Source organism: Sorex araneus, chromosome 2, assembly GCF_027595985.1.
Source record: "Sorex araneus isolate mSorAra2 chromosome 2, mSorAra2.pri, whole genome shotgun sequence".
In the NCBI taxonomy this organism is placed as follows: domain Eukaryota; kingdom Metazoa; phylum Chordata; class Mammalia; order Eulipotyphla; family Soricidae; genus Sorex; species Sorex araneus.
Genome location: NC_073303.1, coordinates 32,657,111 through 32,727,156, shown reverse-complemented (window position 1 = coordinate 32,727,156; position 70,046 = coordinate 32,657,111). Strand labels below are relative to the sequence as shown.

The window sequence follows — 70,046 nt, the reverse complement described above, 5'->3', positions numbered from 1 at the left end:
TAGTCGGCGCCGTCGTAGGAGTATTGACTGTACCCGCGCAGGAGGCGCCCGTCGGACCCCACGTCGCAGCCGAACATTAGCTGGAAGGTGTGAGAGTCTGACAGGCCCCGCGAAGATTAATTAAGAGCCGAAAACGAAACCGGGCCCGGTCCCTGAACCTCGGGGACGCTCCGACCCGCCTCGGGGCTACCCGTCCCGTCCCCGTGTTGGCTCGTCCCTGCCCGGCCGCGCTCACCCGCCTCGTTCTGGTTGTAGTAGCCGCGCAGGTTGTTCAGGTTCATTCGGAAAGTCTGTGCGTGGCGCTTGGCGATCCGCGTCTGCTGCTCCCAGTACTCGGGTCCCTCCTGCTCTGCCCACGGCGCCCGCGGCTCGTTCCTCGGACTCGCCGAGTCGCTGTCGAAGCGATCTAAGTGCGTGTCGTCCACGTAGCCGACGGCGATGAAGCGGGGCTCCCCGCCGGGCCGGGACATGACGGTGTAGAAATACCACAGGGAGTGGGGGCCTGGGGCGGGCGGGGGGAAGGGTGAGATCCCGCCTGACCCGTCGCCCCGCGCGCCCCGGATCCAGAGGTGATTGGGGGGCAGTGGGGTCGGGAGATGGGAAAGGGGGGAGGGACCGAAAAGGGCGAGACTTAGGGGAGCGGGAGGAGTGAAGGTTGGGGAGACGGAGGAACATTGGGGGGGGCATCCGGGCAGGGAACTGGAGAAACTCTTTCTCGGGGGCCCTGCACATCAGTGCCTGGCAGTTTCCACCCGTCCCCCCGCAATGAACCCGACCCCGCACTCACCCGCCCGGGTCTGGGTCAGGGCCAGAGCCCCCGAGAGCAGCAGCAGGAGGGGTAGCGGCTCCCACATAGGGAAGCAAACAGGCGGAGTCCTCCCGACTCGCTCACGATTGCCGTGTTTGTCACCCGAGAGTAGCGGACGCTGATTGGCTGATGTAGACAGCGATGTCCAATGGGAGTAAGGATTGGGGACGCGAAGGCGCTGACACAGACCTGAAAAGTGAAACTGGGGACACCAGGAAACCCCAGGCTTGATCTCCAGTCCCAACACCACTCTGTCTCTACACTGGGGGCCACGCCTGGGACCTGGTACTTCACCCTCTCACCAGCTCCCTTACCTGGTCTTTGTCACACTGTCTCCCCAGGGCTGAGACTGATTCAGCGATTTTCCACGGTTTTCATTTCAGTATCTTACTACAATCTTACAAGTTCGTGAGGACCCCAGAGATGCTTTGGTGCATGTGGGTTATGCCTATCAGTGTTTGCCGTGCGAGGAATCAGAGGTAAAGACCCTTTATTTGTTGGTGGTGATAATTTTGTTTTGTTTTTGGCCACACCAGGCAGTGCTCAGGAGTAACTCCTGGCTCTGTGCTCAGAGATCATTCCTGGAAGGTTCATGGGTCCATATGTGATGCCGGGATCAAACCCGGGTTGGCCACATGCAAGGCAAGCGCCTTACCTTTTGTACTATCTCTCCTGCAGAGTTAAAGCCTGAAAATGACTTCAACTGGAATAATATCAACAACAGATTAATGCTAACAGGAAGTCTTTGGCGGGGGGAGGGGGGGCGGACAAGGGGTCATACCCAGTGATGCTCACTGTACTCAGGAATTACTCCTGGCAGTGATTAGGGAAATATATAGAATGCAAGCAATAGAACCTGTTTCTGGCACGTGCAAGGCAAGTACCCTACCTGCTACACTATTCACCAGCCCCTAGAAAGTCTTTATTTTTTGGGGGGGGGTGTCACACCCGGCGGTGCACAGAGGTTACTCCTGGCTCATGCACTCAGGAATTAGTCCTGGCGGTGCTCGGGGGACCATATGGGATGCTGGGAATTGAACCCGGGTCGGTCGCTTGTAAGGCAAGGCAAATACCCTACCCGCTATACTATCGATCCAGTCCCTTAGAAAGTCATTTATTTTATTTTTGCTGTTTGGGTCACACCCGGCAGTGCACAGGGGTCACTCCTGGCTCTGCACTCAGGAATTAACCCAGGCGGTGCTCAGGGGACTATATGGGATGCTGGGAATCCAACTTGGGTCGGCCGTGTGCAAGGCAAATGCTCTACCTGCTGTGCTATTGCTCCAGCCCCATAGAAAGTCTTTTGAAGAAAAACTATATTAGCTTTATGCCAGGGACCAGACCTAGCTAAGCAGGCCTGAACCAGGGATGCCATGGAGACTAAGAAGGAGGCAGAAGTATGCATGGAACGCATGCGGTGAGTGGCTCACAGCCATGGAATGAGCCCTGACTGTTCTCCATGAATCACTTTGATTACTTAGAATCCATAATCATCAGAACAATATTCTTTGGCCAAATACTTAGGTACATTATCCAAGGACTTTTACACATCCAAGGGCCTTTGTTCATGGGGAAAAACATCTTTGTAATGGGCTTTCTCAAGGGGAGTTCTTTCTGGAGAGGAAGCAGAGATAGAGCAGATATAGGACACCCCCCAAGACCTCCTCCCCTCTGGGGCGTTATTCCACCTCTAGTGCCAGCAGTCTGGTTGTAAGATCCCATAAAGGAGCTATCTTGTCCATCTCCTTTATTTTTCTAGTTTCCCAACAGTTTTTTTTTCTCTCTCAGCATACAAATGGCCCAGTTCTTTGAGAAATCTTGTAAAGAATACCAAGCTGCTAAATCCTCTATGCAGACCAGTCAGGGTTGAGAGCTCTGGGCCCTCCTCAGATTGGGGTTGAGCAGATTCCCCAAACACCCCAGTGATCCTCCCCTGCCCAGGGCCAACAGCTCCCACCCACACCCAAAGTTTCAGGCATAGAAATGGCCCAGCTCCACACCTGAACCTCATCAAGCTGCCAAGCCACCAAATGGTTCCAACTTCTGGAGTAGTAGTTTGAGCCACCTGACCCCAGCCCAGTAGGAAAACAGCAGATTTGACAAAATGTTGTGTAGAATATTGTAAACCACAATGCCTGAGACAGAAAGAGAGGAGGGGGGTGGAGAGAGAGAGAGAGAGAGAGAGAGAGAGAGAGAGAGAGAGAGAGAGAGAGAGAGAGAGAGAGAGAGAGAGAGAGAGAGAGAGAGAGAGAGAGAGAGAGAGAGAGAGAGAAGTACCTGTCACAGAAGAAGGCTGGGGGTGGGTTGGGAGGTGATGGTGGGAGGGAACCTGGGGATACTGGTTCTGGGAAATATACACTGGTGGAGGACTGGGTGTTGGAATACTGTATGACTGAAATCCAATCATGAACAGCTTTATAATGGTCTATCACACAGTGATTCAATAAAAACATTTAAAAAAAGTGTTATGTTGAAGAGCCCACGGAGTGATAGATAGCACAGAGGGTAGGGTGTTTGCCTTGCACACAGCTGACCCAGGTTTGATTCCTTCGTCCCTCTTGGAGAGCCCGGCAAGCTACCAAGAGTATCTTGCCCGCACGGCAGGCCTGGCAAGCTACCCGTGGCATATTTGATATGCCGAAAACAGTAGCAACAAGTCTCACAATGGAGACGTTACTAGTGCCCACTCGAGCAAATCGATGAGCAATGAGATGACAGTAAAAGTGATACAGTTGTGTAGAAGCCCACCAAGATCAGTGAGTAAAAATATTAACACAGAAGGCTCAGTAGTACAAAACATCCAGTAAACACTCAGCCCATGGCTTTAGTAACACCACTGTGAGATAGAACAATGATCACAGATTGACTTCTATTGAACTATTTCCCAATACTTTGCTGTTGTAACAAGCAATATAGAGTATATTATTTTGTGCCCACTAGGGGGTTGACTTGTGGGTGGGGAGGAAATGCCAGTGAGTGCAACCAAAATAATGAGCAGTGCAGCCAAGTGTGCTGACACCACAGCTGACATGTGCAACCTCGGAGCCAGAGCATGTGTGCGACCTCAGAGAGTCTGTCCACCTGTGCGACCTCATGGAGACAGTCCACCTGTGTGACCTCAGAGAGCCAGTCCACCTGTGCGACCTCATGGAGACAGTCCACCTGTGTGACCTCAGAGAGCTAGAGCGCATGTGCCACCTAATTCATCCCAGCAAGAACTGACACTACAAAGGGAATTAATTAATGCAGGAATGATTTTATCTTTTAGCATGTGTTGTAACAAGCAATATGAACTAAATTCCTTTGTGCCTGCTAATGGAGCAGGCTGAGGGGTGGGCGGGAAACTGGGGACTTTGGTGAAGGGAAGGTCACACTGGTGGTGGAATTGGCATTGGAACATGGACTTCCTGAAATAACTGTATAACAAACAACTCTGTAAATCATAGTGCTTACATAAAGTCTACCCCCCAAAAAAAGTGCTTCAGGGGTTAAGAGATACATGCAACCGGGTTCTGTGTGACACACCCATGCCACAGAACACAAGTGTGGTGCTGGACACCCTCGAGCTCACTCAGAGATCTCCTGAGCTCTTTTCGGGAGTCCCCACCTTGAAATAAGAAGGAAAAGGACAAGAGTAATTCAGAACATAAATGGTGTTGTGGACAAGTGCATCCTTTATATTGTATGTATTTGAAGTGTCTTCTCTGTCTCATCAGAAGCTAGCTGGATTTTCATAATTTCTCCTGCCTTTAATCTATTGTTTTATGTGATACATCTGGAAATAGTAAGCTTTATACAAATACATAGGGCTGATACTTTTTTTTTTTTCTTTTTGGGTCACACCTGGTGATGCACAGGGGTTACTCCTGGATCTGCACTCAGGAATTACTCCTGGCGGTGCTCAGGGGACCATATGGGAGGCTGGGAATCAAACCTGGGTCGGCCACATGCAAGGCAAATGTCCTACCCGCTATGCTATTGTTCTAGCCCCCTGGGCTGATACTTTTAACAATTGTTCGAGATAGCCATGAGCAGTGAACTTGGAGACCAATGAGAGAGTTACCTCGAGGGCAAAACTGGTTGTCTCAGGAAATGGGGATATATGAATATTGGGGAGCTAAAGCCTTATAGATGTATTAGGCTTCTGAAATCACATGTTTAATAATCATTTGGTTAAAAATAAAATATCAATTTGGTAGGTGAGATATGGACTCACATCTGGTTGTGTTAATGAGGATAACAGGTGGATGAGGTCAGCGGGGATCCAGGCTCCCATGGGTGAGCCCTAGGCTCTGTCTGGGCACCCAGTGTGGGAGACATGAGACAGCAGGTGGGAGAGGACATGAGGCTGACAGTGGGATAACTTGGAAGCTTTTGTTTCGATTTATTTAGTATCCTTTCCAGGCCCCAATCCTGTCCCAAGCTGAGTGGGCCTTAGACAGGGCAGGACCATTGCTGTCCTGACCCCCACACACCTAGGGGGAAAAGAGCATCAGGTCCTGCTGAGAAAGTGGGGAGATGATTCAGACTCTGTTTACATGGGATAAAAGTGATATAGGGACCAGACAGATCGAAAGTAAATAAGGTGATTGCTTTGTTCATCATTGACCACGGTTCTATCCCTGACAGCCCATATAGTCACCTGAACCTCATCAGGAGTGATCCCTGAGTACAGCACAGAGCCAGGAGAAATCCCTGAGTACAGCCAAGTGTGACCAAAAAACCAAAACAGTGAATAGAATATCAGATAAACTCATCATCTGAGCATGCCGATGGGAGGGACCTGACTGGTGGCAGAGGGAGGAGGAAGTGGGGCAGTGCTCAGAGGTGAGAGAGTGACTGACTGGGAAATGGCCTGTGGGGGAGCAGGGCTGGACTCTGCTGGGCTCAGAGACCCACATGGGGCATCAGGAAAGGACATGGAACAGACTAGAGGAAAAGTGCAACAAAGTAGCCATAGACGTGAGGCTACAGTTACTGTCACTAAGGACACACAGACCTTCCCCCTGTCTCAGGAGCTGTTATCTGGAGCTCCTGCAGGGTCTCTCCCTTCCTTGGTATCTGCTCATTTGGGGCAGGGTGGGGAAACTATACCCTGCTGTGCTCAGGGTTACCCCAGGCTTGGGGGATGCTCCCAGGGGTGCTCAGGAGAACTCACAGTGTGGGTGAGCCTGGCCTTGCTGCGCACACAGCCTGCGCCCCGGCCCTTTGAGCTAAGGCATCTCACTGGCCCCTGGGCATGGTTCACTGTCTTGTAAGGTCTGATGTTTATAAGAAGGTGGTTTAAAAGATTCTATTTTTTTTTTTTTTTTGCTTTTTGGGTCACACTCGGCGATGCACAGGGGTTACTCCTGGCTCTGCGCTCAGGAATTACTCCTGGCGGTGCTCAGGGGACCATATGGGACACTGGGAATCGAACCTGGGTCGGCTGCGTGCAAGGCAAACGCCCTACTCCCTGTGCTATCGCTCCAGCCCCTAAAAGATTCTTTTATTGCTGATTTATTTCTGTCCCTTCACTTCCCCTGGTGGTCACTGCTGTTGGTGCCTTCACTGGTGCTCACACAGTTGGTTGTGGTGCTTGCTGGGGTCACACACTTGGTCACAGTGCTCATACACTGTTCAGCTGTAACATAATTTAGGTAAATTCATTTAGTTGTGGCGCTCCTGCACCTTTGGCTGTGGTGAAAGACAGAACTATTTTTTGTCGTGGGGCTGGGGATCATGCAAGACAGCATCACCAGGATCACCTGAGGCATGTGGGATGGTGCCAGGGGTCAAACTCATGCTCTCATATCTGCAGGGCAGACAGTCTACACTGAGCAATATTTCAGACTTTCAATCTAGCCTTCTCTTCTAGTCGGGAAAGCTAAGCTAGTTCAGTGAGGTCAGGGATAAGCCTCAGCGGTAGGACACAGGTGTTCCACATACGGAGGCAGGGGTCCATCCTGGCTGTGTAGAAACAAATAATGTTTTAGTTCAGTAGAAAATATTGGTCATAGATTAGAATGGTATTTTCTATTTTGAGTATTATCTGACAAGTATTTTATAAGTGTCTAAAATCTAAAGTATTTAAAGTAATGTTTAAAAACTAGTTACATCCAAAGAATTAAAAATATTCTTGAGGACAAGGTCAGAGCACAGCAGGTAGGGTGTTTATCTGGTATGCAGCTGACTCAAATTCAATCCCCAGCACCACATGTGGTCTCCTGGTCCCCCTAGGAATAACCCCTGAGCACTGCCAGGTGTGACCCAAAAATAAACAAACAAAATTGAATGTTTCATACAACTTGAAGAACAGTTCTTAGTGTGAGTGTTACAGAGGAATTGTTCTAAAGAAACAGTGTGGGAAAGAGAACAAGGAATATATGTATTCTTTGGGAGTGGATTAGGTGAAGGAAAAGAATTAATGTAAATAACATAAACAAGTTGTTATTAAGTCTCACAATGGAGATGTTACTGGTGCCCCCTCTAGCAAATTGATGAACAACTAACAACGGGATGAAAGTGCTACAGACAGTGCAACATGAGTAACAAAAAGGACATGGTATATGGTATTTGGCACTTTGGTGGTGGTAAGATGCAGAAACTGCATTAACACTGAACATGTTACCTTAATTACAATAGATATGTTTGTATGTATAAAATAAAACACATGTCTTCAAAGAGAGAAACTGAAGAACAGGTGTCATCAAGGGGTGAGGGTGACCATTATCAGTGATGACCAAGTGCTCCTTCACTCTATGAGGTGCTGTTGAGTATGACACTGTGTGTCTGTGGGTTCCCCACACCCCTTGATTTGACCACCACACCCAAACTGAGGGGCTTTCTCCCATTTATAGCAGAGCAGCCTCCTTACAATACCGCACATCCAAGACAAGGAGAGTCTGAGAGCTGACTCAGCTGGATGAAGAGAAATGAGTGAATGAGACCTGACTGGGACCTCACTCAGGGCGTGTGGTCCTGAAATAAGATCCTAGGAGAGAAAAGGAAACAGTAACACTAAATATACTGTGGGGAGATTGGTGATACTGTTCTGGCATGGACTTATGAGCTGTAGAAACGTCGTAGTGATAAAAGATGAAGAAGGTTCCTAAGAAAAGGAACAGGGAGTGGAAGGAAAGTTCCCTTGTAGTTTCTAGGTTTGGCATCACGGAATGGAGAAAGAGGTTCTGGGGACATGACGGAACCTCAGACACACCACAAGGCCCCATAAGTTTCCCTTCCACAACTCTCCCAGCTCCCAATCCTGACCCCAGGACTGCTCTGAAGGCATCTTCATCCCATGGATGTCCTCCTCCAGGTCAGCATCTCAGCCTGAGTCAGACCACAGCCCCGCCCCTGCAAAATAGGAGAGAGCAGTGCAGCGGCGCCCCCGTGTGGCCACAGCTCTGAAAGACACTCAATTCGAATTGTACTTCCTAGCAAGGGAGCTCTCCAGGGCTCCCAGCAACAGGACAGTCTGTGCACACTAGGTGGCGCCCTATCCCGTGCCAGGTGCTGTGTCTGAATAGTTTCCCTAAACCATGCTAATATAGAGACTTCTTATTCATAACAGTGAGCACTGGCTCCCAGTATGATTAAACAACAGGTGCATGAGAAATCAATGGTAATAATATTGTAAACTAAAAAGAATTAATCAAAAGCATTATTTATTTTTTTATTTTTATTTTTTAATTAGTGAGTCACAGTGAGGGTACAGTTAGATTCACACATTTCGTGCTTGTTTTTCCCTCATGCAGTGTTTGGGAGCCTATCCCTCCACCAGTGTCCATTCTCCACCACCAATGAACTCAGTATCCCTCCCACCCCCCAATCCTACACCCCCCACTCCACCCCGCCTCTGTGGGAGAGCATTCCAATTTGTTCTCTCTCTCTCTCTCTCTCTCTCTCTCTCTCCTTTTGGGTGTTGTGGTCTGCAGTAGGGGTATTGAGTGGCCATCATGTTCGGTCACTAGTCCACTTTCAGCATGCATTTCCCTTACCATGCGGGATCTCCAATCACTTTTTACTTGGTGTTCCCTTCTCCATTTGGTATGACTTTCCTCCAGCGTGTGAGGCCAACTTCCAAGCTATGGAGTCAACCTCCGGGTATTTTTTTAAATTTTTTTTATTCTTTTATAGAATCACCATGTGGAATGTTACAACCTCCGGGTATTATATACTACTATTCTTTGGGTATTAGTCTCCTACTCTGTTATTTTATATTCCACAGATGAGTGCAATCTTTCTATGTCTGTCCCTCTCCCTCTGGCTCATTTCACTTAGCATCATACTTTCCATGTTGATCCACTTATATGCAAAGTCCATGACTTCATCTTTTCTAACAGCTGCATAGTATTCCATTGTATAGATGTGCCAAAGTTTCTTTAACCAGTCATCTGTTTTCGGGCACTCGGATTTTTTCCAGGTTCTGGCTATTGTAAACAGTGCTGCGATGAACATATAAGTGCAGATGTCATTTCGACTATACTTTTTTGTTTCTCCAGGGTATATTCCCAGAAGTGGTATTGCTGGATCAAATGGAAGCTCAATTTCTAATTTTTTGAGAAGCGTCCGTATTGTTTTCCAAAGGGGCTGGACCAGTCGGCATTCCCACCAGCAGTGTAGGAGGGTCCCTTTCTCCCCACATCCTCTCCAATAGCGGTTTCTTTTGTTCTTTTGGATGTGTGCCATTCTCTGTGGTGTGAGGTGGTATCTCATAGTTGTTTTGATCTGATGATTAGTGATGCAGAGCATTTTTTCATGTACCTTTTAGCCATTCGTATCTCTTCCTTGGAAAAGTTTCTGTTCATTTCTTCGGCTCATTTTCTGATGGGGTTGGATGTTTTCTTCTTGTAGAGTTCAACCAGTGCTTTATATCCCCTTGATATCAACCCTATATCAAATGGGTATTGGGTGAATATCCTTTCCCATTCTGTAGATTACCTTTGTATTCTGGTCACTGTGTCTTTTGCGGTGCAGAAGCTTCTTAGTTTAATATAGTCCCATTTGTTTATCTCTGTTTCTACTTGATTGCTTAGTTCCATGTCATCTTTGAAGATACCTTTAGCTTCAATATCGTGAAGGGTTTTGCTGACCTTGTCTTCGATGTACCTTATGGATTGTGGTCTAATGTTGAGGTCTTCAATCCATTTTGATCTGATTTTTGTGCATAGTGTCAGGTCGAGTTCTAAGCTCATTCTTTTGCATGTGGTTGTCCAATTATGCCAGCACCATTTGTTGAAGAGGCTTTCCTTGTGCCACTTCACATTTCTTGCCCCCTTATCAAATATTAAGTGATCATACATATATTTGGGGTTGTGTGTAGGGATATTCCACTCTGTTCCATTGGTCTGTGGCTCTGCCTTTGTTCCAGTACCATGCTGTTTTTTTTTTTGTTCGTTTGTTTGTTTGCTTTTTGGGTCACACCTGGTGATGCACAGAGGTTACTCCTGGCTCTGCACTCAGGAATTACTCCTGGCGGTGCTCAGGGGACCATATGGGATGCTGGGGATCGAACCCGGGTCGGCCGCGTGCAAGGCAAACGCCCTACCCGCTGTGCTATTGTTCAAGCCCCATACCATGCTGTTTTAATTGTTACCGTCAAAAGCATTTTTTTAATAAAAATAAGTATGAATTACTCAGGCCATAACTGCTGCTACCCAGAGCCATAGTGAGCCCGACAGCATACCTTTTCCTCACTGTGCTGAGATGAGATATTGCTTCCCAGGCCTCAGTCACTGTCACCTGGTGCTGCTGATTCCATCAGAATCAACTCTAAAGTTTCCATCCCTAGAATGAGCTGCAGGAAGAAGGAGGGGAAAAGCCCCCATGCCCTGGACCAGGAATATGCCAGGGCAGGGGGGATGTCTCATGTACAGGTGAGATTGGGAAGTAATAGGGACTTTAGGAAATAGCAGCCAAATAGTGTGGAGAGGGCAGAAGCAGAGAAAAGGGGCAGGGAAGGGTCCACTAGTGGGCACCGTGGGGGAGGGATGGGTTCTCTGTGGATGAGGCAGGAAGCGTGGGTGATAGAGTGTGTTTGTTACCTGGAACATATTAGAGCAGGTGTTGGCTCTATAAGTGACTCCTAAACTACAGTTAACTTTCAGGCAATTCCCCATACTTTGAAGTATGACATAACGCTAACACTCAGGGAAGAGTAGAGAATAGGGGATGGGAAATGGAAGGGAAGGGAAGACAAGGGAAGGAAAAAGAAGGGTAGGGAAGGGAAGAGAAGACAAGAGAAAGGATGGGAAGGGAAGTGATAGAAGTGAAGGAAAGAGAAGGGAATGGAAGAAAAGGAAGAAAAGGGAATGGGAGGGAAGGAAAGAGGAAGAAAGATATTAAGGATTTTTCCATCTAGAATAAGACCCCTTAATGCTGATGGTAGAATGAAAGGTTCAGACATGGGTAGCAAGGCCCGTGCAGCCTGGAGGCATTGGCCCTGGGCACTGGTTCTTGAGTTTCCAGGTTTCCACAGCATGTGAGAGCGACAGCTGTAGGCCATGGCACTGCTACTGGGAAACTTTCTCTGGAGAGGGGAATTTAATAAAATCTAGCGTAAGAAAGGTGGCAATGCATTGTTTATGAAACCCTATAAGCAACAGCACTGTAAATAACAGTATAAAACTTAAAAAAAAAGTTAGGACTGGAGTATTAGTACAGCAGGTAGGACTTTTCCCTTGCTTGCGTCTGATCAGACTTTGATCCCAGATAGCACGTGTGATTCTCTGAGCACTTCCATGAGTAATTCCAGAGTGCAAAGTCCTCAGTGCCTGTGACCAAAAATCAAAACAAAACAAGAACTCCTGACAAACCTCCCCAAACCCTTATCCTCATAGAGACAGACTGGTGGGTGGGAGGCAAGTTGTCTGCAGGGCAGGGGCTGTTGGTAGAGATGCAGGGATCCGTGTTGGAACACTGTATGACTGAAACCAAATCATAAGTAACTTTGTAATTTCACTGTGACTGAATAAAAATAAAAACAACAATAATCCTGCATAGATGAACAATCTCTGAGTGTAATGGACCGATTTAACAGTTGATTTTTAAATATTTGTCTGTCCATGACCAAAAATCCTCTTGCTGAAGCTACGTCTACACATTTTGTGTAGGGAGAGAGTGCAGTAGAATGTCTTAAAATTGATGCATTAAAAAAGGGACATATTACTGGAGAGGTAGTACTTGTCATGCATGCAGCCAGACCCTACCCCTAGTTTGACCATCCCCCCCGGTTCCTAGCAAGCAAATCTGCCTGTTGGTGATACTGAGAGATCCAGGTGAAGAAACTCTTGGCCATGGGGCTGTGTGACTTGGAGGAATATGGAATTCCTACTCAAGGGAGAAGCCTCAGAATCAAACAGGCTGCTGATGTCTGTGGCAGCAGATGCACAGGACAGGGAGGAGGTGATGCTGGTTTCTTGGAGAATGTGGAGCAGTAGCTGCACTCTCTGTTTCCCTCTCAGGGATCCCCCTAGAACAGTTCTCCTGGGCTCCTGCTGCAGAGCTGTGGGGTGGCTCATGGTACTTGATACTGGTTTTGATGAGTAACATCAGAGTTTTGGGGGGAGTCATAGGGGCCAGAGAGATAGTGGGAGAGTGGACAGGGCTCTTGCTTGCACACAGATGACCTAGATTTGATCACCAACATCCCATATGATGGGTAGAACTGAACCATTAGTTAGTTAGAACTGAACCATTTGAGCTATTATGATTCTTTATAAGCGTCAGAGGTACCATCTAAAACTTTTGAGAAGTCCATGATGAATTTGCCATCTTAGATTGATGTTGAGAAGGAACTGCTAGCAGATGCCCAGAGAGATCTGAAGCGTGCTAAGGCTCATGCCCAGGTCATGAAGGATGCAAAGACCAAGAAGGTGGTAGAGTCAGAGAAGAAGGCCGTGCAGAGACTGGAGGAACAATTAATGAAGGCTGAAGTTCAGGCCACAGACCAAGAAGACAATGAACAACTTGCCTTGGGGACCTCCAAACTCAATGATCTGGACTCCAGGATCTCAGTGGCTTGGTAGAAAAGGCAGGTTTGACTGAGAACATTTACAACAAAACCCAGTGGGGCAAGTTTGCCTGAGCTGTGAGGACTCTGAGTTCTAGCCAGGTCTGAGCGGCAGGGTTCTGAGGGAAGAACAGTGTGGTTGGAATACGACGTCCACTAGCTAAGTGGTTTGAGGAATATGAATAAACCATGAACCTCGCTTGCCCTCAGTCCTGAGGGAGAGAGGCAGCAAGTCTTAACAAACCATCTTTGTGAAAAAAAGAGACCTGAAGATACTAGAAGGGAGATGTGAGCCAGCTGCCCTATGGGAAACTTCTTTTAAAATATTTCTATAAATATCAAAATTCTAGCTGAATGATTTCTTTTCAATTTTGTTTTTATTTTCAGGAGTGCATGGGAATTTATTACATGTTCTGCCAGGCTAATTCACTTTTTCACTGAAGCATTTCAATTTTCTTAGCTACTTCATACAAAGTCCAATTATACTGGTACAATTATAAAATTAGGGTTTTGCAATTACTTCTACATTTTAGTAGAAACTTCCAAACTGCTCTCTCTCTCCCCCATTTTATGGATTTAGAATTGAGCAGAACAAAAACCCACTGCACCTATTACAATCATCTCTATCTCTTTTCATGGGGATCAATTTTCATTAAACTTGAACCAGTTGTGACATCGGTGGTGTTTTGGTTCAAACACCTGTTCACAGAAATGCACGATGGGAAAAGTGCTTCCTGAATTAATAGTCCTTTTCACATGGGAATTTAAATTTTTTAAATTATTTAAAATATTCAAGCTCCTTAAAAATCTTTAAGATCAGTAGACTGGGGTTGAGGGTGGATGATGGGGGAGTGATTAGAAGAATAATGAAATAATCAGTAACTGAAACCAATTTCCCATCATTCTTTTTTTTGTATCTTTTCAGATAGATACCTTTTCTCTTTCAAACCATAGTTTTTTTATTATTATTATTATTATTTTGGTTTTTGGGTCACACCTGGCGATGCACAGGGGTTCCTCCTGGCTCTGCACTCAGGAATTACCCCTGGCCATGCTCAGGGGACCATATGGGATGCTGGGATTTGAACCCGGGTCGGCCGCGTGCAAGGCAAACGCCCTACCTGCTGTGCTATCTCTCCAGCCCCCAAACCATAGTTTTTTATTGAAAGATGTATAGAATGTTCTACATGACAATAAATCTAGAGAAAAATGAGTATTTTGTTCCTAAAAGAAGACATGTCAAGATTTTAGGACTTTCATTTTTTTTTATAATTGTGTGAAAATGGGAAAAATAAAAAAAAATAAAAATAAAAAAAATAAGAGGCAGTTTCATGTTTTCCTTTGACCTTGAGCACAGTGAGACACTTCCTCCACAGACCGGGAACTGGTGTGGGGTCACCCAGCTGCCAGACACAGTGATGACAATTACACAGCAAAGACTGGGGTTGTCGGGATAGATCTACTGAACCGGGGTCCCACTGTCAACCCCATTACAGTGGGGAAAGTGGTTGTGTGTATAAATTCCCCACTCACTTGGCCTGTGTAAGCCCCCACCTGCAAGCGGGGATTACACGTGAAAGGATGTTCTCAGGCTCTTTGGGCGTTTCTCTCTTGCCGCTCACGTTCAGTGCTCCGGAGCGGCTTCTCCACCCGGGAAGGCTGTTGCCTTGGACGGACGAAGGAAGAATGAGGGCCAAGCTGGTTGCTGATTAATTGCCGTTTATTTAATCTCTCGTCTCTCCCGGCTCTTTCCAACCCTCTCTCTCTATCTTTCTCTAACCATACTATTCTTTCTTCTTACTGTATCCATCTTCTCTATCTCTCTCTTGATGCTGTCTCTCTACTGTCTCTCTTTTCTCTCTCATTCCCCCCCCCCCGTCCGCAGCAACCAATTAACCTTTTCCTCCTAGCAGCCGCTCTTTTAAAAAATTTTTTTAAAAAAATTTTATTGAATCATGCTTTCATGTTTGGGTTACAATCTCACAATGATCAAACACCCATACCAGTGCACATTTCCCATCACTGATATCCCGGGTATACCCCCCCTTTCCCACCCTCCCCCTGCCTCCATGGCAGACTATTTTCCCCATAGTCTCTCTCTACTTTTGGGCATTATGGCTTGCAACACAGATACTGAGAGGTCATCATGTTTGTTCTATTATCTACTTTCAGCATGCATCTCCCATCCCCACTGGTTCCTCCAGCCATCATTTTCTTAGTGATCCCTTCTCTATTCCATCTGCCTTCTCCCCTCCACTCATGAAACAGTCTTCCATCTATGGGGCAGTCCTCCTGGTCCTTGTATTTACTGTCCTTGGGTGTCAGCCTCATGTGATATTATTCTATATTCCACAAATGAGTGCAGTCATTCTATGTCTGCCCCCTCTTTCTGACTCATTTCACTTAGCATGATACTCTCCATGTCTATCCATTTATAAGCAAATTTCATGACTTCATCTCTCCTAACAGCTGCATAGTATTCCATTGTGTAGATGTACCAAAGTTTCTTTAACCAGTCATCTGTTTTAGGGCACTCGGGTTGTTTCCAGATTTTGGCTATTGTGAACAGTGCTGCAATGAATATATAGGTACAGATGTCATTTCTACTGTGCTTTTTTGTATCCTCAGGATATATTCCCAGAAGTGGTATTGCGGAGTCATATGGAAGTTCACTTTCTGGTTTTTGAAGGACTCTCCATATTGTTTTCCAGAAAGGCTGGACCAGTCGACATTCCTACCGACAGTGAAAGAGCGTCCCTTTTCCCCCACATTCACACCAGTACTGGTTGCTTGGTTGCTTTTGTTCTTTTGAATGTGTGCCAGTCTCTGCGGTGTGAGATAATATCTCATTATTGTTTTGATTTGCATCTCCCTGATGAATAGCGATGTGGAGCACTTTTTCATGTGCCTTTTGGCCATTTGTATTTCTTTTTTGAGGAAATGTCTGTTCATTTCTTCTCCCCATTTTTTGATGGGGTTGGAGGTTTTTTTCTTATACAGTTCTACTATTATCTTGTATATTCTGGATATTAATCCCTTTTCAGATGGATATTGGGTAAATATTCTTTCCCATTCTGTGGGCTCTTTCTGCATTTTGGTCACTGTTTCTTTTGAAGTGCAGATACCTCTTAGTTTGAGGTAGTCCATTTGTTTATGTTTGCAGAGCCAGGAGGAACCCCTGTACATAGCCAGGTGTGACCCAAAAAGCAAAAAAAAAAAAATGTCATGGGTATCCTGATAGGGACCGCATTAAATTTGTATAGTGGTTTGGGCAGTATTGCCATTTTGATAATGTTAATTCTCCCTATTCATGAGCAGGGGATGTGTCTCCATTTCCTACTGTCCTCTTTTATTTCTTGAAGTAGTGTTTTGTAATTTTCCTTGTATAGATCCTTCACCTCTTTGGTTAAGCTGGTTCCAAGGTACTTGATTTTCTGAGGTACTATTGTGAATGGGATTGTTTTTTTAATTTAATTTAATTTACTTTAATTTTTTCGCTTTTTGGGTCACACCTGGCGATGCACAGGGGTTCCTCCTGGCTTTGCACTCAGGAATTACTCCTGGCGGTGCTCAGGAGACCATATGGGATGCTGGGATTCGAACCCGGGTCGACTGCGTGCAAGTCAATTGCCCTACCTGCCGTGCTATTGCTCCAGTCCCTGGGATTGTTCTTTTAATGTCTCTTTCTTCTCTTTCATTATTTGTAAATAAGAAAGCCATGGACTTTTCGGTGTTGATTTTGTAGCCTGCCACTTTACTATATGGACCTATTGTTTCTAGGAGCTTTTCTGTAGAGTCTTTAGGGTTTTCCAAGTATAGTATCATATCATCTGTGAATAGTGATAACTTGACCTATTCCTTTCCTATCTGTATGTCCTTGATATTTTTGTCTTGTCTAACTGCTATGGCCAGGACTTCCAGTACTATATTGAATAGGAGTGCCGCATCTTTTTTTTATCCTCTCTCATCACGTCTCCCCACAGGAAGCGCAATCAAAAATGTTTTTCCAGGGGCCGGAGCGATAGCACAGCGGGTAGGGCGTTTGCCTTGCACGCGGCCGACCCGGGTTCGATCCCCGGCATCCCATATGGTCCCCCAAGCACTGCCAGGAGTAATTCCTGAGAGCAAAGCCAGGAGTAACCCCTGAGCATCGCTGGGTGTGACCCAAAAAGCAAAAAAAAAAAAAAAATGTTTTTCCAGACTTCTGAGCACCTGCAGCCCACAAGGGCAAAATAGCCCTTAAGGTGTGTTTCTCCTCTCCTTAGACCAGCAACTTAATTAGCCTCTTCAATTCTACTTCCTAATATTTACCATTCTGTATGAACACAGTAATAGACACTTTTAGGCTTATAGGGTGACTCTCCTGGGGACATCTCGCTACAGACTCAGGCTACAGTGCTCAGGCCAGATTAATCATTCCTAATCCCATCAGGGTCCAAATCTAGTTATTACTTTTTGGATCATGACAGAATTTGTCCATGACCAAGCTCTTAACTTATAGTTAAGCATTAGGCACTTTGGCCAGGCCCATTTCGATGCCAGGGTAGCTCATAGCTCACCACTTGTCCTGGTTCCATCCAGTCCCTTGTTGGGACCCTGCTTTGGGGGATCTAGGAAATAAGGGCAACTGAGGCTTAAGTTGAGAGAGCAGAAGTCCAGGAGGTAATATTATCTGGAATCAATCAACTCCCAAGCCACAGACTTGTCTTTTTAACTGTCTTCCTGTATCCATACAAAAAAGAAAAAGCAAAAGCAACTGCTCTGAAATAGCTAGTCATGCAAAGGACATTAAGGAGAGAGAGACAATATTTACAAGTCAGAGTCTTATCAGGAGACAAAGGTAGTTTGACAGATTGGGGGACAATCAACAAACACAAGCTTCCAGCGGCCAGGGAGGAAGGGCAAACCAACGTTATCCTACAGTTATTCTACAGTGGTGTTCTGAGTGTGGGGCATTTGGTCAACTCAAACCTCACAACTTTGTAAATCATGGTGTCTTATAAAAAAAAAATCAGTGAAAATTACAACAACCTTCACATACTTCCCTTTTATTGTGGTGGGAAGGTGCTCAGTGGTGGGATTGGTGTTTGAATATTATCTGTAATGAACTGTTGAGAACTACTTTTATGAAAATATATATTTTAAAAATCAATGAAAAATATACCATTTTTATTCTGTTACTTCCAGAAAACTCATGGATAGCCCCGCCAACTCTCACCTACCCTCCTACTTTAAACTTAAGTGGAGTACCAGGAGTGCCCCCAGCCTAACCCCTGAGTGCTCTGGAAAGCTCGCACAGCCCCCATGAAGAGAAAACTAGAGAAGAATGAGGCTTCTCTATGCCCACAGGGGATGGAGAAGAACATTAATTGGAATGACTTGTCCTAGTTCACAGAACCTCACATTTCCCACCGTCACACTGTCTTGCCCATAACTGCTTCTTAGCTGAGTGTCCAAGCATCTCTGTTGTTCTGTAACACTCACAATTTGGTTTTCAGCTGCCAACCTATTCTCTCTGCCTTCCCCTCTTAGAGGTAAACTTCTCTCTATACAATGCTGCTGAGAGAGATGATGCAAAGGCTGGAGACCATCCTTGCATCTATAAGGTTGGCTTCAAAGTTTGATCCCCAGCACTGCATAGTGCATCACCTTGGGTAGGCCCAGTGGCCAACCAGAATCCCCTAAGGCCCCATCAACTTCCCATCATTGAGCCTGAGCTCTGAATAGTTAGGTATATTGCTAGGGAATAGCCTGGATCACCAAGCACTGCTGGGAAAAGTCCCCAAGAAATACTGCCCAGGGTCTCATCCTTAGCCACAGTCTACTGTGAACAACCCTCAGCTTGCATAATCCTCCGGGCATGAGAGCTTCCTGGCAGCCACAAAGAAATCTACTGTCTTAGCAGGCACCCACTCCCTGCACCATGTTCAAATCATCAACATTGAACTTCCCACCGTTTCCTCCCGATCCAGGGCCTTGACCAGTGATACTAGATAAATTTAGTTGCCACCTTGGCCCCCTACTAACCTGGCTAGCACCTTCCAGGTGTGCCAGGCAGAGGGTCAGCTCACTTCAAACCCCACCCTTGCCCTGTGTCTGGGCCTCTCCTGACACCACCTGTGCTCTGACAACCATGAAGAGCGGACGCCAGCACAGTATTAAATAGGCAAGATGCACCTGCCGTGCGAATGTGAAGTTGTGAGTTTCATCCCGAGTCTTCACCTAGACTCAAGCACGGTCGTAGCAACTCTGCTCTTTGGACCCCAGAACCACAGAGTTGCCCCTCTGGGAGTTCTGTGGCCAGGAGTGTGTGAGCAACACCGTGAGCTGTCAGGACCCTTGGTCAGGAGTGTGAGCCCAGAGCACAGCCACAGGGGCAGGCGTCACAGTCAAGCCTGTGTGTGACCCTCCAGGCACGACAACCACAGCATCACAGGGAAGGGACAGAAAAATGGTGAATTAAGTATGCAAATCATTAATAAGAAAGTTGTGATTTATAATATTCACACAAAGATTTATAATAGAATGGGCAGGGAGCAGGACAAGGTTGGAAGATCCACCAAAGCAAAGGAAAATCTGAGTGTGTATAAGGAGACCAGGAAAGAAGGTGCTGGAATCATCCTACACCAGCACAGAGAAGGGAGGTCAAGTGTGTCAGTGTCCCCTGCGGCCTGCAGGAGTCGCTGGCTGCTCTAGCTTTCCTGCGTTCTTGGGCCATACCTGGAAGAAGTCCACAGAAACATGGGCCCCGGACAGTGGGAAGACACATCTGTGCCCAGGAATTACACCCAGACAGGAGTATCTGATACAGTTATTCTCAGAATCCCAAAATTAGTCTGACTGAGAGAAAAATGTTCATAAAGGAGGATATGACAGCCCTGCTGGGAGGGACTGGAAGGGGAGGTGCAGCAGAAGAGGGTCAGGGTCCATGGCAGCAGGTGATAGTGACACATTCACCGAGCCAGACTGAGAGGCTCCTTCTGAGGGCACAGGAGCTGACATGGGAGGGTGGGGTTGGCGTGTGTGTGTCTTGACTGTGCTCTGCTTCCTCATGGAAGTAGTAAACAAGGTGATTAATGGGACCCGGAATGCGGGGGGAGGGGAGTGGTGAGGCCGCACCCACCCCTAGGCTCAGGGTTCAGCATCCTGAGGGAGGATGCAGAGGAGCCTCAGGGGAGCCTCAGTCGGGTCCTGTCAGAGCCCCAAGGTGTGCAGTCTCCTGAATCAGGAATCAGGGTTGTGTGAACCACAAACTCAGGGTCTGAGGGGCTCAGGGGAAGCTTTAGCAGGTGGGGAGGGGTGAGAGGAGACAGAATGGGGTGTTCAGAGCTAGTGGAGATGAGAGTGCAGGATATCTGGGGGTCTGGGGTGACTGAGACAAGCAGGAAAGGGGAGACTGCGGTGGCTGTAGCATCAGGCAGATGGTGGAGTGCGTGTGAGAGAGACGGCGAGGACACGGGCTGAGGCTCTCCATGCGCCTCAGTGGAGAAGAGGTATACCTCCAGTTACAAACGTCTATGCTTCTCCTCCCCACCCCCTAACCTGTCTCTGGGCAGACACCTCTCTCTCTATCTCTCTCTCCATTCTTCCCCTTTTGGCACTATGGTTGCAATATTGTTACTGAAAGGGTATCAGGTGTATCACTTTACCTCCTTTCAGAACTCAGTTCTTAATAGTGATCATTTCCAATTATCGTTGTCATAGTGGTCCCTTCTCTGACCTCCACAATGTGGCAAGCTTCCTACCATGGACCAGTCCTCTTGGCCCTCATTTCTTTTGTCTTTGGGTATCACTCTCATACTATGTTGTGTATACCTTGCAAAAAAAGTGCAATTATTCTGGTTGAACTCTACAAGAAGAAAACATCCAACCCCATCAAAAAATGGGGCGAAGAAATGAACAGAAACTTTACCAAAGAAGAAATACGAATGGCCAAAAGGCACATGAAAAAGTGCTCTACATCACTAATCATCAGAGAGATGCAGATCAAAACAACCACAAGATACCACCTCACACCACAGAGACTAGCGCACATCCAAAAGAACAAAAGCAACCGCTGTTGGAGAGGATGTGGGGAGAAAGGGACCCTTCTACACTGCTGGTGGGAATGCCGACTGGTTCAGCCCTTCTGGAAAACAATATGGACGATTCTCAAAAAATTAGAAATTGAGCTACCATTTGACCCAGCAATACCACTGCTGGGAATATATCCCAGAGAGGCAAAAAAGTATAATCGAAATGGCATCTGCACATGTATGTTCATCGCAGCACTGTTTACAATAGCCAGAATCTGGAAAAAACCCGAATGCCCTAGAACGGATGACTGGTTGAGGAAACTTTGGTACATCTATACAATGGAATACTATGCAGCTGTTAGAAAAAAGGAGGTCACAAATTTTTAATTTAAGTGGATCGGCATGAAAAGTTTCATGCTAAGTGAAATGAGTCAGAAAGAGAGAGACAGACATAGAAAGATTGCACTCATCTATGACATATAGAATAACAGAGTGGGAGACTAACACCCAAGAATTGTAGAAACAACTACCAGGAGGTTGACTCCATGGCTAGGAGGCTGGCCTCACATTCTGGGGAAAGGGCAACTCAGAGAAGGGATCACCAACTATAATGTAGTCGAAGGCCATGTGGGAGAAGGGAGTTGCGGGCTGAATGAGGGCTAGAGACTGAGCACAGTGGCCACTCAACACCTTTATTGCAAACCACAATAGCTAATTAGAGGGAGAGAACAGAAGGGAATGCCCTGCCACAGTGACAGGGTGGGGTGGGGGGAGATGGGATTGGGGAGGATTGGAGGGACGCTGGGTTTACTGGTGGTGGAGTATGGGCACTGGTGAAGGGATGGGTTCCCGAACTTTGTATGGGGGAAGCATAAGCACAGATGTGTATAAATCCGTAACTGTACCCTCATGGTGATTCATTAATTAAAAATAAATAAATTTTAAAAAAATTAAAAAAAAATAACCCCCCCCCAAAAAAAAAGTGCAATTATTCTATGTGTGTCACGGACCTTTTCTTGACCGCTGATGATGGGGTAATCATCCTGGGGAGTTGCGGAGGGATGCCCTGGGTTCTCTCCTGATCCTGTGGGAGCAAGGTTGGGAATGCCTGCAGCAGGTCAGGTCTCTCTAACACTTGTTTCAGGACACAGAGTTTGGGGATTGCAGTGTGACCCTAGTACAGGGACCCCTCTTGTTCCTGCTGAGGGAGCAGAGGCCGGGCAACTGTGCCCCTCACTTCAGACGCCTCAGTGTGCACATCCACACCTTGGAGGAGCATTATGTAGATGCTAGAGGGTGTTTCCAAATAGCAGAGGATTTTGAATACTTGTTTTCACTTTGCCCCTGACCCCAGAAATAACGACAGACATTCCCAGCACTGTGCTGTGCTCAGAGGACCCCGTGCTCCTGCGTGCACAGCATATGCGCCAGCTTATGGGCCACTCCCTGCCCTCAGGAATGATTTTATTTTATTATTATAATTATTATTATTGCTTTTTGGGTTACACCTGGCAATGCACAGGGGTTACTCCTGGCTATGCACTCAGGAATCACCCCTGGCGGTGCTCAGAGGACCATATAGGATGCTGGGAATCGAACCCGGGTCGACCGCGTGCAAGGCAGACGCCCTACCAGCTGTGCTATCGCTCCAGCCCTAGGAATGACTTTGAAATATTATGTAGGTAGGGCCAGAGTGATAGTACTTGGGGTGGTGTTTGCAAGTTGCTAACCCAAGTTTCATCCCCAGCACCCCATATGGTCCCCTAGTCTGCCAGGAGTGACTTCTGAGTGCATAGCCAGGAGTAAGCCCTGAGCACTCGCAGTGTGGCCCCAAAACAAAATAAAAAAGTAATAACTACACTTTGGAAGTGATTGGAAGTGACTATGATTTTATGTAATCCTGAAATTTTGGGGAAAAAAAGAGAATCTTAGGGTTTTTTTTTTGGTTTTGCTTTTTGGGTCACACTCGGCGATGCTCAGGGATTACTCCTGGTTCTGCACTCAGAAATTACTCCTGGCCATGTTTGGGGGACCATATGGGGTGCTGGGAATCAAATCCGGTTGGCCATGTGCAAGGCAAACACCCTACCCACTGTACTGTCGCTCCAGCCCCTCTTAGTAATTTTCAAAAAACAATAGTAACATTATGTTTGATGGGAGGTTTCTACTTTATAATATAACTGGTAAATTACTTAAAGGTGATAATCATAATGTTTCCAATGATTTTGAAGAGATTCAGAAAACATTATACCAACTAGGAGTCAGTGATGTACAGGGCTTAAAGGGCTTGCCTTGTAGTGGTGCTCAGGGGTCACTCCAGGCTCTGCACTGAGGAATTACTCCTTGATCAAGGGATCAGATGGAATGCTGGGAGACACATCTGGGTTAACTGAGTGCAAATCATGTGCTCCACCCACTAGCGCTCCGCCCCTCCCCCCCATGTTGGTTCTATTTCTAAGCATAGAGTGTGTCTTCCTCACCTCACTGGAAAGACCTTTTTTTTTTTTTTTTTTTTTACATTTACTAAGAAAAATAAATGTTTAATTTTGAGATATACGAATTGACACAATTTTGGGAAGGAGGAGGGGGCACACCTGCAGTGCCAGGGCTTACTCCTGGCTCGGTGCTCACGGATCACTCCTGGCAGTCCTCAGAAGACTTTAAGTGGCGGGAAAGACAAATGCCTTATCCCTTGTACTATAGATCTGGCCCCAGTGCAATTCCTATGTTTTCAGTAACTTCCAATTTTGAATATACTTTCACAAAAATATGGGACGCTTCACGAATTTGCGTGTCATCCTTGCGCAGGGGCCATGCTAATCTTCTCTGTATCGTTCCAATTTTAGTATATGTGCTGCCGAAGCGAGTACTGGAAAGACCTTTTGACACACACAAGTAATGTCACTTTTAGTTTGGTTATAGACCAGAACTTTTGTGCTGTGGGTAAAATGAAATCAAAACACACATTCCATAAAATGTTGGCCTGCTTTCTTTTATTCCAAGTCCATGTTCTCTCTTGAACATGAATTTCTCTCTTCTCTCTGCTTTTTCCACTCTGGAGAAGCAATGTTCTTGATCACATATTCCTCTCTTCCTCACCCCTCACATCTCTTCTCGCTAAATTTCATTCACTAAAATCTATTTTGCTCTACTAAAAAATAAAAAATACTGTTGCAGCTTTGCGGTTTCCTTGCCCAGGTGTAGAGGGGCCTGTGGCTTCTCTCCTGACTTGGAGACTCAGGCAGAGTAAAAGGGGGAAGGTCAGACCCTGAGGAAGACAAAGCACGGCCTTGTTGGCAGGCGGGGCCTGGAGTCTCGGATCCCCCATGTTGGGGAGGATTTCTGTCTCTGGTCACGACTGTCCTTTGATCCTTTTCGTAATCACAGTGCTTATAAAATTTTAGCGAACAGAGGTCCATGGGGCGACCTCCCCCCATCCTCTTATTCTTCCAGGAGCCTGGTTAGACTGTTGGCCTGGCATCATGGGGGGAGGGGCCAACAAAGATGCAAGACGTTTGTGGTAAGTCGAGTCATCTTCTCCTTGAGACCCCCGAAGCCCCTCCCCAAGGGATGTAAAGTAAATAAAGGGGGTTTGGGAGAAGGCTCAAAGTGCATTCTTTTCTTGATCGCATGTGGGAGTTCTGTGCCCCCATCTCCACCCTCCCCTTCCCCCATAAGGGGGCAGGTTTAGGAACTACAAGCAAAGTAACTGCCTTGTCTACAAGGTCCAAAGAGTGGGTTTTAGATAAAGGAACCAGGGAAGCACATTTTCAGGACAGGGGTTTGCAGACTGTGGGCACCAGGACCATCAACAAATCCCCCCTGGCTGCCCCCTGAAGCTCCCTTCCCTTGTATGTGCAAAGCCAAGCAAGAGTTTCTGGCGGCTGGGGCGAGGCAGAGATTTCTGTCCTCTCAGATTTTTTGGGAAGGACCAGGGGACACAACTGTCCCTGCTGGGAGGAGCTGTTCCTGGTAAATCTGGAATCCAGCTCTTATTCCGTGTGCGGTTCTAACCCGCTGACTTGTCCGCCTAGGACAGGCGGGTACAGAGTCTCGGGCATGCACGCCTCTGGGCGTTTGCGAGCTGTAGCGTCGTGTGTTCTGTGGGAGTCGCCCAGATCTGCACTATGTGCCTCAGTGTCGCGGGCAGGACCGGCGGTTCCCGACTCTGTGGCCGCTGTTTTCCTAGGGCTGGAAGCCGCTTCTCTCCAGCCTGGCAGCTCCCGGTTCCCCAGGCTGGGGCAGCAGGACGCGTTCTCGGGTCTGAGAATCTCGGGCGCCTCCGGAGTAGCTGGAGGGAGCTTCTCCCCGCCCACAGTCCGGGGATCCCCAGAGATTGTGGAGAAGCAGATGCCAGGTTTCCCAGGGACCTGCCCAGGGGCGTGATCTCGAATGCAACTGCCCGGGGCTGGAGGCCAGAACCCACACACAGCTGCGCACTTCCCGCATTGCTGGCAGCTTTGCTAGTCTATCAATGACGACTTTGATTTCTTTTAAATCAGTGGTTTTCCAGCCTGGTAACTGCTACTCACCCCGTTGCCCCAGTCGGAAAGTGCCCTTCGGCCTGGAAGTGCCTGAAGTTTGTAATAGCCACTTTTGCTTTATAGTTTTAGTTTCTTTTTCTTTCTTTTCTGGGGCCACACCCGGTGAAGTTCAGAGTTTACTCTTAGTTCTGTGCTTAGGAGTCTCTAGGGGAACCATGTTCAGAGCTTACTCTTAGCTCTGTGCTCAGGAATCTCTTGGGGAACAATGTTCTGTTCAGGGAATTGGACAGGTGGGCTGCTGCAAGATAAGCCATTTAATCCTGCACAGAGATCTCTTTAGCATGCTCTCTAAAGCAGCTGTGGGGACTGAGTCTTCAAGGAGAAAAACTGCCTTCATGCCGCCTGTGAGTCAGGAGTAGGATAAAAATCAGCTTATGGGGCAGAGCAGAAAGGGCAAGAAGTGTGATAGTAAAGGGTGAAATTGTGTTTTTTCTCTACTTTTCATATACTCTGAATTAAGAAATGCCTTATCTTGGTGTATTATTTTAGTCATGGGAAGGTATACATATAAGGAGAGCATAAACAGGTAACTAGGCAATATGAATTGGCCATAAATCATAAGTTATGATTCAGAACAGAACAGAAGGACCCAGACCAATCTCATACCTAGGTGGGAAGGGGGATGGGGCTACAGAAACAATGAATAAATTAAGAAATGTCCATATGGAACCCAAAACAGAATGTACTAAACCCTCAAATTTCTCAAATTTTCAGCAACTAGGGCTCATTGATATTTCTTTCTCTGTACCCCCCTGCAGGGTGAATTGTGGCAAATCAGCCAACAAAAAAAAACTCCATTTTTTTTTTTTGCATCACACCCGGTGATGCACAAGGGTTACTCCTGGCTCTGCACTCAGGAATTACTCCTGGCGGTGCTTGGAGGACCATATGGGATGCTAGGAATCAAACCCGGGTTGGCCGCATGCAAGACAAATGCCTTACCCACAGTGCTATCACTCCAGCCCCTAAACTCCATTCTTTTTTTTTTTTTTTTTTTGCTTTTTTGGGTCACACCCAGCGATGCACAGGGGTCACTCCTGGCTCATGCACTCAGGAATGACTCCTGGCGGTGCTCGAGGGACCATATGGGATGCTGGGATTCGAACCCGGGTCGGCCGCGTGCAAGGCAAACGCCCTACCCGCTGTGCTATCACTCCAGCCCAAAACTCCATTCTTTTTTGTCCTTTTAGTTTTTAGACCACGTCTTACTTCTGCTCTGTCCTCAGGGATCTCTCCTGGCAGTGCTCAGAGCACCCTATGTGGTGCTGGGAGATCAAACCTGTGTCATGCAAAGCTAGTATTCACTGTACTTTCTCTCCAGTCTAGCAATATCTTCCTTTCTTTTTATTTATTTTGTTTTTTTTGGGGGGGCCACACCTAATGATGCTCAGGGGTTACACTGGTTCTGCACTCAGGAATCACTCAGCAGACCATATGAGATGCCGGGGATGGAACCCTGGCTGGCTGTGTGCAAGACAAATGCCTTACCTGCTATACTATTGCACTGGCCCTCCTTTCTTGTTAAAAAATATTATAATTTTACCTTTATTTTTATTTCATGGGGGTGAATCACAATTGACAATGTTCAAGGGCTCTTTCTGGTTCTATGCTCAGAAGTGAAGCCTGGAAGTGTTTGGGGGACCATATGCGGTGCCAGGAATCAAACCAGGGTCAGCTGCATGTCAGGCAAACACTTTAACACCTGTACTACTCTCTCTGACCCAGAGAGAGTTATTTTTTGTTTGTTTTGATATTGGGTTTTGGATCATACCTGGTGTTGCTCAGGGCTTACAGGAGGCTCTGTGCTCAGGGATCACTCTTAGTGGTGTTCAGATGACCAGATGAGGTGTTGAGGATTGAATCTGAGACTAGCCTCGTGCAAGGCAAGTGCCTTACCTGCTTGATTATCTCTCCAGTCTTCTGCTGTTCTGACTGATTCTTCATCCCTCCTTGTTTGCTCTGTTACTTTTCACTTTGTCCAAGTTTTCTTGATTTATCTGGGTCAACTCCTTCTAAATGTTAGCAGAAAATCGTCTCTTTACACCTTTTCAGACTTGGAAGATTCTTGTCCACTCTCAGAACTGCGGCCACTTTGCCCCTTGTAAGGTGTTCTTGATGCATGCTGGTGTTTGAGGCAATACAGAGCCCTCCAGTGGGAAGAGGAGGGACAAGTGCTGGGTAACTGTCCATCCTGTCATGATCATCCTGTGGAACATCATAGTCCAAACCAAAAGATGAGCTGAGTAGAGGGGACAGGAAGTTCTGGTACTGACCTGTGTATCTCTGCCACCTGCTTTTCCTCTGTTTACTTTAGAATCTGCAGTCAGATTAACATCTAAAACTTGGCCAGCAGTCATTCTGCTATTCTGTCCTGCTGCTTCAGTCATTAACACATTCATTATGTTAACATATTCAATAACATTAACCTTTGATATGTTTATTGAATATTCAATATGTCAATAATAGAAGTTAACATGTTTCTCTCATTAACATATTGAACAAAGACAAAGCCCTTATGGAAAGATGAACAAAGTCCATGGCTTTGTTAGAATATTATCTCCTTGTTAGGGCGCGGATTGAGATCTTCCTTTACCAACAAAGAGACTCCAGAGACTGCAAACAGCAAGCAGGGTTTATTGTAAGACTGGCTAACCAGGGCCCAGCCGCCTTCGTGGACATGCAGGTCCAGCAGGTTGGGCAAGACCCAGAGCTTCTCCAAGGGAGATCTTATATAGGCCTTCCCCGGCTATTATAGCAGAGCCTGTGCATTTCATAGCCAATAGATTTGTAATAATACATACCTTTCTAACCAATCCACTTAAAAGGACATCACTTCTTGGCCTACGTACGGTTTTAGAGATCACCATTTGCGGCAATATTTAGGAATGTCCCTGTTTTGGGGGGCAGTCATGGGTCTTGTGACATGGGTCTTGTGAGAGGCATCTGGGTATCTGGTCTGACCACCACCCTTCTTGAAACTGGGGCGCCTGTATCCGAATTCTCTGCTCAGGGGCAGAAAAACAAGTTATTCTGCAATGCAGGCTCCTGTAGAAAGAGTCTTGAGAAAGCTAAATTGATTCCTGTGGTCTGTTCTGGACCAGTTCCTCACACTCCTCACCAGACTTCTTGACCACCAGTGTATTCAGATTCCCAGCTCAGAGTGTGAGGGTAAAATTGTTGGTCTCTCTTGTTGGTAAAATTGCTGGTCATTGTCTTTGATTATATGGTTTCTCACAAGGTTTAGAAGATGTAATTGAGAGTGGCAGGGAGAAAAGATTTAACTGTGAACCTGTAACTCTAGGTTTTATGTGAAAAACAAAATTCACTTATTTTATTTATAATAAAAAGCATAACATAAGCATTAGACAGATTCAATGTGGCCCCTATAAGGATACCCATGACATTTTTCAAAGAAATAGATCAAACACTCCTGAAATTCCCCATGAATAGCTAAAGTAATCCTTGGGAAAAAGAAGATGGGATGCATCACCTTCCCCAACTTTAAAGTGTACTACTAAGCAGTAGTAATTTAAAAACCATAACATAGAGCTGGAGAGAAAGTACAGGGCATAAGGTACTTGTCCTGCATGTGACTGTCCCCAGTTCAATCTCTGGCACTGCATATGGCCCCTTGAGAGCAGTGCCAGAAGTAATCTCTGAGCACAGAGTTAGGAGTAGTTTCTTAGCACAACCAGGTGTGGTTCTTATCAATGCCCCAGAAATAAAAAGCATCACATAGAGCCAGGGTGATAGCTGAAAGGGCTGGAATGCATCTTTGCCTGTGGGAGCATCGGTTTGACTTCTGGAACCACATGTTCCCAAAGCACCTCTGGAGTAAGCCCAGAGCAACCTCAGAGCTAGGAACAGAAAACAAAAACCAAAACAATCGAAAAATGCCCATCTTAATAATTTGCAATTGTTCATGACAATATTGTTTATTTATTAATTTTTTTGGTTTTGTTTTTGGGCCACACTCAGCAATGCTCAGGGGTTACTCCTGGCTCTGTACTCAGGAATTACTCCTGATGGTGCTCAGGGGACTGTGTGGGATACTGGGGATTGAATCTGGGTCAGCTATGTACAAAGCAAGCAGCCTACATCCTGTACTATCTCTTCACCTCCTGTGCATGACAATATTGTTCATTATATGCTCATTGTTGTGTAGCAAATCTTGAACATTTTTCATATTGAGAAAACTTTTCTTCTTCTTCTTCTTCTTCTTCTTCTTCTTCTTCTTCTTCTTCTTCTTCTTCTTCTTCTTCTTCTTCTTCTTCTTCTTCTTCTTCTTCTTCTTCTTCTTCTTCTTCTTCTTCTTCTTTTTCTTCTTTCTTCTTTCTTCTTTCTTCTTCTTTCTTCTTCTTCTTCTTCTTCTTCTTTTAAAAAATATATGTTTGATTTGGGGACCATATCTGACAGTGCTCAGGACCTGGCTCTGATTCAGTGATCACTCTTATTAGTGCTCAGGGGACATGCGGGGTCGCAGTTATTGGACCCAAGTTTAGCCATATCAAGGCAAGTGTACTACCTATTGTACTGTCTCTCCAGTCCCTAAGGAGACTTTTATTCCCTTCCCAGCACAGCACCAGTATTGGGAGGTCAGTGGCAGGGCTCAAATATACTGTTTGATACTTTTTGTCCTGGAGAAAAGAACAACAGCTGAGTGGCATGAACAGTTGCAGCCTCAGCCCCATTCAGATCACTGAACTGATGAGGTTCTGGGAGATTCTCAGGTTCCCTCTACCCTATCTCCACCTGTCACTGAAAGTTGCTCCTTTTGAGCCTCCTTTAATGACAGGGGAAATGATTCCTTTCTTAGTTCCTTCTCCGGATGTGAAGACCAGGAAGAATTAAGGAATGGAGAGAGGTGAAGTGTAGGAGAACATGGGGTTTGTCCTTTCAGCCTTGCCGCAGGGAACTTAGTTTACCTTAGAGCAATGTCCTTTCTGTATGGACACAGGAAGATAGTTAATATTATGTTTGTAACTTGGGAGTTGACTGACTCCAATAACATTTACTCCTGGGCATCTGCTTCCTCAACTCAGTTGCCCTTAATTCCTAGCACTCCAAGAGCAGGGTCCTGACGAGGAATGGAATGGACCCAGGTCAAGTTGTGAGATACCCTGGCATCAAAATGGGCCAGGCCAAAGTGCCACAATACTCAACTATAAGTTGAGGGCATGATCATGGACAATGCTGTCATGATCCAAAAGTAACGACGAGATTAGGATCCTGCTGGGCTTAGGAAGACTAACCTGGCCTGAGGACTGTGGTCTGAATTATATAGTCAATGTCCTCAGGAAGAACCAAACTTTAAGGTTCTATCTCTTACTGTGCTCATACAGAATGACATTGCTAGAAATACTAGAAGTAGATTTACTATAACTATTTAAGTAGATTACTAGCTCACACCCTGACACACCCTTGTTTGGAATCACACCCTTGAGTGGATCATCCTTAGATGAGATTTCCTTAGATGAGATTTTGTTAATCTCCTCAAGAAATGGTCTTACCCTTCTTTGTTGATTTGTTGATGTTAAACCCACCTTTGTGCTACCGCCCTATGTAATTTGCTATATAAACTGATACTGTGGGGCACTGACGGGAGAGGCAGAAGAAGAGGAAGAAGAGAGACAGACACAGAGAGACAGGCACAAAGAGACAGGCACAGAGAGACAGACAGAAGAGAGCACAGTGGCACACACATAAGCAGAGCACAAGGTGAAAGAAGTGAGAACGAGCGGGGCAGAAAGGGATAGAGGAAGATCCAGAGAGAGATCGAGAACCAGGAGAGAAGCAGAGAGAACGGAATAAACTGATTGAGCAACCAGTTTGGCCTTCTTCCTTTGCCTGCCTCATCATCACCATCAACCTCCCCCAGGGGTGGGGAATCGGCGTGAGACTACCGAACATGGGCAGTGGGAGAGATAGAGCCTCGTTGGTCCCTCTTCTTTTTTGTGTTTTTACACAGTCAAGGTCATGGTCTTTGTAAGCACAGCATCATAAGAGACCGGCTCCTCGGTCACCATGGGTACAGTGTGCAGAGAATGTCTGTCTGTCTGCCTGCTTTTTGTCTTTCATGCAACCTGCCAGTCTACCTGTGCTGGATGGAGGAGCTTTCTCATTCTCAGTGGGAGACTTGCAGGTGGCACCTGCTGAGAGGGCCTGTTGTGTGAGAGCAAGTACATGACCTTGGTACTTTTGACCCTTATTTGCATAGGGTGTGCCTGTTTAATAAACTTCCTGAAAGCACAAGCACCTGTCCATTGTACTATTATTCTCTCCCCTTTATTTGTCTATATCTAGAAACACTTTAGCAAAAAACAGTCAATAATTTTGGACTGGGGAGAGGGCTCAAAGGGCTGGAGAGCATGTTTTGAAACCAGAAGTCCCAGAATTGATCCTGAGAACTGCTGGGAGTAACTGCTGGGGGTGACTAATTGTCAACATTTCCTACCATGAACTTGATGGTGCTCATGACCTATGTCCACTCTCAGCAGCACCCATCCCACTCAGTCTCTCCTCAGGTTACTGGCTTGAATACACTCAGTACATTGCTGACATTTGAAACAGACTTTTTTTTTTTTTGCTTTTTGGGTCACACCCAGTGATGCTCAGGGGTTACTCCTGGCTTTGCACTCAGGAATTACTCCTGGCAGTGCTTGGGGGACAATATGGGATGCTGGGATTCAAACCCGGGTCGGCCGCGTGCAAGGCAAACGCCCTACCCGCTGTGTTATCGCTCCGGCCCCTGAAACAGATATTTTAAAGCGATGGCAGAGAGCAGTTGGTGTTCACTCAGGGGGCTGGAAGAAGCAGCCTGGATATCTGTGTAGGAGGAACACATCTAGGCTTGAAATGTGAGGGCGCTTGATCAAGGCACCAGCATGGCTTAGGAACAATTCAGTGGTTTGGGGACACATTATCAGGACACGGGCTTATCAACAGACCAGAGCTTGGCTGCCACATCCTCACTCCTTGGTAACTCTACTAGACCAGCAAAAACAATGTTCATGTATTAAAACAATAGACATGACTCGTTCACCTATATGTGGCAGCAAGTAGGAGGAAGGAGCTGAAGGAATGGAGAGACAATGTAAGCCTGAGACCCACAGAGGGTTATGTACAGTAGGACCCAGAGGGCAGCTACAACTGAAGTCAGCACTGTGCTGGGAGAGCCAACTGTGCCTCTGAGAAGGGTTCAGCATATCCTTCAGAAGGGAGGTAGTAGGAAACATAGACTCACAGATATGTCACTAATATCCATGGGAGACTTTTCCCTGAGGGCAGAGACCAAGTGGTGGAGGGCAAGAGTTCAAAGTCAGAAGCACACGCTGAGCCCATCCCAAAGGAGCAGCCAGAAGGCAGTGTGCAGACGAACAGTGCGGCGCCCCTTGGCCATGCGGGCTTTGTACCATGTATAATAAACAACCAAGAATCAGCAAGAGGCTAAGAGAGTGTGACTTAATAAAGTCAGAAGTTCATGTTCATCCTCTACCTGAACCAGATTCAGATCTCTGAAGAGGTTTCCCTCCCCAGGAGGAAGGACCCTGTTCCCCATGTCATGTGTGTACTGGGGATAGTCTTTCCACCCACATCATTTTCCCCAGCAACATTGCAGGGAGAGGGGAAGAAGTGGCAGCACTGGAGATGTACTGCATGTGGGGTTTGAGTTGACCTAGATACCTGGGCACTCACAGTAAGAGATGTCAGGTAATAGATACTCACAATGGGGCCTCCGGTTCCATAGATCTATCCTAATCCCCAACTCTCTAATCATCCCTGTCATCGCTAATCCTGACAACCAGCCACCCCATACTCATTCCCTGTCTCTGGAGGAAGAGTTTCACTGTGCTCAAGGCCAGAGGACAACATGTGAAACTGCCACATCCTGCCAGATCAGAGGTGCCATGATCCAGGGCAAGTGTTGTGGAGGTTTCTGCAGATGCTATAGTGTTGGCATCATCATCAAGCACCTGAAGGGTGCAGAGATGTGATACTGCTATGTTATTCAGGAGGCTGATCCCAGGGACATCCTAGCACTTGAGAATTCTGGAGAAAAGTTTATAATTTTTTTTGTTTGTTTTTGGGCCATACCCAGTGATGCTCAGTGATAACCCTGGCTCTGAGTTCAGGAAATACTTCTGGTGATGCTCAGTGGACCATTTTGGATGCTGGGGATTGAGCCCAGGTTGACCAGGTGCAAGGCAAATACCCTACCTGCTGTTCTGTTACTGTTCCAGAATTTTTCTTTTGTACGTATTTGGGGCACACTGAATGGTAGTCAGTAGCTATGATAGTCTTTGTTCTTGAGGGTAGCTCCTGGCAGTGGTTAGGGACTGTGCAGTGCCAGTGACCAAACTTGGGCCTCCCACATGCAAGAATTCACACATTTTCATCTCTCTCTTTAGCTCTGGAGAAGCCAAACCTGATAATTCTCAGAGATTACTCCCAGCCCTATTACTCTAAGCTCTGTAGGTCCTCTTGAAGGTGTTGGTGAATCTTGCAGTGCCAGGGCTTGAACCTGGACCTCCCACATGTAAGGCATGCACCCTTCCACCTATCTCTCCATTCCAAGGTAATTTCAGATTCTCCCAAGTTTAGTCCTGCTTGCAGTTGCTGAGCAGATGTGATTTTACCGTTACAGTAGATTCATAAGACCTCAGGCATGTACATGGTCAGTGACTGCTAATTTAGCTAGAGCCTTCTTCATTATTTTAGTTTGAAGAGGAGAGAAGGAATGATTAGGATGCAGTGGAGGAACATAGCATTTGCTTTGCTGTTTGCCTCAGATGATTTAACTCTCTTGCTCTCTGTAATAATTTTTCCTCTCTCTTCTTCTGCAGTTCATATGCTTCCATAGGCTATTTGCATATTTTCTTCAGAGTCTAAGACAAATGATCCGAGCTCAGAGATTGATTAAAACTTTTTTGTTGTTGTTCACTTGTTTTTGGCCCACACTGGCAGTGGTCAGGGCTTAGTCCTGGCTCTGTGTTTAGGGATTATTCCTGGTGGGTATTTTCAGGGACCATATGGGGTGCTGGGAATTGAACCTGATTGGCCATGTGCAAAGAAGACATCCTGCCTGCTATACTGCTCTTTGACCCCCCCACAGTGTAATTATTAAAAATCTGTTATAGTCTCAGCAGGAAGAGAACTTTGGTCTCCGATCACCCAGTGAAAGTGTGCATTTCCCTTAAAAATTATTTATATTTTTATAGTCATCGTGAAATTACAAAGTTATTCATGTGAAGATTCAGGCATACAATTTTACAACACTGATCCTTCAACACAGTTACAACACCAGTGATCACTTCGCTCCACCGATTGCCCTCCCCCCATTTTACCTCCCTCCCACCAGTCTGCCTCAGGAGGGGTCCTTTACCCACCTTCATAGTTAGGGTTTCATACATAACACTTTACACCTTTCAGCACTACCTCTTCCTCTCAGTATAATGCATCCCTCCACCCTAAATGTTGAGCCCTTCCAGTACTATCAGTCAGGGTCCTCAAGTGGTTTCAGTTTTTATTCTGACTTTACTGACTGACTTCTGGAGAAGCCAATCAATTATGAAGTTATGTTAGGTCAGAGCTCAGAACACGCCCATTTCAGTCTCTTAACTCCGGCAGCAGCCCCACCCCCAGTCATTTCTCTTCCAGCTCTAGTCCAGTGTTTTCCCTTCCTATGTCTTTTCCCTTCCCCGCTCTGTCTTTTTCTTTCTTCACCCCTGCCTTTTCCCTTCCCCAGCTGTCTTTTCCCTTCCCAGACCTGTCTTTTCCCTTTCCCGTTGCTTTTCCCCACCCACCCTGTCTCTTTTAGCCCCAGCCCTGTCTCTAACCGCCGCAGCCCCAGCCCCAGCCCCAGCCCCGTCTCTTCCCAAGCTCCGTCTCTTCCCGCCTTAGTCTGGGCTCCACAGACCCCAGCTCTTGCTTCCAGACCCAACCCTAGTATGTGGATCCGGGACCCCAGAGGATTGTCGAGGATCTTCTTCCTTCTTCTCTCAAGGGCCCTGACCGAAGTCTGGGCGGGTGAGTGCAAAGCAAGGGGTGTATGGGGGCGGAGGGAGAGCGGGAAAGTTTCTGCGGGCACTTCCCCTTCCCCGAGTCAGGTCACCTTCAGCCCGGGGACGCCGGGTCTCACCCCTTCCCCTCTCCCAGGCCTCCACTCCCTGAGGTACGTCTACACTGCTGTATCCCGGCCCGGCGGGGAGCCCCGCTTCACTGCAGTCGGCTACGTGGACGACACGCAGTTCGTGCGCTTCGACAGCGACTCGGCGAGTCCGAAGGCCGAGCCGCGGGCGCAGTGGGTGGAGCAGGAGGGACCCGAGCACTGGGAGCGGGAGACGCGGATCTACAAGGTCACCGCGCAAAATTTCCGCGTCAGCCTAAACACTCTGCGCGGCTACTACAACCAGAGCGAGGCAGGTGAGCGCGCAGGTTCGGCCGGGGCACCACCGCCAGCCCCGTCCGGGTTCGCTGGCGTCTCGGTGTCTGAGCAGCTTCAGATTCGGGATTTGAATCCTCACCCGAGATAAAACCTTGGATTAGGCGGTTTGGGTTCCTTTCTGTCAATCGGCTCATTCTAACCAATCACAGCCCGGACTCCCTCACGGGGCGGGCTAGATGGGAGGGGCTGACTGCTGTCCTGGCTCCAGGCTCTCACACCTACCAGTGGTTGTGCGGCTGCGACGTGGGCTCAGACGGGCGCCTCCTGCGCGGCTACAGTCAGTTCGCCTACGACGGCGCCGACTACATCGCCCTGAACGAGGACCTGCGCTCCTGGACCGCGGCGGACACGCCGGCTCAGATGACCCAGAGCAAGTGGGAGAGGGGCTCGGTGGCAGCAGAAAACAGATTCTACCTGGATGGGGAGTGCGTTGAAGGGCTCAGCCGATACCTGGAGGAGGGGAAGGAGACGCTGCTGCGTGCAGGTACCACTGCTGCGGGCTGGTACCGGGGCCCTCGGGACCCTCCCAGGTTACCCTCTCTGGAATGATCCTTCCTCAGTTAAGAGAGGAGAATGGGATGCGCATCAGAATAATTCCTCTCCTTTGGAGAGCCAGGAATTGCCCTGGTGATCAGATTGGGAACCAGAGAGTGATGCACTCAGAATGCCACCGTTCTCTCTGGGCAGTTAAGGGACTTGGTCTCTGAGGATGGAGGGAGAAGCACTCCCTAGAGTGACTGATGAGCGCTTCTCTTTAACTCTGGAGCCTTTAAGAAAAGGGACTTTCTCAGACTTCTCTGCCCCACACCCATTGTGTTTGAGATCTTCTTTTCTTTTCTTTTTGGGTCACACCCAGCAATGCACAGGGGTTACTTCTGGCTCATTAATTCAGGAATTACTCCTGACGGTGTTAGGGGTACCGTATGGGACACTGGGAATCGAACCTGGGTCGGCCGCGTGCAAGGCAAACGACCTACCCGCTGTGCTATCGCTCCAACCCCGTGTGTGATGTCTTGACTTAAGCTTTTGTATTCCACTTATCACCCCCAAAGCAGGACCAGAACTCCTTTCTCCCCCTCAGATCTGCCTTGTGTCCTTGGCCATCTCAACCTGATTCCAAAACTTTCCAAAGAATGAGATTTTCCGGGGCTGGAGCGATAGCACAGCAGGTAGGGCGTTTGCCTTGCATTTGCCCAACCCAGGTTCGAATCTCAGCATCCCATATGGTCCCCTGAGCACCGCCAAGGGTAATTTCTGAGTACAGAGCCAGGAGTAACCCCTGTGCATCGCTGGGTGTGACCCAAAAAAGCAAAAAAAAAAAAAAAAAGAATGAGATTTTCCTGGAAGCCTCTGTCCAGTCTGTTCTGAGATTTGTCATAACTCTCCACCTCAGTATTTTTCATTCTCAGGATGGTTATATGAGTGATTTTCAATGGCTCCAAAAGCAAGTTGCCTGAAAGTCTGATTTTTTTTTTCTCAGAAGCCCCCAGAAGTCACATCACCCACCACCCCTTCTCTGACCGGGAGGTCACCCTGAGGTGCTGGGCCCTGGGCTTCTACCCTGCCGAGATCACCCTGACCTGGCAGCGTGATGGGGAGGACCTGACCCAGCACACAGAGCTGGTGGAGACCAGGCCTTCAGGGGATGGAACCTTCCAGAAGTGGGCGGCTGTGGTCGTGCCTTCTGGAGAGGAGCAGAGATACACGTGCCGTGTGCAGCACCAGGGGCTGCCGGAGCCTGTCACCCTGAGATGGGGTGAGGAGGGGGACAGGGCACAGAGCCTGTTCTCAAGGGAATCAAGGTTGCTCCCTCTGGGAAACTGTTGAAGGTCAGGCTGGGGCTGGGGGTCAGACTCTCTCGTTCCTTCCTTCCCAGAGCCCCCTTCTCAGTCCACCATCCTCACTGTGGGCATCATTGTTGGTCTGGCTCTCCTTGGGGCGGTGGTCACTGGAGCTGTGGTGACAGCTGTGATCTTCAGGAAGCAATCAGGTAGGAAAGGAATTGGGGGAATGTCTAAGTTTTATTTTCTGCTGAGGGTTTTTAAGGTCCAGAGAGAAGTCTATTCTGCTCATTAATGGGAAATACAACCCACACCCTATTTATTTGTTCACTTACTTTTTTGCTTTTATTTTTCAAAACTTTTTTCCTGTGCCAGCAGTTAAGTCCAGAGCTCTGCTACTGAGCTACATCTCCGGTCCTTACTTACTTTCTCTGTATTAAAACACATAGGAACAATGAAGATCAAATTTCTCGCCTTGATGAATCTGGCGATGGACTGGGTTCCCAGCAGCCACAGGACAGAGGGTCCCTACAGAGCACAGACCTCTGGGAGTGCTGGCCTAGGCCCACACATGTCCTACTCTCAGGCTTCCTGATTCTGACATGGGTCCCAGTCCCACTCTGGATACTTCTCTGATCCAGGATGAGGGGTTCTGCCTCCTCCCTGACTTCTCACAGGATGTTTTCTTTCCACAGATGCCAAAAAGAAACTACCCTCAGTTTGCAAGTAAGTATTGGGGGGGGGAGCGCAGTATCCCAAAGCCCTTTGGGAGCTTGTAGAGCAGAGCCCGCCGTGAGCTCCCCCACCCCTAGTCCCTCCTTTAGTCCCACCTCATGGGCTCTGAACTGTCCTGTTTGTTCTTCCCCAGCAACAGTGCCCAGGGCTGTGATGAGTCTCTCATACACCCTACAGGTGAGATTCTGGAGGCCTGAAGTGTGAAGGGGAAGGGAGAGGGGACAGGACCGGGTTGGGGGGGTTCCTTGAGAGGGATGTCGGAAGCATGTTCAGGATGTCATTTCCGTGACCCAGCTGAGTCTGTCATTGTTTTCCTTCACAGTGTGAGACAGCCATCAGCATGGGCCAGCGGGCCCCGGGAGTTCCTCACACCCCCACTCTGTGATTCAAGACCCACTGATTCTCTTTCAACCAAAAGATCTGATTGTGTGTGATTTCTTATCACATACTTTGAGGAGGTGGGAGACAGGGTCCCATACTGATCTGTTCTCTTCCCTGATCTACTTTGTTCTTTGGCAGTTCCCATATGGGAACTTGGAACTTGGCTCTGTCCATCCTTTTCGAACTTTCTATTTTCCAGAATAATAATATCTATTCCCTACTGAAATTGTTCTATGGAAAAAAATTTAAAACATTTTATTAAACTGAGTAGCAACAGGGATAGAGAGATAGTACAGTGTAGTACAGTGGGTACGTCCTTGCCTTGCACGCAACCGATCTGGGTTCAATCCCTAGAGCCCCATATGGCCCCCAAATCCATCAGGAGTGATCCTTGAGGCAGAGCCAGGAGTAACTATCCCTGAGCATCATTGGGTGTGGCCCCAATCTCCTCCCCAAATAAATAAATGAATGATAAAATAAATACAATAAAAAATGTAAAGTCAGTCATATTTCTTTGGGTATATTATATATTTATGTGTCCAAATACAGAACCTCATCTGAAATTTACTGCCTTAACACATTTCTAATCTGCAGGGGGGGTTGTCTGACGTGTCTCCAATTGCCTCACAGTTTGTTTGAAATCAATTTCCTCTAGAAAGAACCTGAATTACAGGAAGCAGGAGAGTAGGAATCAATTGGACAAGAGGGCATGTTGTGTCATACCTGTTGGTGCTCATGCAAAGTAAGTGCCTTAACCCTGCACTGTCTCTCCTGCTGGTAGGAATAGATTATCAGTGGATCCAGGCTACTGGTTTTCAGTCTTGCCCACCTCAGCATTCTGAGGTTGTGTCCCGCACTGAAGGCTGCAGAGCAGAGAAAGCTCATCTCCGCAGGAGCTCCTGCAGTGTGAGGGGACTCGGCTCCTCCAGGGTCAGAGGCTGAGGTGGTGAGAGAGAGTATTGTATTGGAATACAATACAAATATGTGTATTCTTTTGGAATCACACATATTTGTGGGAAGAAAATCATGCTGCATTTTTGAGTGAGATCTGGGTCAGTGGGGATCACAAAAAATGAAGGAATCAGGTCTCTCGTTTGGTCCTTTCATATGTTCTTATTGCAAGTCTGGAGCAATAGCACAGAGGTTAGGGCGTTTGCCTTGCATGCAGCCAACCCGGGTTCGATTCCCAGCATCCTATCTGGTCCTCCAAGCACTTCCAGGAGTAATTCCTGAGTGCACAGGAAGTAACTCCTGTGCATCGCCAGGTGTGACCAAAAGGCAAAAACAAAAACAAAAACAAAACCCACATAAATTCTTGGTGGCTGGAGCGATAGCACAGAGGTTAGGGCATTTATCTTGCACGAGACTGACCCAGGTTCGATTCTCAACATCCCATATAGTCCCCTGAATACCGCCAGGGGTGATTCCTGAGTGCAGAGCCAAGAGTAACCCCTGTGTATCGCCAGGTGTGACCCAAAAAGAAAAAAAAAAACCCAAACCTACATAAATTCTTATTGTTTTTTTAGGCAGTGGCTGCAGGTCTTATATTTCCCAGAGGGCCTATCCTCCACTCCCTGCTATTTGCAGTCGGACAATCAAGCAATAAGCATGACAATGTGAAACCCCAGGGTGTTGCTCAAATTCACCTCAAATGAGTTTTCCCAACCTCTGAACACTTGTAGATCTTTCCATCATGTCTTACAGTCACCAGAATAAATATCTAATTATTAATGTCCAAAAAAAAAGAGACTCAAGACATGAATGTTTTTTCTAATTCTTGGGTTGTGTAGTTAATAGGTTACTAAAGGAAAGGATCAATAGAAATTGAGAGAGGAAATATATGGAAGCATGAAGAGCCTTCTAGAATCTCCCACTTTGCGAGCTGCATCTATTTCAGGTAGGGACAGGAGGGGCTGTGAGGGTCTGAGCATGGGTGGTCCTGTGCCTACTCAGTGCTCAGTGCATTGTGGGCTTTGGATTTTTTTGGGGGGGAGATCCACACCAGTCTCAGGGGTTACTTCTGTATTTAGGGTTTACTCTTGACTTTGTGTTGGGGAAAGTGCTGGGAGGGGGGGCGTCACTTGTGGTACCTGGGATAGAACCAGAGTCTGCACTTACAGGGCGGTGTCCTACCTGTGTATTATCACCTCATCTCTGTATTGTGCGCCTTGATGTGGTCAGTTCACCTGCTGGTTCACCTCTCAGCAGAGAGCACTTGGTCCTTGATCCTTCACTAGAGCCTTGTCCCAACAAGACCTGGACCGCAGAGACTCAGCCATCACCTGGACCCTGCCTGTCTCCAAGATCAGGCAGTGGGGGGCTTCACATGGCCAGCAGAAACTGTGTGCTTTGTGTTGTCCTCAGCCCCATCGTTTAGGGTCCAGCTATTTTGGGAAGCCACTTCCTGCAGTGTTGGCAGAACTATGAGGTGTTAGAGATCTCGTGTGTTGACTCTTTCATGCAAAAGAATGCTCACCAGCCTTAGAGCCATCAGCCAGAACAGTATTTTTTCTTTGTTTCTATAGGGGATCATGCCTGCTTCTGTTTTTATGTATGAGTCTGCATTTCATTCTCTGCATATCTAAAGTTCTTATAGCAAAGGTAGCATTTCTTTGCTTCTGCTTCTGCTGTTGCTGCTTCTGCTTTTTCTGCTGCTGCTTTTTTTTGGTGCTGCTGCTACTTCTGCTTCTTCTACTCTTCTTTTTCTACTCTTCTTCTTTTACCCTTCTACTCTCTTCTACTCTTCTCCTTCTCTTTCCCCCCCTCCTTTTTCTCCCTCTCCCTCTTTTTAAAAATTTTTATTAGTGAATCACCATGAGGTACAGTTACAAATTTATGGACTATCATATTTGGATTTGGTTTACATCCCTCCACTATACCCATTCTCCTCCACCAATGTTCCAAGTATCCCTCCCACCACCGCCAGACCAACCACCACCACCCCACCCTGCCTCTTCGGCAGGGCATTCCCTTTTGTTCTCTCTCCTGTTGGTTGTTGTAGTTTGCAATAGAGGTATTGAGTGGCCATCATGCTCGGTCTATAGTCTACTTTTGGTACGCAGTTTCCAACCCGAGTGGGTCCTCCCAACATTCTCTACTAGGTGTTCCTTTCAGCTGCCTTTGCCCCCAGCATGTGGGGCCAGTTTCCAAGCTGTGGGGCAGACCTCCTGGTTCTTACCTCTACTACTTTTGGATGTTAGTGTCCCATTCTGCTACTTTATACTCCACATAAGAGTGCAATCTTTTTATGTCTGTCTCTTTCTTTCTGACTCATTTTACTCAACATGATACTTTCCATGTTGATCCACTTATATGCAAATTTAATGACTTCATCTTTTCTAACAGCTGCATAGTATTCCATTGTGTAGATGTACCAAAGTTTCTTTAACCAGTCATCTGTTTTTGAGCACTCCGTTTTTTTTTTTCCCCAGATTTTGGCTATTGTAAACAGTGCTGCAATGAACATAGAAATGCATATGTCATTTCTACTATACCTTTTTGCCTCTCTGGGATATATTCCCAGGAGTGGTATTGCTGGGTCAAATGGAAGCTCAATTTCTAATTTTTTGAGAATCATCCATATTGTTTTCCAAAAGGGCTGAACCAGTTGACATTCCCACCAGCAGTGAAGGAGAGTCCCTTTCTCCCCACATTCATGCCAACATTGATTGCTTTTGTTTTTTTTGGATGTGAGCCAGTCTCTGTGGTGTGATATTTCATTGTTGTTTTGATCTGCATCTTCCTGATGATTAGTGATGTAGAGCATTTTCTCATATGCCTCTCAGCCATTCAGATTTCTTCTTTGGGAAAATTTCTGTTCATTTCATCACCCCATTTTTTGATCAGGTAGGCAGTTTTCTTCTTGTGGAGTTCAACCAGTGCCTTGTATATCCTTGATATTAACCCCTTATCAGATGGGTACAGGGTAAATATCCTTTCCCATTCTGTAGACTTTGTATTTTGGTCACTGTTTCTTTTGAGGTGCAGAAGCTTCTTAGTTTAAGATAGTCCCATTTATTTATCTCTGTTCTCACTTGTTTGGCCAATGGCATGTCATCTTTGAATATACCATTGGCTTCAATGTCCTGGAGGGTTTTGCTGGCCTTGTCTTCAATGTACCTTAGGGATTCTGGACTGATGTTGAGGTCTTTAATCCATTTTGATCTGACTTTTGTACATGGTGATAGGTGGAGATCTAAGCCCATTTTTTTGCATTTAGCTGTCCAGTTTTGCCAGCACAATTTGTTAAAAATGCTTTCCTTGCTCCACTTCACATTTAGATTAGATGATCATATATTTGGGAGTGTGTGTTAAAGTATTCAACCCTGTTCCTTTGGTCTGTGGCTCTGCCTTTGTTCCAGTACCATGCTGTTTTAATTACTACCACTTTGTAGTAGAGTTTGAAGTTGGGGAGGTTGATTCCTCCTTCTCCTCCTCCTCCTCCTCCTCCTCCTCCTCCTCCTCCTCCTCCTCCTCCTCCTCCTCCTCCTCCTCCTCCTCCTCCTCCTCCTCCTCCTCCTCCTCCTCCTCCTCCTCCTCCTCCTTCTTCTTCTTCTTCTTCTTCTTCTTCTTCTTCTTCTTCTTCTTCTTCTTCTTCTTCTTCTTCTTCTTCTTCTTCCTTTTCCTCCTCCTCCTCCTCCTCCTTCTCCTTATCCTTCTCCTCCTTCTCCTCCTCTTCCTCCTCCTCCTTCTCCTCCTCCTCCTTCTCCTTCTCCTCCTTCTCCTCTTCCTCCTCCTCCTCCTCCTCATCCTCCTCTTCCTCCTTCTCCTTCCTTCTTCATCTTCCTTCTCCTGCTGCTATTGCTTCTGCTTTTGTTGTTTCTACTTCTTCTCCTGGCAAGCTACTCATGGCATATTCAATATGCCAAAAAACAGTAACAATGAGTCTTACAATGGAGACGTTACTGGTACCTGCTCAAGCAAATTGATGAGCAACGGAGTGACAGTGACAGTGACTTCTTCCTTCTTCTATTTCTTCTGCTTCTATTTTTTCCAGCTTCTACTTCTTCTGCTTCTTCTTCTGCTTTTGTTTATTCTTCTTCCTCCTCCCCCTTCTCCCTCTTTTCCTCCCCCCATACTGCTCTTCTTCCTTTTTCCTTCTCCACTTCCCCCTCCTTCCTCCTCCTTTTCCTCCTTCTCCTTTCCCACCTTTCCCCAGTCTATAAAGGCAGCAGATTCTGAATTAGGAGATTGGGGAAAGGTATAATATCTCATCTTTGATCTAAGTTCCTGTTGGAATTCTGTCCTCTCTCCCTGGAAAGTGCTCCAGAGTATGGCTCGGGGAGAGGGGAGACAGCAGTGCTAACTGGGTCAGACGAGCCTCAGTGGGTGGGTTCCCTTTGAGGAAAGAGTTGTAGAGCCTGGGAACTGGCCTGTAGGATGTCTGGGCAAGATCTTCCAGCCTGGGGGACTCAGTGCAGGGATAGCAGGGCAGAAGCGTGTGTCTGCAGCAGAATCACTGAGCTGGAGATGACACAGGTGGCCCCCACGGTAGCTTGTGTGAAGCAGAGAGGAGAGAGATGATCATTTTCTCCTGATCTGCCTCTATCACCTGAAGGTTGTCTGGGAAGGCTAAGACTGATAAAGTCAGCTATGAGCCCCTGTGTGGCATGGGCCAGAGCCCTGCCAGCCCCACAAGGTGGCTGTCAAGTCATACTTGATGTCACTTGGTCTTCTTGGCATGGGAGTTGATCCCACCACCTGATTTCTCAGGGAGCCATGGACTCAGGTTGGAGCAAGGAATTGCTCTTTGCAAGACAGGAAAGTCAGTCTTAGGTCTTATGCAAGGTTTATTGGGTTCTTGTCTTGCCTTGCAGAAAAGAATTTCAGGAGTAAACAAGTGGTGAAGTAAAACATATTTTATTTTGTTTGGGTGCAACATAAGCTCGGCCATGTGGGCACAAGCAGCACATGGACTTGGGCAGCATATACACACCCTTCCTTGGCTCAAGGTGGCTTTTATAGGACTTCCCCAATCTGCCCCACTCGGGGCTTTCTAGCTAGATAAAAGTCCATCTTTGGTGTTGTTTCCAAGGTGGTAGAGTTAGGAGTAGTCTTCTTTGAATCTCCTTTTCTTGACCTTTGTTCCTGCTGGATTTTCTCTCAGAGGTAGGTCCTACCATCTCTGGTCTGGGCTAGCTGAGGGTTAATCAGATTAAAGGAAGGAATTTGAGGGTTCTCCAGTAATTTCCTTCAGGCCTTTTCTGTAGGGAGGGGTCCAGTCTCCTCAGGGTCTGCTGGAGGAGGTGTTTTCTGTATCCACAAGGTGGGTCAGATAGGACTGGTGGCTTTATTACTTTCCAGAAATTTCATTGCCGTAATGTGTGTGTGTGTGTGTGTGTGTGTGTGTGTGTGTGTGTGTGTGTGTGTGTGTGTGTTGTGGTGCTGGTGGTGGAGTTTCCTAATAGACTTGCCTGCCCGCATCAGAATGACTTCCCTGGAGTCACTGGATGCTGTGCTGAGTGGGGCAAAGGGTAAGGAAGGCAGAAGTGGAAGGAAATCAGTGTATGTTCCTGGTCTGAGTGTCCTTTGCTTCCCCTGCTGGGAGTGATGGAGTGTGGGGGCAAAGAGATACTGGATACTTGCAGGATTTCCTATGGGTTAAATCTGGGGTAAGAGATGGGGGTTTAGGAGGACCAAGATAGTAGAAAAGTGGAGTGTTGTCTGCAGAAATGGGGGCACACTAGAAGGAGTACACTTGAGGGGGGCAGCATAGGCAGCAGTTGATACTGGAAATAAGATGTCTACTAGATGTATGAGTGAAACGGTTGGTTTGGGAGTTGGATAGAAGAGTCTGGCATTCTGGAGAAAAGAAAACTAGAGAAATCGGTTTGGGAAGTGTTGGTTTATAAGTTATATTTATTTTGTGTTTGGGTCATACCCAGTAGTGTTCAGAGGCTATATTTGGTTTTGTGCTCAGGAATCACTCCTGGTGGTACCCAGGGGACCAGATGCACTCTTGGAAATCAAACCTGGGTCAACCACATATAAGGACTGTGTACTATATTTCTGGCCTGTAAGTGATATTTAGAGCCTTGAGGTTTTCCTCAAGGTGCTTGGCAGAGGAGTGATAGGTATAAAAGAGAAAGGTCTGAGCTTAGGATCTCCCAGTACCGATTGCTCTTTTCTATTTTTTTTCTAGTGAAGGAAGCAAAATAATTTTATTGAAAGAAGCAGAGAAAAAGAGGAAGGGAGAAGGGAGGGGCATTGAGAATACAGCTTTTTCCAAAGGGGAAAAAGCCCAGGCTGAGTACTCTCATGAGACCATACACCTTGTATGGGTTAGACAGCACACATAGAGTAGGGAGTACCGGTCTTTTGTGCACACAGAACCCCTGCTATCTCTTTGAGACTTGGCATGTCTGGGGAGTGAGAGTCTGTGTTTATGGAAAGTCTTTGCTGCTATTATTGATCTTTCTGTCCCACTTTCAGCAGAATGTAGAACCACTTTCAGTAGGGTTCCCACAGCATTGCACACCAGCCTCACGTGTAGGGCTGCTTGAAAAAGGATTTCTCAGTCTGGTGCTAATTGGAGTGAGTGTCAGATCCCACAGGCTCTGTCTCAAAGAACTGAGCTGATGTGAGACAGGGTGACAATAATCAGATCTCTGTGTTACCAGAATATTATATATTATATAATATAGCAGATATTATATTTTTTGTATTGTTTGTTATGAAAAACTGCTGAAAAAGCTACAAAAAAGTATCCTTAGAGGAAAGAGGGTGAAGATTGTTGTATTTCACCCAGGGGCCATTAAGCCCTTCCGTACAAAATCGCTCACATGTTAGAGGTTGAGCCTTGTGTGCTTTTATATATATTTTACAGATATATATATATATACATATATATATATATATATCTGTAAAAAAATATTTTTCTCTAAGCTTGGTTGCCTCCTACTTTGAACTCTTATCAAATGTGGTGCGGTACTCTTAGAGTATCGGCCAGAGGTGGCTTATGAGCGTGACTGCTGAGTTGCTGGAGAAAAGGGGATATGGGCAGAGGATCTCCATTCCCAGTCCCGTTGTACCCAGAGTTCTCAGTCACAAAGTCCCACATACATGGATTTTCTGAGGGTTCACTCATGGGTGAGGCTTGGTCTGAGCTTGTGGAGACAGCAGCTGTATGTTGGTGGTTGAGTTCTGGAGGTTTTTGGCTGCTGGGGCTGGGTCCCTTGGGGCAGGGCAGGGTTTGACTCCCTCTGGGGCACCCCGAGTGAAACAGCCTGGTGCAGGGTACGGTGGTATGTTATGGGGAGCTTTATGGTATGCTCCCTTCTGGCAGAGAAGGACATGCAGTTGGAATGAAGGACTTTCATATATTGATTGTGCTACCTCACCTGGGTGTAGCTGCTACCCCCAGTGTTTGGTAGTGGGGTGGGAGACCAAGGCTTTGAGAGTGAAGAGAACAGCACTGCAGTGCTCACTTATTTATTTTGTGATTACCCAAAAACAAAAGAACAAAAAAAAATCACAAGCTTTTCTCCAGAATTCTCAGGCTCTTGTATATCCCTGGGAACAGCCTCCTGAAAAATATGGAAGCATCACATTTCTGCACCCTTCAGGTCCCTAATGATGATGCCAACATTACAGCATCTGCAAAAACCTCTACAACACCTGCTCCTGGGTCACAGCGCCTCTGATGTGGCTGGACGTTGCAGTTACACACTTTTTCCTTTGGCCTTAAACACAGTGAGACTCTTCTTCCAGAGATAGGGAATCAGTATGGGGTGACTGGCTGTCAGGATTAGCAATGACAGTTACACAGTAGAGAGTGGGGTATTGGGATAGATCTATGGTATGGGGTCACATTGTGAGTATCTATTACCTGACATCTGTTACTATCCAGGTATTTAGGTCAACTCAAACCCCACATGCAGTACTCCTCCAGTGCTGCTTCTTCCCCTCTCCCTGCACTGTCACTGAGGAAATGACTGTGGGGGTCCTCCCAGAGGGGTGGAAAGAATATCCCCAGTACACAAGTGCCACGGAGAACAAGGTCCTTCCTCCTGGGGAGGGAAACCTCTTCAGAGATCTGAATCTAGAAACTTGCTCAGGTAGGGGATGAGAATGGACTTCTGACTTTATTAATTCACACACTCTCAGCCTCTTGCTGATTCTTGATTGTTTATTATACATGGTGAGAAGCCCGCATGACCAAGGGGCGCCGCACTGTTCATCTGCACACTCCCTTCTCAGCTGCTCCTTTTGGATGTGCTCAGCGTGTATTTCTGACTTTGCATTCTTGCCCTCCACCACTTGGTCTCTGCCCTCAGGGAAAAGTCTCCCCATGGATATTAGTGAGTCCATGTTTCCTACCACCTCCCTTCTGAAGGAAATGCAGAACCCTTCTCAGGCACACTGCGGTGATAGCTGCCCTCTGGGCCCTGCTTTGAGCATCACCCTCTGTGGGTCTCATCTCACATTTTCTCTCTATTCCTTCAACTTCTTCCTCCCACTCGCTGCCACTTACAGGTGAACTTGTCATATTTATTGTATTGATAGCTGAACATTAATTTTGCTTGTCTAGTAGAGTGGTAGCCAAGCTCTGGTCTGCTTGATAAGCCCATGTCCTAAGAATATGTCCCCAAACTTGAATTGTATCTCACCCAGCCTGACATGCTGGTACCTAGATCAATCACCCTCACGTTTCAAGCTTAGATGTGTTCCTCCTGCACATATATCCAGGCTGCTCCTTCCACCCCCCTGAATGAATACCAATGGCATCAGGGGGATGAGACCTCTGCAGCTTCCATTCTTCCTTTGCTTACAAGTCATCAGCTACACTGGCCTTCAGAAACATTCAGACTATAGTTGTTCAACAGTATTTTAAAATTTTTTCCTGCCTAATTTCTCATCCTAATTCATGTATTGCTCATTTTCATTAAATGATGATTTTATGTGAAAAAAACATAATCTTGCTTGTGTCAAGGATTATTATTGTTTTGCTTTGTCTACATTTTGTCTTAGTTTGCCTTTTTCCATTTAGTTTGAAGAACATAGTCCTTTTATGGTTATAAATAAAATTAAAGTAAATTAAAAGTAGAGGCATGAACTGGAAATATAATAGAAGGTTTCCCTGGTTCAATTCCTAGCCTGCATCCTGAGAATATTGCTCCTGCCAGGAGTAATCCCTGAGTAAGAGCCGGGAATAATCCCTGAATATCGAGGGTGTGGTCCCATCAATAATAGAGGCAGAAGTCAAGCCTCTTATGGGAGCTGATAGCACTGAACCAACGGGAGTGGTGCAGAGGTGGAGGATGAGCAGTGACAACTGACTGTCATAGTCTTGTTTTTTTTTTTTTTTCATTTTGGGTCACACCCAGCAATGCTCAGGGGTTACTCCTGGCTTTGCATTCAGAAATTACTCCTGGCAGTGCTTGGGGGACCATATGGGATGCCGGGGATCGAACCAGGTCGGCCGCATGCAAGGCAAATGCCCTACCCGCTGTGCTATCGCTCCGGCCCCTGTCATAGTCTTGTACTGCGTTTGAGACATCAAGAGATAAACTTAAATCCAAATAAATAGAAGCAAAAAAAAAGAAAACATGCTTTTCAACAAAAGACACTTTAACTAAATATTTGTAGGTGTACTTGCTCTCTGCTTTCGCTTTAAAATATCTGCTTCAAATATCAGCAATGTACTGAGTGGATTTAAGTTAGTAACCCAGGGAGCAACTGAGTGAGATGGGGACTGGTGAGAGTGGACTTAAGTCATGAGCACTGTCAAGTGGAAATATTGACAATTTTTTTTTGTAGTCACATCCAGTGTGCTTAGGGATACTCCCAGCAGTTCTCAAGATCAACTCTGGGCCTCCTGGTTTCAAAACATGCTCTCCAGCCCTTTGAGCCTTCTCCCCAGTCCAAAAATTTGACTTTTTTTTTTTGCTAAAATGTTTCTAGATATAGACAAATGAAGGGGACAGAGAATAGTACAATGAGGAGGGTGCTTGTGCTGTCAGGAAGCTTATTGCATGGGCACACGCTATGCAATCATAAGAGTCCAAAGTACCAGTGTGTATTTGCTCTCACTCAACAGTCCCTCCCACAAGGTTCCATCTGCAAGGCTCCCACTGGGAATGAGAAAGCTCCCACATCCAGCACAGCCAGGCTGGCAGGTTGCATGGAAGGCAAAGAGCAGGCAGACAAACAAACATTCTCTGCAAACTGCACCCATGGTGACCTAGGAGCCGTTCTCTTATGATGCTGGGCTTACAAAGACCGTGACCTTCACCTCTCTCGACTCCTTAATTCTTTCTGGTCTTTACATCCCGAGATGGAAGTAGGAAAGGAGTCATTTCCCTTGTCATTAAAGGAGGCTTAAAAGGAGCAACTTTCAGTGACTGGTGGAAACAGGGTAGAGGAAAGCTGAGAATCTCCTAGGACCTCATCAGTTCAGTGATCTGACTTGGTGCTGTGCTGAGAGGAGAATCTCCGTGTGATTCCCAGAGCACCACAACCACTCCCAAACTCTAGTTCCAATGCTGGCTACTCAGAAATATTTTGGGGGATACAGGTGTTGATTTAAGGGGGGGAAAAGAGTTTATTTTGGCAGCTAGTGACCTGAGAATATGATGGATGCATGTCACCCCCAAATCCAATTTTCTCAGGGTAGAGCTACAGGGGGGTTTTAGGGCTGGCTGGGAAAATAGATTAAAAGAAATGTCAAAGCAGGAGGGAGATTTAACTTGAGGCCTTTCGGGCTGGGATCAGTGGTGATGGATCTGTGGGAACAGGCTAGGGTACACCTGGTGACATGACAGGGTCTTTTTCCAAGATCTGCAAAACAGATTTGAAGAGTCCTTCCAGAAGGTTTGTTCTTATTCTTATTTATTTATTTATTTATTTATTTATTTATTTATTTATTTATTTATTTATTTATTTATGCTTTTTGGGTCACAAGTGGCGATATACAGGTGTCACTCCTAGCTCTGCACTCAGAAATTACTCCTGGCAGTGCTCAGGGGACTACATGGGATGCTAGGAATTGAACCTGGGGTTGGCCACATGCAAGGCAAACGCCCTACCCGCTGTGCTATCGCTCCAGCCCCTGTTATTCTTTAAGGGGAAAGAGAATCCTTTTGTTTGTTTTTGGGTCACACCCAGAAATACTCAGGGGTTACTCCTGACTCTGTACTCAGGAATCACTCCTGGAGGTCCTTAGGGGACCATATATGATGTCAGATATCAAACCTAGGTTTTCCACATGCAAGGCTCTGACTCTGAAGAGAGAGTCCTTGAACATGATAAGCCTCAGTATTCTAGAAAGGCCTCTTGTTTTCTCTGTCTCTCCTTAATACATAATTGGATCTGGCTCAACATCAAGCACACAAAGCATAAAACAATTTCTTTTTTTTTTAAATTTTTTTATTTTTTATTTTTTAATAAAAATTTTATTTTATTAAATAACCATGTGGAAGATTACAATGCTTTCAGGCTTAAGTCTCAGTTATACAATGCTGAAACAATCATCCATTCACCAGTGCCCAATGCTGAAACAACCATCCCTTCACCAATGCCCATATAACACCACCAAAAAAAAGGAAAAAAAAACCCCACACAGTACACCTCCCATCCCGCCTCCCCCACCCCACACCTTGCAACTGATAAGTTTCACTTTACTTTCTGTTTACTTTGGTTACATTCAATATTTCAAAACACACCTCACTATTATTGTTAGGAGTACCCCACTAGAGTCAGACCTATTGTGAAGAAAAATGAGGTCGCGCGGCCGCTATAGCGGCCACGCAGTTTTGGATTTCTGTACATTAACAACTAAGTTCGGGGAGATTTCTTCCAGATATTGGATCATTGCAAGCTTGAAAACCCCATCAGTGGTCGTCATAATATGGCGGTCACCGCGCCCTTCATCCCCGGAGAGAAAGAGGCGAGAGAGAGAGAGAGAGAGAGAGAGAGAGAGAGAGAGAGAGAGAGAGAGAGAGAGAGAGAGAGAGAGAGAGAGAAATACCTTTCCCCTCCTGGGCGGGCACGGGGCCGAGGCTTAGTTCTCAGGCTGGAGACATTCTGTGAGGAGTTGCCCATGCCAAAAGAGGTTTTGCTGGGTCTGGGTCTGGATTCACGCTCATGCAGCTGCGGAGGGGCCGCACACGCGTGCGGCTCCCGGGATCACATCTCGGTGGCAAAACAATTTCTTAAGATTGAGGAATAGAATGAAGACTGAAGTGGGAGAAGGATACTGAAAGGAAAACAGGATGGAGACTGTAACACTTGTTCACTCACACAATCAAGTGAGACCCCATGGTACCACCCACCACAGCAGAGAGAAGGGAAGAGGAAAAAGTTTACAATATCATTGACTTTTTAAAGGTCTACAATTAGATCTAGTAATCCCACTTCTGGGTGTTAATTGAAAGAATTTGAAAACTGAGTTTTAAACATAGATGTACCCCTATGTTCACTGCAGCTCTATTTAGTGAAAAATAAACATCCTGAGCACCTGCTGAGGAAGAACTGAATAAGAACATCTTGATCAATGTGGTCTGTGGAGTGGACATACTGAATGGGACTCAGCTATAAAAAGGAATTTGTCTCAACATAGATAACCCTTGAGAAGGTTAGGCTAAGTGAGAGATAAATGTCAAGAGAAAAACTACAGATTGCCCTATGGTTTTACTCATTTAAAGAAACAATCACACAACAAAATGAAACAAACCCTGAGACTCTAATAGCATCCATGGCAGTTACCAGAGGGTGTCTACGGGGAGATGTTCATGAAATTGAACATCTGAAAATGATAGTGTTTGTAGACCAATATCATGGCAAGTTGCAAGAGTGATAGTACGTGGGTAAGATGGGTAAGGCTGCATGTAGCTGACCTGGGTTCATTCCCCAGCACCATATTATCCACTAACTACTTCCAGGAGTGATCCCTGAACACAGGTGTGTGTGACTACCCCTCCCACCTAAAAAAAAAAAAAAAAGAAAGAGAAGGAAGAAAAGAAAGAAAAGTTTTAACAAAATGGGGGAAAAAAATCAAGATTGCTACACAACAATGTGCATAGGTTTTTTTTTTTACACCCATACTTACATTAATTTTACTATACATCCATTGAAAGATAGATAAGTGAGGCTGGGGCCGGAGTGATAGCACAGCGGGTAGGGCATTTGCCTTGCACGCGGCCGACCCGGGTTCAATCCCCGGCATCCCATATGGTCCCCCAAGCATGCCAGGAGTAATTCCTGAGTGAAAAGCCAGGAGTAACCCCTGAGCATTGCTGGGTGTGACCCAAAAAAGCAAAAAAAAAAAAAAAAGATAGATAAGTGAGGAATAGGGAGGGGGCCAGCTACTGTAGATAAGTGAGGAATAGGGAAGGGGCCAGCTATTGTAATAAGTGAGGAGTAGGAAGGTTCACCAACCTCAATGGTTCACCGCCTAATCGTGGCAAGGGGGTGGCAACAGTGTCAACCGGCGAAGAACAAACCAAGAGGTGCTGCCCAGAGATGCAGGCTATATGCATAGGTTTTGTTTAACAGTGTTGTCATGCAATAGGGATTGGAGGGATACTAAAGCAGGTAGGGAGGTAGGGTGCTTGCCTGGCACATAGCCAACCCAGGTTCAATCCCTGGCATCCCATACAGTCCCCTGAGCACCATCAGAAATGATCCTGAGTGCAGAGCCAGGTTTTACCCCTGAGCATTGCTGGGGTAACTCAAGACAACAACAACAAAAAACAATGTCCCAAACAATTGCAAATTTTGAAGATGGGCACTTTTTGTTGCTTTGGCTCTGGATTTTTATTTCTATCTCAGTGCTCTGGGGTTACTCCCAGTAGTGCTTGGAGCAAATGCAGTGCTAGAGATCAAACTGAGGCTCCCACATGTAAAGTATTCACTCCAACCCTTTGAGTTATCACTCTGACTTTATGTGATGCTTTTATTTATTTATTGGTGGAATGGTTGGAGCCGCATCTGGCTATTCTTAGTAGCTACTCATAACTCTCTGCTCAAAGATTACTCCCTGCCACTGCTCATGGGTCATAAACAGTGCGGGGATAGAGCTGGTGGCATGCAAGACCCTGTACTCTCTTTCTGGCTCTATGTTATACTTTTTTTTTTTCTTTTTGGGTCATAACCGGCGATGCCCAGGGGTTACTCCTGGCTCATGCACTCAGGAATCACTCCTGGCGGTGCTCGGGGAACCATATGGGATGCTGGGAATCAAACCAGGGTTGATCACATGCAAGGCAAATGCCCTACCCACTGTGCTATCACTCCAGCCCCTCCATGTTATACTTTTTATTATAACAAAATTAATTGGATTTTGTGAAGAGACAAAGACTGAGCAGTAGTTGATTTCACCACATAGAACCCAGGAGTTAGTGAGTGTGGTGCTGGCAGCAGGTCAACCTGTACCCACGGGGCGAGTGCATTAGCAGCCTTGATGGTGCCTTCAGGCTTCCTGATACTCTCAAATTGCTGTTGTGCCTCTGGCTGGATCCCAACAACCTGAGACCAAGTTTCCCAAGAAATTGAACTGCCAAAAGTTAGGTATGTGGGAGCCACACAAACAAACCACCTCCGGCTCAGTTATACAGGCTCATTTATCAGCCTTGCTTCAGAGACCCATAAATAAATCTCAAGAGAGATCAAAAGCATCAGTTATCTCAGACCCATGCAAGGCTGAATAGACCAGAATAAGTTGGGGAGAGGGGTGTGTTAGCCCAGTACCTGCGCAAGCAGAGCCCCTGGCAGCCACTTGCCTCCCCAATCCAAAATCACCACCATGCTGGACCATCTCAAGACGGACCTCACTGCGATATTATTAACCTGTTGAAAATTTGGATATGCGGGCTTTGTGACTGAATTCTCCAGGCTTTCTTGGAGCTGAGATGGGCTACCTTCCTCCCCCCACCCCACACACTTCCCTATACTCCTGTCACCCCCATGAACCAACTCCAGCAACCACCATATAAGCTCTTCTACCAGCCTTGCTTCAGAGACCTATTAAAAAAAGTCTCAAAAGAGATAAAAAGCCACAGTTACTCTCAGGCCCATGCAAGCTGAACAGACCAGGGTAAATGGGAGAGGGGCAGGTTAGCCTGGTGCCTGTCCAAGCAGAGCCCCTGGCAACCATTTGCTCCCACAATACAAAATTATGGCCATGTCCCCAGCCAGACTCCACCATCTTAGGACAAAGCTCACTGAGATATTAATCTGCTGAAAATTTGAGTATGCGGGTTTTGTGACTAAAATATCCAGGCTTTCTCATGGTTACCTCCCCACATTTCCCTATACTTCCAAAAGCCTCGGCAGTCATGTCCACACCCCAAAGCTGAAACCCAATTAAAAAGATACTTTAGTCTTTACTTCTTGATAAAAATACTGAACTTTGGGGCTGGAGTGATAGCACAGTGGGTAGGGCATTTGCCTTGCACACGGCCGACTCGGGTTCAATTCCCAGCATCCTATGTGGTCCCAGGAGCACCGCCAGGAGTAATTCCTGAGTGCAGAGCCAGGAGTAACCCCTGAGCATCACCAGGTGGGTAAGGCATTTTGCATCTTGTAAGCAAAAATAAATAAAATGATAAATAAATAAAAATACTGAACTTCCTGAACAAACATGATGACCTCTTAGTACCTGTATTGCAAACCATGATGTACAAAAGGAAAAGGAGAAAGAGAAAGAAGAAAAGTGCCTGCCATAGAGGCAGGCTGGGGGTGAGGGATGGTGTATTAACGGATGGTGCGGGGGAAAGAGGAGGTATTGATGGTGGAAAATGTATACTGGTGGAGGGATGGGTGTTGGATCATTGTATGGCTGAAATCCTATCATGAACAGCTTTGTAATGGTCTATCTCATGGATATTCAATAAAAAATTTTTTTGGGGGGGTCACACCTGGCTATAAACAGGGGTTACTCCTGGCTCATGCACTCAGAAATTACTCCTGGCAGTGCACAGAGGACCATATGGGTGCACAGATGACCATATGGGATGCTGGATAGGCCGCATGCAAGGCAAACAAACGCCCTACCCGCTGTGCTATCTCTCCAGTCCCTCAATAAAAAAATTTTAAGAGAACCCAGGAGTTACAGGTTTACAAGTGAATCTCTTCTCCCTCTTACTCCTTGGAGGTTTTTTTTTTCTTTTAATCCTCAGGTACATTTTCTAATCTTTGTGACAAACTACAAAATTAAGGACAATGACCAGAAGTTTTACCAATAAGAGAGACTCTCTGAACTGGGAATCTGAATACACTGGTGATCAAAATTCTGGTGAGGACGCAATCTTCTAACGTATGGCAAAGCCATGGTTTTTTTTCATCTGTTCATAAGGGCTTTGTCTTTGTTCAATTTGTTAATGAGAGAAACATGTTAATTTCTATGACTAACTTATTGCATATTCAGCAAACATATCAAATGTTAATGTTATTAAATAGTTTAACATAATTAATGTGCTCATGCCTGAAGCAGCGGGATAGAATGACAGAATGACTGCTGGCCAGGTTCTAGACGTTAATCTGACTGCGGAGTCTAAAGTAAACAGAGGAAAAGAAGGTGGGAAACCATCTGCCTCAGAGACACTCAGGTCAGTACCAGAACAGCCTTCCTATTCCCTCTACTCAGCTCATCTTTTGGATTGGACTATGATGTTCAACAGGATGTTCCTGATAGGATGGACCCAGTATACTTATTCCTTCTTCTCCCATTGTAGTACCCTCAAATACCAGCATGCAGCATCAGGAATACCTTACAAGAGGCAAACATGGCTTCAATTCTGAGAGTGAACAAGGATCTTCCAAGTCTGGAAAGTTGAAAAGAGATACAGGACCAGAGAGACAGTACAGTGGGTAGGGCATGTTGCTGACACAACACCCCAATTCCCAGCATCCCACATGGTCCACTAACAACTGTCAGGAGAAATTCCTGAGAGAGGAGCCAGGAGTAATCCTGAGCATCTTGGTGTGGGAATCCACCCCACACACACACAGAAAAAAAAAGAAAAGAAAAGGGGATGACATTCTGGTCATTAAGAAGGAGTTGATGCAGATAAAATAAGAAAACTTGAACTTAACTGAAAAACAACAAAGCAAACAAGGAGGGATGAAGAATCAGTCAGAAGAGCTGGAGTAATAGTATAGCAGGTAGGGTATTTGCCTTGCATGAGCGTGATCCCAGATTCAATCCCCAGCATCCCGCATAGGCATCTGAACACCACTAAGAATGATCCCTGAGCACAGAGCCTTCTGTAAGCCCTGAGTGACACCACATGTGATCTAAAGTCCAAAATCAAAAGAAACAAAGAGCTGGGCCAGAGAGAATAGTAAAGGGGTTAAAGTGCTTGCCTGACATGCAGCTGACCCTGGTTTGATTCCTGGAACCAATGAATTGGGATGCTGGGGGTTGGGTGACTGAGAGTTGGAAAGTTTATTGCTCTGATCCCCAAACACTGCCAGGAACCACTTCTGAGTTCAGAGCCAGGATTAGCCCCTGAGCACAGCCAGGTGTCACTCAAAACCCCCCAAATAAAAATAAGGTAAAGTAAAAATAATTTTAAAAAGAAAGGAGGCCCAGAGTGATAGTACAGTGGGTAAGGTGCTTGCCTTGCATGCAGCCGACCCAGGTTCAATACCTGGCATCTCATATGGTCCCCTGAGCACCATCAGGAGTGATTCCTGAGTGCAGAGTTGGGAGTGATCCCTGAGCATTGTCAGGTGTGGTCCCAGAACAAAACAAATAAAAAGATAGGAAAATAGTGCTAGGCTGGAGAGAAAGTACAGTGAAGAGGGTACTTGTTTAGCATGTGGCTGACACAGGTTCAATCCCCAGCACCATATAGGGTGCTCTGAGCACTGTCAGGAGTGATCTCTGAGTGCAGAGCCAGGATTAAGACCTACCACAGATGGATGTGGTCCAAAAACTAAAAGGATGAAAAGGAATGTAGTTTTTCGATTGGTTGCTTTGCCACAGCTCATCCTGCTGGAAGAGTACATACGGAGAACTAGCAGTGAGCCTAGTTGCTGTGATGCAGATGAAGCGGAAGCTGAGGCGGCAGGTCTCTGTGTTTGTTTGTGATTCCCAGGCTCTTCAACATTTTGAAGAATGAAAATAATAAATAATAAAGATGCTCAGACTCAGTATATATATATGAGCCCAGCCAGTATATTGACAAATACTGGTGGAAGATTCTTCACGTGTTCAGGTCTGACTTGTCTTGACCGGGTGCTGTACATGTCTTTACTGATGAAATGGTGTGTCAGATTTCAGAAGGGAGAATGTTGGGAACGACATAGCCATCCTGTGGAATTTGATATGTGGGCAGGTGGATGTGGCTATCGAAGAGATCCGAGTTGAAGTCATGAATAATCCTCTCCATTGCCCTTCTGGAAGATGTGATAGATCCATCAGGACATCAGAGGGCAGTCATCTTGGTCTTGTAGTTGGCGAAGGACAGGCAAGCGATGCGAATACATGCTTCTGCCACATTGGCCAACACTGCTGCTCTTCTCTCTTTGAGGTCTTCCTTTATCGCTTCTCTGCACAGCTTTGTGAGCTCGGACATTAGCTTGTGATTGCCTGAGGCTCATGCCAAACCACGTTGGCAAATGAGCTCGAGAGTTTCCGAAGACAGGCATCTGTTTGTGGCTTTCCCACTCTCGGCATTCCTCGTGCAGTCATGGAGGTGCTGAACCAGTCGATCGTATTCCTTGTTGATGTTGTCAAGGACAGCATCTTCCCACATTGCCAAAATAGTGCCAAAGAGCTCCCAGTTGGTGGTCATTCTGGGAGTTGCCTTCTTAGACTTAAACTTTGCAGTCCTTTCTTCCTGCTCTGTGAAGTAGAATTTTGTATGAAGGAGATGGTGGTCTGATCCCATGTGGAATTTTGGGACAACAGCTACATTGGTCAGGCAAAACCTTCGACTGAATATGATGTGGTCAATTGCATTGTGGAACTGTCCACTGGGAGACTCCCAGGTCCAATGTTTAGATTTGGCCTGGAACTGTGAGTTACCATGGATGGTCTTGGTTGACAAGATGCACTCAAACAGTCCCTCACCCTGTTTGTTCCATTTTAGGTCATGGGTCCCAATGTGGAGTTCTTCGGGTGACCTTTCCGGTCCTATCTTGGCATTAAAATCACTGAAAATGATTTTGTAGAAGGTGTGGTCTTCTTTACAGAACTTCTCCAGCTCCATGTAGAACTTCTCAATTTCTTCTTTATAGTTGGATGTTGGTGCGTAGATGATGAAGATAGAAACTCCCGGTCCTTTGATTCTCCCACCAGCATTAACAGGTCTTATTCTTTTTTTTTTTTTTTTTGCTTTTTGGGTTGCACCCAGAGATGCTCAGGGGTCACTCCTGGCTCTGCACTCAGGAATTACCCCTGGCTGTGCTCAGGGGACCACATGGGATGCTGGGAATTGAACCCAGATTGGCCACGTGCAAGGCAAACACCCTACCCACTGTGCTATCACTCCAGCCCAACAGGTCTTATTCTTAATGTCTTTCCTCCTCTTTCCTTCCTTCCTGTTTCCTTCTCTTCCCTTCCCTTCCTTTGCCTTACCTTTCATTTCCTTCTCTTTGCTTCCCTTCTTTCACTTCCCTTCCCTTCTCTTGCCTTGACTTCCCTTCCCTATGCTTCCCTTTCTTTTCCTGCCCTTCCCTTGCCTCCCCTACCCTTCTCAACTCTTCTCTTTCTTTTTCCTTTCCTGCCCTTCCCTTGCCTTCCCTTCCTTTCCATTCCCTTCCCCTATTCTCTACTCTTCCCTGAGTGTTAGAGTTATATCATACTTCAAAGTATAGGGAACTTCCTGAAATTTAACTGTAATTTACCAATCAATTACAGAGCTAACATCTGCTCTAATATTATCTTCTAGGTGACAAACACATTCTATAACCCCTTTGTTTTTGTGTTTTTTTTTTTTTTTTTTTTTTGCTTTTTGGGTCACACCCAGCGGTGCACAGGGGTTACTCCTGGCTCATGCACTCAGGAATTACTCCTGGCAGTGCTCGGGGGACCATATGGGATGCTGGGAATCGAACCCGTGCAAGGCAAACGCACTAGCCACTGTGCTATCGCTCCAGCCCCTCTATAACCCTTTGATTCCAGCTTGATCCACATAGAACCCATCCCTCCCCCACAGGTGCCCACTAGTTGGCCCTTCCCTGTTCCTTTCCTCTGCTTCTGCCCTCTCCACATTATTTGGTCACCATTTCCTAAAGTCGCTATTACCTATCTATCTTACTTGTCCATGAGACAACCCCACTCCCCACCCGGCATATTTCTGGTCCAGGGCATTGGGATTTTTCCCTCCATCCTCTTGCAGCTCCTTCTAGGGATAGAAACTGTAGAGTTGATTCTGATAGAATCAGCAGCAGCAAGAGTAAGTGACAGAGACCTGGGGATCAATATCTCTTCTCAGCACAGTGAGGGCTCCAGTATGCTTGTGGGGCTCACTGCTCTGGGTAGAGCAGTTATGGCCTGAAGTTGTTGTTGTTGTTATTGTTGTTGTGGATATTTTTTATTTTAAAAAATTACTGATTAAGATTTTTGTGGTTTACAATATTATTAACAAAGGTTTGTCATGTACATGTTGCTTAATCACACTTGAAGCCAGTGCTCACGGTTATAAATGAGGAGGAGTCTCTATGTGAATACGTTTAGGGAAACTTTACAGACACAGCACCAGACGCCTGGTAGGGCGCCCCCTAGTGTGCACAGCCTGTACTGTTGCTGGGAGCCCCTGGAGGTCTCACTGTTAGGAAGCACAATTCGGACTGAGTTGTCTTTCAGAGCTCTGGCCACACGGGGGCGCCACTGCTCTACTGTCTCCTACTTTGCAGGGGCGGGGTTGTGACCTGGACTCAGGCTGAGATGCTGACCTGGAGGAGGACACCCATGGGATGAAGGTGCCTTCAGAGCAGTCCTGGGGTCAGGCTCAGGAACTGAGAGGAGAGTTGCGGAAGAGAAACCTCTTGGGCCTTGTGGTGTGTCTGAGGTTCCGTCATGTCCCCAGAACCTCTTTCTCCAACCCGTGATGCCAAACCTAGAAACTACAAGGGAACTTTCCTTCTACTCCCTGTTCCTTTTCTTAGGAACAGTCTTCATCTTTTATTGCTACCACATTTCGACAGCTAATAAGTCCATGTCAGGACAGTATCACGAATCTCCCCACTATATTTGGATGTTACGGTTTTCTTTTCTCTCGTAGGATCCCACCTCAGGATCACTCACTCCGAATGAGGTCCCAGTCATGTCTCTAGAAGGTTCCTATGGCTGAGTTGAGTCTCAGACTCTCCTTGTCTTGTGTGACCTGGCATTGTAAGGAGGCTGCTCTGCTATACATCGAAGAAAGCCCCTCAGTTTGGGTGTGCTGGCCAAAGCTAGGGGTGTAGGGAGCCCACAGACACACAGTGTAATTCTCAACTGCATATCAGGGAATGAAGGAGTCACTTGGCCATTACTGATGATGGTCACCCTCACCCCCTTATGAAACACATTCCTCAGTTTCTCTCTTTGAAGACATGTGTTTTATTTTATGTGTACAAATATATCTATTGTTGTAATTAAGGTAACATGTACAGTGTTAATGTAGTTTCTGCATCTCACCACCACCAAAGTGCCTAATACCATCCACCATGTTCTTATGTTACTTATTAACATTAACATTAATTCTCTTCATTCACCTAACCCACTCCCAAAGAGTACATATATTCCTTGTTCTCTTTCCCACACAGTTTCTTTAGAACGAATCTCTCTGTAGCACTCATCCTAAGAACTGTTATTCAGGTTGTATGAAACATTCAATTTTGTTTGTTTATTATTGGGTCTCACCCAGCAGTGCTCAGGGGTTATTCCTAGGGGGACTCAGGAAAAACATATGTAGTGCTGGGGATTAAACCCATGTCAAATCCATGCCAGGTAAACACCCTACCTGCTGCATTCTGGCCAGGTCCTTGAGAATATTTTTGATTCTTTAAGATGTGGATAATTTTAAAACATTACTTTAAATACTTTAAACTTTAGGACATTTACAAAATACACATCAGATCATACTCAAAATATAAAATTCCATTCTAGTCTATGACCAATATTTTCTCACTGAACTAAACTATTACTTGTTTCTGCATAGCCAGGATGGACCCCTGCCTCTGTATGTGGAAGGCCTGTGCCCAACCGCTGAGCCTTATCCCAGACCCCACAGAACTAGCAGGCTGTATGTGCAGCGAGGTTAGGCTCATCCAGGTACTGCAAGGTCCCCCTAACATTCCTGTGAGCAGCCCCCAAGCATAGACCCTGGAATGACTCTGAATGCAGGAGGGTGTAGTTCCCCCACCCTGCCCCAAATGAGCAGATACCAGGAAAGGGAGAGACCCTGCAGGAGTCCACAGATAACAGCTCCTGAGACATGGGGAAGGTCTGTGTGTCCTTAGTGGCAGTAACTGTAGCCTCACGTCTATGGCTACTTTGTTGCACTTTCCTCTAGTCTGTCACATGCCCTGTCCTGCTGCCCCATGTGGGTCTCTGAGCCCAGCAGCGTCCAGCCCTGCTCTCCCACAGGCCATTTCCCAGTCAGTCACTCTCTCACCTCTGAGCGCTGCCCCACTTCCTCCTCCCTCTGCCAACCAGTCAGTCCCTCCCCATCGCCATGCTCAGATGATGAGTTTACCTGATGTTCTATTCTGGTTTTTGGGTTTTGGATCACATCTGGCTGTACTCAGGGATTAGTCCTGGTGGGGTTCAGGTGACCATATGGGGTGTCAGAGGTAGAACCCTGGTCAGTGATGAACAAGGCAATCACCTTATTCACTTTCCAATCTGTCTGGTCCCTATATCACTTTCACCCCGTATAAACAGAGTCTGAGGAGAGAACAGCTCCGTCATCTCCCCACTCTCTCATCAGGACCTGGATGCTCTTTCCCCCCAGGGAGGGGCAGGACACCAGTGGTCCTGCCCTGTCCAAGGTCCCCTCAGCTTTGAACAGGATTGGACCCTTAAAGAGATACTAAATAAATCAAAACAAACGCTTCCAATTTACCCCACAGTCAGCCTCATGATCTATCCCATCTGCTGTCTCATGTCTCCTACACTAGGTACCCAAAGGGAGCCCCGGACTCACCCATGGAAGGCTGAATTCCCGCTGACCACATCCACTTATGATCCTCATTGACACACCAGATTTGAGTCCATATCTCACCTACCAAATTGAAATTTTATTTATTTATTTTTGCTTTTTGGGTCACACCCGGTGATGCTCAGGGATTACTCCTGGCTTTGCACTCAGGAATCATTCCTGATGGTACTCAGGGGACCATATGGGATGCTGGGAATCGAACCTGGGTCTGCAGCATGCAAGGCAAATGCCCTACCCGCTGTGCTATCACTCCAGTCCCGACAAAATTGAAATTTTATTTTTACCAAATGGATATTAAACATATTTCAGAATCCTAATACATCTATAAGGCTTTAGGTCCAATATTCATGTATCCCCATTTTCTGAAACAATAAGTTTTACCCTCATAATTACTGCTCATGATTAACTGACACAATTGTTAAAAATATCAGCCCTACATATTTGGATAAAGCTTATTATTTCCATATATGTCACATAAAACAACAGATTAAAGGCAGGAAAAATATGAAAATTCAGCTAGCTTCTGATGAGACAGAGAAGACACTTCGGATACATACAGTGTAAAGGATTCACTCTTTCACAACACCATTTATGTTTCTGAACTAGTTTTGTTCTTTTTCCTTCTTATTTGGGGGTGGGGACTTCCAAACAGTGCTCAGAAGGCCTCTGAGCGAGCTTCAGGTTCTCCAGTGCCACACCTGTGGTGCTCTGAGGCCCGTGTGTGCCACACAGAACTAGCTGCTTGTGCCCCTTAACCCCTAACACTTTTTTTGAGGGGAGACTTTCTGCAAGCACCATGGTTTACAAAGTTGTTTGTTTTAAAGTTGCTTCAGGAAGTCCATGTTCCAAAGCCAATTCCACCACCAGTGTGACCGTCCCTTCACCAAAGTCCCCAGTTTCCCACCCAGCCCCTCAGCCTGCCCTGTAAGCAGGCACAAAGAAATTTAGTTCAACACATGCTTGTTACAACACATGCTAGAACATAAAAATTATTCCAGCATTAAATAATTCCCTTGTAGTGGCAGTTCTTGCTGGGATGAACAAGGTGGCACTTGAGTTCTAGCTTTCTGAGGTCGCACAGGTGGACCGGCTCTCTGAGGTTGCACAGGTGACGTGCTCTGATGTGATGTGGCCTGGCTCCCTGAGATAGCACAGGTGGACTGGCTCTCTGAGGTCACACACACACTCTGGCTCTGAGGTTGCACATGGCAGCTGTGGTGTTGGCACACTTGGCTGTGCTGCTCATTATTTTGGTCTCACACACTGGCATTTCCTCCCCACCCACAAGCCTGACCCCCTAGGAGGCACAAAATAATTTACTTTATATTGATTTTTACAGGAAAAAAGTATCGGGAAATAGATCAATAGGAATCAATCTGTGATCATTGTTCTAGCTCACAGTGCTGAGTGTCTGAGTGTTTACTGGATGTTTTGTGCCTCTGAGCCTTCTGCGTTACTATTTTTGCTCACTGAGCTTGGGGGGCTTCTACACAACAATTTGTCTAAAGTTTTAATTGAATCACTGTGAGATAGACCCTTACAAAGCTGCTTCTATAGCTGGTGCTTTACTTCTCTCTCTCTGACACACACACACACACACACACACACACACACACACACACACACTCTCTCTCTCTCTCTCTCTCTCTCTCTCTTAAAATGGAACCATTTCATATTGCTGATGCTAAGATGACATTAGGTCGTGTGGCCGCTACCGCGGCCGCGCGGTTTTCGGGTTTCTGTATAAAGTCCAGGGAAAGTACAACTAGAAATAACATCACTACAAACTTTTACCATTTTATGGTACTCATAAGATGGAGAAACCTAGAGAGAGGCTCGGCGTCTCCATTTTGCGCTCAGAAAGCCGTGGCCCTGCGCTGTGCTCGGGAGGAAGGAGTTGAGAGAGAGAGGTTAAAGGAATTGGGGGATGCCCGGTTCCCACTGTTTCAGCCCTCCGTGGGGTCTCCGATCGCGTGCCGGAATTAGTTCAGTGGGCTGCTTGGAGTCCAAGGGCGCTTCCTTGGGCTCTTCCATCATGCTCGCTCCGGCAGGGTCCAAAGGGAAGCACACATGGGGGAGGTGGGTTTAAGTATCTATCTTCGGTGGGCGGGGGTCACCGCTCCCGCCCCCTGGGGTCTCCCGCAAGCGCATGCGTCCTGTTTCAGCTGGCTCTGCGTCTCCATTTTGCGCTCAGAAAGCCGCGGCCCCTGCGCTGTGCTCCGGAGGAAGGAGTTGAGAGAGAAAGGTTAAAGGAATTGGGGGATGCCCGGTTCCCACTGTTTCAGCCCGCCGTGGGGTCTCCGATTGCGTGCCGGAATTAGTTCAGTGGGCTGCTTGGAGTCCAAGTGCGCTTCCTTGGGCTCTTACGTCATGCTCGCTCAGCGGCAGGGTCCAAAGGTCCTTGACTCAGCAATCCTCACTCCCATTGGGCGTCGCTGTCTAGATCAGCCAATCAGCGTCCGTGACGCTCCCAGTTATGAATTGACTGGAGAGGGAGTCAGAACCCGCCTGCTTCCTTAAGTATGTGGGAGCCGCGACCCCTCCTGCTGCTGCTTTTGGGGGCCCTGGCCCTGACCCAGACCCGGGCGGGTGAGTGCGGGATCCGGCGGGGATCCCCGTTCCTTGTGGGGGGATGGGTGGGGACTGCCAGGCACTGATGTGCAGGACCCCGAGAAGGAGCTTCTCCGGTTCCCTGCCCGGATGCCCCAAATGTTCCTCCTTGTGCCCCCCAACCCACAACTCACCCCCGCCCCTAAGTCTCGCCCCTCTCGGTCCCTCCCCCCTTCCCGTCTCCCGAGCCCCCTCCCTTTCCCTCACCCTGGCCCCGGGGCGCGCGGGGGGCGGGTCGGGCCGGGTCTCACCCCTTCCCCTCCCCCAGGCCCCCACTCCCTCTGGTACTTCTCCACCGCCGTGTCCCGGCCCGGCGGGGAGCCCCGCTTCATCGCCGTCGGCTACGTGGACGACACGCAGTTCGTGCGCTTCGACAGCGACTCGGCGAGTCCGAGGATGGAGCCGCGGGCGCCGTGGGTGGAGCAGGAGGGACCCGAGTACTGGGAGGGGGAGACGCGGAAAGTCAAGGACGCCGCACAGACTTTCCGAGGGAGCCTGAACACCGCGCTCGGCTACTACAACCAGAGCGAGGCGGGTGAGCGCGGCCGGGCAGGGACGAGCCAACGCGGGGACAGGCCGGGTCGCCCCGAGGCGGGTCCGAGCGTCCCCGAGGCTGAGGGACCCGCCCCAGACGCTTGACAGGGAGCCGCCGCGGGGACCGGGCCCCGGTTTCGTTTTCGGTTCGGGGTTAATCTGTGCGGGCGGGTCAGACTCTCACACCATCCAGTGGATGTACGGCTGCGACGTGGGGTCCGACGGGCGCCTCCTGCGCGGGTACAGTCAATACTCCTACGACGGCGCCGACTACGTCGCCCTGAACGAGGACCTGCGCTCCTGGACGGCGGCGGCGGGCACGCAGGCTTGGAGAACCCAGCGCAAGTGGGAGCAGTGGGGTGAGGTTGAGTACCGCAGGAACTACCTGGAGAACATCTGCGTGGAGTGGCTCCTCAGATACCTGGAGAACGGGAAGGACACGCTGCTGCGCGCAGGTACTGGGTCCCCGGTGTTGATGACCCCTGACCTTCCCTGGGAGGGGTGGGGGACTCCCCACAGGGGGCACATAGTGGGGTTCAGTGTCCGAACAGCGCCCCTTCTTCAGTCAGGAGAGGGACGGACACGCCTGGTTTCCATATTCTGTACCAAAGAGACCCGCCCTCCCCTCAGGCCACCCTGTGTCCTCAGAACCCTGAAGTTACTCGGTTTGTGTGTTTGGGGGGGGCAGGGGGGGAGAGGGAGGGGTGACCTTCTCTGAAATAACGAATATGGCTTCCCTGGGGCCGGGCAGCCATCTGTGAACTGTCTCAGATCTCAGCTCTGACTCCTGCTTCTCTCAGTCACTCACCCTCCACCCAGGGCAGGACAGAGTCACTGTCTCCTGAGAGACCCTAACCTCCTTCCCTAACCCTATTCTAGAACTTTCCAAGGAATTACGATTTTACCCAGTTTCTCCAGTCAAGCTTGTGTCTGGATTTTTACCTCCTTTGCAAACCAATTATCCTGTTCAACCTCATTTTGGAAGTGACACAAAATGTGAATTTTTTTCAATTTTCTCCTCAGAAGCCCCCAGAAGCCACATCACCCGCCACCCCTTCTCTGACCGGGAGGTCACCCTGAGGTGCTGGGCCCTGGGCTTCTACCCTGCCGACATCACCCTGACCTGGCAGCGTGATGGGGAGGACCTGACCCAGCACACAGAGCTGGTGGAGACCAGGCCTGCAGGGGATGGAACCTTCCAGAAGTGGGCGGCTGTGGTGGTGCCTTCTGGAGAGGAGCAGAGATACACGTGCCGTGTGCAGCACCAGGGGCTGCCGGAGCCTGTCACCCTGAGATGGGGTGAGGAGGGGGACGGGGCACAGAGCCTGTTCTCAGGGAGTCAAGGTTGGCCCCTCTGGGGAACTGTTGAGGGTCAGGCTGGGGCTGGGGGTCAGACCCTCTCCTTCCTCCCTTCCCAGAGCCCCCTTCTCAGCCCACCATCCTCACTGTGGGCATCATTGTCGGCCTGGCTCTCCTCGGGGCTGTGGTCACTGGAGCTGTGGTGGCAGCTGTGATCAGCAGGAGGAAGCGCTCAGGTAAGATGGGCTGGGGAGGGGGAATCTGTCCAACATAGAAAGTCTTCAGTCTTGTCCCATTTTGGGGGTCTGCCCCCCATATTAGCTCTCCTGCCTCATTAGCGGGAGCACCACCCGCCCCTGTGCTGTTGCTCACCATCCCCTGTGTGTGCCGCTCTCAGGTTTGCTCAGTAAAGACACATTCACCTCCATAAGCTGGGCATGAACCTGGTTCCCAGGGTCCCAGGTCACAGGGACTTTCCCTGTGAGCACAGACCACCAGGAAGAGACTGGTCAGTACAGGAACCTCTCGTTCCTGTGTATTTCCTGGTCTTGCCCTCAGTGTTCAGAGTTCTGATGCCTCCCAGGGTTTCCGGGCCTAGAGAGCTGCTCTGTGGGCTCAGGACCCAGTGCTCTCCCCGACCTTGCCTCGGCTGTTTCCTTCCGCAGGTGAGGAAGGAGGACAGTACACTCAGGCTGCAAGTAAGTGTGGGCAGGGCTGGGGCCCTGGAATCCTGGGGACAGAGACCGGAGCCCACGGGGAGCTCCCGCACCCCTAGTTCCTCCTCTAGTCCCACCCCTGGGGGCTCTGACCTTGGCCTGTTTGTTCCTCCCCAGACAGCGACAGTGCCCAGGACTCTGATGAGTCTCTCTCGAACCCTAGAGGTGAGACTCTGGAGGCTGGAGTGGGTGGGATTGGGCAGAGGGGACAAGACTGGGTTTGTGGGTACTTTGAGACGGATACTGGGAGCTTGCTCAGGATGTCACCACTTCTGTCACTCACCTGGATCTCTTCATTCTTTTCTCTCACAGTGTGAGACAGCTGCCCCTCTGGGTTCCTCACATTCCAAAGTTGTGACCCAATAACTGCTGATTTGGGGCTGGAGTGATAGCACAGCGCGTAGGGCATTTGCCTTGCATGCAGCCAACCTGGGTTCGATTCCCAGCGTCCCATATGGTCCCCTGAGCACCGCCTGGAGTAATTCCTGAGTGCAGAGCCAGGAGTAACTCCTGAGCATCACCAGGTGTGACCCAAAAAGAAAAAAAAAAAGAACTGCTGATTCTCCTTCTGCCCTGGGACCTGAGTGTGTCTGTGTCCTGTCACACACTGTGAGGGGGGAGACTGGCAAACCCCTGCCCACCAGACCCTCCACACTGACCTGCGTTCTCTCCCTGATGCTCTGGGCTGTGCCAGCAGAGACAGGACTCAGCTGTCTCCATCTGTGTTAGCTTCTTGTTTTCCTGAATAATGTTTCTCCCTTACTGAAACCAGCATCTGATTTGCATTTTTCTAATTCCTGTTTTGTGGGGTTGAGGGTTAATAAAGGAAATCCCTGAAATTTGAGTAGAAAAAAATAAAAATCTTGAGACTTTCCATGTGTTTTCTGTTTTGATTTTAGTCTGTCCCACATGTGACTGGAGAGGCTGAGTGGGAAAGGGAAGTGATAGAGGTGTGCCCAGTCTGTCCCTGTCTCAGTCATTATGGGCTTTGATGCAGTCACTCTTCTGTCTGGGTCACTTCTCCTGCTCCTTGTCCTGGTCCCTCAGTAGCACCTCGTCCCACAGGCCCTTGCTCACAGTGACTCAGGTCACACCCGGCCTCATCCTGTCCCAGGACCTTGAGCAGTGAGGACTTCTGTGCTGGTCAGTCTAAGATCAGGCTTGCATCTGCTCCTCAGCCCCATCTGAGTGCTTATTTGTTGCTTCTGTGCAGGAGGCTGCCTGTTCTCTTGTACACACATTCACAGCTCATTCTCTCAGTGTGTGTCCCCATCTCTGAGCCTCAGGAGGCATTTGCCTCTCACTGTCCCCTCAAGACCCAGCATGGCCCCTGCACACGGGAGTCTCTGTGGTATCAGGAGACGAGTGTTCAGACTTGCCATGTTGGAATTCAGGCCTCCCACCCACCAACTCTGAAGCTCTAGGAATCTCAGCGCTGTCTGTGATCTGAGTTCATGAATTTATAAACTACTCTCAGTTACCTTCAAACTTAGGGGCTAGTAAATGGGATTTGTAAACCCAAGATCCTCTTATCGTAAGAGAGAAAGTGCTGTGTGCTGTGGGATGCCAGTGAGGGAGGGGATAAAGTAAGGATGAGAAGCACTTGTGAGAAAAGACGAGGTGACACCGATGTCACTTGGAGTAGACATTGCAGCTGCCACACCATGGCATGTTTGCTGAGGTAACTGAATAAGACAGTATTTCTAACATGGCCTACACTGATCTTCTACCCACAGTGCCAGATATGGGGATGATATTTTGGGGTCTATCAAACAACAGAGAATGAAAATCACGCAAAACTTACCAGCCTTTGAGATTTAGTAGGAAGAGAGAGACTTACACTGAAAATATAATAACCGAGGCAAATGTTCTGGTTTGAAATTGGTAATTTCTGGGGAAAACGGGACGTACTTATAAGTGTGTGGGGACAGGGACAGTGTCTATTTTCCTATGCACCATCCCATGCAGTCAGTGTGGCTGCATGGGATGGTGACTGAGGAAATATGGAAGGATGTGAGGGACTGTCTGGGTGTCTGGTGAGCAGCAGGAAGTGTCAGTGTAAATGTGCCAGGGCAGGCTTGAGTCTGTG

The 70,046-nt window shown here is 47.3% G+C and overlaps 3 protein-coding genes and 1 non-coding gene across 7 annotated transcripts in view; 2 read left to right on the top strand and 2 right to left on the bottom strand.

The window, feature by feature from the left end:
- The window catches only part of LOC129402010 (HLA class I histocompatibility antigen, alpha chain G-like), a 4,241-nt gene extending 3,342 nt beyond the window's left edge, over positions 1-899 (bottom strand). For both annotated transcript variants that reach the window (XM_055126021.1, XM_055126022.1), the window contains exons 1-3: positions 788-899; positions 236-502; positions 1-97 (exon numbers count right to left, since the gene is read on the bottom strand). The exon at positions 1-97 is cut by the window's left edge and continues 182 nt beyond it. In XM_055126021.1, coding sequence (XP_054981996.1) covers positions 1-97; positions 236-502; positions 788-854 — 431 coding nt within the window. In that variant the 5' untranslated portion in view covers positions 855-899. The remainder of the gene's footprint in view (positions 98-235; positions 503-787) is intronic.
- Positions 900-23,581: 22,682 nt separating this feature from the next.
- Positions 23,582-23,688, bottom strand: LOC129402777 (U6 spliceosomal RNA). The gene has a single exon (XR_008628821.1). It is a non-coding gene; the product is annotated as a U6 spliceosomal RNA (small nuclear RNA).
- An 11,349-nt stretch (positions 23,689-35,037) lies between these two features.
- On the top strand, positions 35,038-39,138 carry LOC101559021 (class I histocompatibility antigen, Gogo-C*0203 alpha chain-like). The gene is made up of 8 exons (XM_055128622.1): positions 35,038-35,388; positions 35,518-35,784; positions 36,015-36,290; positions 37,287-37,562; positions 37,683-37,796; positions 38,283-38,313; positions 38,456-38,499; positions 38,645-39,138. The coding sequence occupies exons 1-8, from the start codon at positions 35,310-35,312 to the stop codon at positions 38,647-38,649; spliced, it is 1,092 nt and encodes a 363-aa protein (XP_054984597.1). The 5' UTR covers positions 35,038-35,309; the 3' UTR covers positions 38,650-39,138.
- A 25,901-nt stretch (positions 39,139-65,039) lies between these two features.
- Positions 65,040-68,831, top strand: LOC101551788 (class I histocompatibility antigen, Gogo-B*0103 alpha chain-like). 3 transcript variants are annotated; one of them, XR_008628415.1, is made up of 8 exons: positions 65,040-65,387; positions 65,677-65,943; positions 66,119-66,397; positions 66,966-67,241; positions 67,361-67,477; positions 67,825-67,939; positions 68,075-68,122; positions 68,270-68,333. XR_008628415.1 is itself a non-coding variant. In XM_055124339.1 (8 exons), exons 1-8 carry the CDS (start codon positions 65,321-65,323, stop codon positions 68,272-68,274), a joined length of 1,092 nt encoding a protein of 363 aa, XP_054980314.1. In that variant the 5' UTR covers positions 65,041-65,320; the 3' UTR covers positions 68,275-68,831. The 3 variants fall into 3 exon arrangements, 2 of the variants coding, with proteins under 2 accessions (XP_054980314.1, XP_054980313.1); XM_055124339.1 differs by having other exon boundaries at positions 65,041-65,387; positions 67,907-67,939; positions 68,270-68,831; XM_055124338.1 differs by having other exon boundaries at positions 65,041-65,387; positions 67,800-67,939; positions 68,270-68,831.
- The last annotated feature ends 1,215 nt before the right edge of the window (positions 68,832-70,046 follow it).

Coding starts and splice junctions, on each gene's coding strand:
- LOC101551788 (XM_055124338.1), top strand. CDS start 65,321: ATGTGGGAGCCGCGACCCCTCCTGCTGCTGCTTTTGGGGGCCCTGGCC. Junction 65,944..66,118: donor CTACAACCAGAGCGAGGCGG/GTGAGCGCGGCC, acceptor CGGGCGGGTCAG/ACTCTCACACCATCCAGTGG. Junction 67,940..68,074: donor ACAGTACACTCAGGCTGCAA/GTAAGTGTGGGC, acceptor GTTCCTCCCCAG/ACAGCGACAGTGCCCAGGAC.
- LOC101559021 (XM_055128622.1), top strand. CDS start 35,310: ATGTGGATCCGGGACCCCAGAGGATTGTCGAGGATCTTCTTCCTTCTT. Junction 37,563..37,682: donor GCCTGTCACCCTGAGATGGG/GTGAGGAGGGGG, acceptor CTTCCTTCCCAG/AGCCCCCTTCTCAGTCCACC. Junction 37,797..38,282: donor GATCTTCAGGAAGCAATCAG/GTAGGAAAGGAA, acceptor TTCTTTCCACAG/ATGCCAAAAAGAAACTACCC.